Raw genomic sequence first — 72,089 nt, 5'->3', positions numbered from 1 at the left:
ATGTGTGAACTTGATCCTGCCATTATGATATTAACTGGTTATTTTGCTCGTTAGTTGATGCAGTTTCTTCCTGGCCTCGACGGTCTTTACATTTTGGCATGTTTTTGCAATGGCTGGTACCGGTTGTTCCTTTCCATGTTTAGGGCTTCCTTCAGGGTCTCTTGTAAGGCAGGCCTGGTGGTGACAAAATCTCTAAGCATCTGCTTCTCTGTAAAGGATTTTATTTCTCCTTCACTTATGAAACTTAGTTTGGCTGGATATGAAATTCTGGGTTGAAAATTCTTTTCTTTAAGAATGTTGAATATTGGCCCCCACTCTCTTCTGGCTTGGAGAGTTTCTGTCGAGAGGTCTGCTGTTAGTCTGATGGGCTTCCCTTTGTGGGTAACCCGACCTTTCTCTCTGGCTGCCCTTAAGATTTTTTCCTTCATTTCAACTTTGGTGAATCTGGCAATTATGTGTCTTGGAGTTGCTCTTCTCGAGGAGTATCTTTGTGGTGTTCTCTGTATTTCCTGAATTTGAATGTTGGCCTGCCCTACTAGGTTGGGGAAGTTCTCCTGGATGATATCCTGAAGAGTGTTTTCCAACTTGGTTCCATTTTCCCCCTCACTTTCAGGCACCCCAATCAGACGTAGATTTGGTCTTTTTACATAATCCCATACTTCTTGCAGGCTTTGTTCATTTCTTTTTCTTCTTTTTTCTTTTGGTTTCTCTTCTTGCTTCATTTCATTCATTTGATCCTCCATCGCTGATACTCTTTCTTCCAGTTGATCGAGTCGGTTACCGAAGCTTGTGGATTTGTCACGTATTTCTTGTGTCATGGTTTTCATCTCTGTCATTTCATTTATGACCTTCTCTGCATTAATTATTCTAGCTATCAATTCTTTCACTCTTTTTTCAAGATTTTTAGTTTCTTTGCGCTGGGTACGTAATTCCTCCTTTAGCTCTGAGAAGTTTGATGGACTGAAGCCTTCTTCTCTCATCTCGTCAAAGTCATTCTCTGACCAGCTTTGATCCGTTGCTGGCGATGAGCTGCGCTCCTTTGCAGGGGGAGATGCGCTCTTATTTTTTGAATTTCCAGCTTTTCTGCTCTGCTTCTTCCCCATCTTTGAGGTTTTATCTGCTTCTGGTCTTTGATGATGGTGACGTACTGATGGGGTTTGGGTATAGGTGTTCTTCCTGTTTGCTAGTTTTCCTTCTAATAGTCAAGACCCTCAGCTGTAGGTCTGTTGGAGATTGCTTGAGGTCCACTCCAGACCCTGTTTGCCTGGGTATCAGCAGCAGAGGTTGCAGAAGATAGAATATTGCTGAACAGCGAGTGTACCTGTCTGATTCTTACTTTGGAAGCTTCCTCTCAGGTGTGTACTCCACCCTGCGAGGTGTGGGGTGTCTGACTGTCCCTAGTGGGGGATGTCTCCCATTTAGACTACTCAGGGGTCAGGGACCCACTTGAGCAGGCAGTCTGTCCATTCTCAGATCTCAACCTCTGTGTTGGGAGATCCACTGCTCTCTTCAAAGCTGTCAGACAGAGTCGTTCAGGTCTGCACAGGCCTCTGCTGCTTCCCCTATTATTTTTTAGCTGTGCCCTGTCCCCAGACGTGGAGTCTACAGAGACAGGCAGGTTTCCTTGAGCTGCTGTGAGCTCCCCCCAGTTCGAGTTTCCCAGCGGCTTTGTTTACCTACTTAAGCCTCAGCAATGGCAGGCGCCCCTCCCCCAGCCTCGCTGCTGCCTTGTGGTTAGTTCGCAGACCGCTGTGCTAGCAATGAGGGAGGCTCCGTGGCCTGGGACCCTCCCGGCCAGGTATGGGTATAGTCTCCTGGTGTGCCCGTTTGCCTAAAGCGCAGCATTGGGGTGGGAATCACCCGATCTTCCAGGTGTTGTGTGTCTCAGTTCGCCTGGCCAGGAAAAGGGATTCCCTTCCCCCTTGTGCTTCCCAGGTGAGGCAGTGCCTCGCCCTGCCTCAGCTCTCGCTGGTCGGGCTGCAGCAGCTGACCAGCACCGATTGTCCGGCTCTCCCCAGTGAGATAACCCCAGTACCTCAGTTGAAAATGTAGAAATCACTGGTCTTCTGTGTCGCTTGCGCCGGGAGTTGGAGACTGGAGCTGCCCCCATTCGGCCATCTTGCTCCACCCTCCTGAGGTGGTTCTTTATAAAATATTGTGATGACTCATCCATTTAATAAAAGCAAAGGTAGAACTAGAGAAGATAATGACTAAAATCTTATTTTTATAGCAGTATCTCTTTATAGATACTGGCTGCCCTGTTGGCCATTAGTGGCCCAGGCATTGAAGATGCAACATATCCAATTTAAAGAGTTTCTATTTCCCTCCATTCCCTGGAGGATTATCCATCTTGAGTAGCTCTGTGACTTCTCAGTGGGAAAGTACTTATTTACATCATGGACTTCTCATGATTTTAACTTCCAAATTATCTTTCCTATTGGAAATGTAATTTTTTAATAGTCAATTATCCCTAGCTATCCTACATTGAGAAATATGTACCTAGTCCAGTTGTGAGTGGCGACCTATGGAGATGATGGCATTCACTCATGGGAGGCAAGACAGAAGTTTTATATGTTTCAGGGGCAGAAATGTAAGATATGAAGAGATGGATAGAGAGTCTGTAGAGGAGGTTTATTCCAAGTTCTCTCTTACAATCAGGTATGAAGAGCCCAGAGAGAGAGAGAGAGAAGAAGATCACAAGGCATGAGCTGAAATGAGGGATTTGGATGGGGCTTGGCCAGCTGGATCATGGCAGGATTTGGGAAGGAGGCAGAGATAATGCTCTGGAGCCCAAGTAACAACCTTTTTCAGTGGAACACAGAATATGGCTCTTATGAAATGAGAACAGAATGGAACACAGCATATGCTTGTCAGTAGCCTTGGACTTTAACAGCAGTTGAACAACTGACAAAATCCATTTTGGTGGGGGCACAATACTTACTTATAGGGCTTGGCATCCATGATTCTGATGCAAGCACTTGTCACATGCCTTATGGGTACCAAACACTGATGAAATGAGAAGATTTCTACAGATTCAATGGATAACCCAGAATAATTGCATGACTTTGAAGTGGGTGTTAACGCCCTGCATCTATGTAGGTGTGGGCAAGGGGCAGCAAGTTTTGGTGTTAAAATAAATGTTTAACCTACAGGCTGGTGATGTCAGAATATTTGGATTTCAATTATTAAAATTAAAATTGAAACAAAATATCACCATGATGTGCTACCATATCTAAGAGAATGGCTGTGATGAAAAAGGACAGATAATACCAAGTGTTGACAAGGATAAAACGCAACAGACTCACAGAATGTTGGTAGAAGTGTAAATTTGTACAACCACTGTTGCCCAGTGCCCACTAATGCAGAATCTATGCATATTCTCTGACCCAGCACTTCTGCTCCTAGATATAAACTCAATAGAAATACGTACCTATGTTCACCAGAAGATGTATTGAAAAAAGTTCATGGCACTTCTTCTTGCCATAGGCAAAAACTGAAGATAACACAAATGGCCATCAAATGATCAAATGAATAAATAAATTCTGAAATGGTCAGACAGGAAATAGTATAGAACAATGAGAATCAACAATTTGCAGCCACATTCAATAATCTGAATGAAGCCCACAAACTTAATATTGACCAAGAAGAGAACATCAGAGGACATGCGATATAATTCCATTTATATAAAATTCAAAAACAGGCAAAATGAAACAGAGTTGTCAGAAGTGAAGATAATTGGTTATCTTGAGAGAAATAGGCCGTGGTATCCAAAAGTAGAATAAGGGGTTTTGGAGAGGATGGCTATGCTCTGGTTTTTGATCTGGGTGCTGGTTACATGGGTATTTTTAGGTTATGAAAATTCATAGAGTTGCATGCTTTTGATTTGTACACTATTCTGTATGTATATTATATTGGAATTAAACATCAAGTGAAAGTAATATGATGTGATAAAAATGTGGTTGTCTTACAAAGAGTTGACACTCTCTGTCTTCATTGCTGAACTAGTAAATTATGATCTCTGAGTTTTAGCTTTCTTGTTTAAAATATGGGGATAATGCTATCTGTTCTGTTTATTCATGTGGTTGATTTAAAAATCAAGTGAGTTAATGGGCATTTAAAAAAAAGAAGCTTTGTAAACGGTATAAATGTATGCACATGGAAGTTATCCTTATTGGAACAAAAGCAAAAGAGGATTGTCATTTTAATGTTTAAATGATTTTGCACTGTTAAGGAATACCTCCCTTTGGCAAATGATAGTAATTGTACGTGTTTTGGATCAAGTTTTAAAAAGCAGGTTTGTCAATTATATAATAGTCTTTAATGCACCCAGATTGTTGCTTTTGTTTCAGAAAACAGAAAATTACATGATAGCTTGTAAATGGCATACTCAATTTCACACACTGAGAATACTTGGAAAGTGAAAGGTCCACACATAATGCAGGAACTCAAATTTAATGGCATCAAATGATACATAATTTGATGCGTTCAACCACATTTCCAGAAATTAATCACTGAGTGTCTGCGTCTTTCCATCCTTCATGACTTGGTACATCAAAAGAAAACTGCCCTTTTTTTGCCATTGCACTGCTAATCAGTAATAGTTAGTTCTTTCCATTTAGCATTTCAATCCTATGTTCAGCATCTGGAAACATTTTTAAAGGTTAAACTGCTACTCCCTTATTCAATTTAGTAAAGTTTCAAAAACCATAATGAACTTTCTTCTTGTGCCTCCCAACATGCTTAGAATCACCTTTAGAGATCAATGGAAACTTTGCATGTTAGAGTAAAAACTGAAAGTAAAGATTAGGAGAGAAAACTGGAATGCATGACCTGCAGTTTCTTCCTCTTCCACTGATGTTTCTTTAGATCAGGGTTTTCCAACAGCATCACAATGGAACTTTGAGGATGGCTATAGTTATGTGCATTGTCTTGTGCCTTGTAGAATGTTTAGCAGCATTCCTGGCCTCTAACCACCTGATGCCAGTAGCACCTCTCCCCCAACTGTGACAAGCAAAACCAAATATTTCCAGCTATTGCCAAATATCCCTGGGGCAGGGCAGGTGTTGGATAGTCTGTAAAATCTCCTCCAATTGAGAACCACTGTTCTAGATGAATATCTGCTAGCACCTTTGTCTTCAGATCTGCTTCCACACATCTACGCCTTCATGCAATTTCTTCCAGACTTTCTGGAAATCATCTGCATCTAAAGTGCCTTGATCAGAGAGTATACATGTAGCCTGATGGTTTGGCAAATGCTGTATTTTTGCCTTGTTCACTGGGCGCAGTGGGTCACTGTCTACTATCTCCACCTTCAGGGCAAACTTCTGTTGAAGGTATTAAAATTTGAGAGGGGCAGAGAGGGCAGTAAAGACAATATAGGAAAGAAGGCAATCCTTGAAGAGAATAAGGCAATATTCAGGTGTGCCTGAGAAAAACCTTCATGATGCTATGCTGTGTGTCTCTGCGTACCTGGTGCATACTGGTGTAAGAGTCTCTTACACATTCAGGTGCAAGAAGGATGACTTCCGATTACCAGCAAATAAGATTCTTTGCCTTTTCTTTTCTTTCTTTTTTTTTTTCCGGCCACAGAACCAAGTTCAGCTCATGAGGAGGGGCTGAATGTAGGTGCCAGGAAACTAGTTTTCTGAGAACAACCCGCAGTCTTCGATGGATGGAAACTGGCAGATAATGATTTCAGTTCTCTTGTCCCTTGATGAATGGGAGTTAGTAAATAATGATTCCAGCTCCCTCCACCCTTCATCAGGATCATCAGGATATCCCTGCCAGTTCCCCCAGGCAGGATTGAGCTCCAGCTGACCACAGTAACGTGGTTGCTTCCTTTTGTTTGTTTCACTTCCCTACTTCACTACAGAGTTTCCTCTGATCATTGCAGAATAAATTACTTTCCCTTGAATCCTGTTTAGGAGATTGGTTCTGAGGAAAACTAAAGCAAGAGCATGTGGTGGGATATGGATTTGTGCTGTTACATTTGCCTTCTGTATGCTCCAAGACCGTGAAGCTCATCTTGAGAGAATCCAAATCCATGGGGCTTCTCCTGGTCCAAGTATTATTTGATCAGAAAGAATACTTTCTCCAGTTACACAGAGAATTTAGTCTTTTCTTCCTTGCTAGGATTTGCATAACAATACATATTTTCAATGGGTAAACAATATAACATAACTAGGTGATGTTTTCTTAGTCTATTTTGTCATTTACTCAGATAGGCACAAAATGTTGCATGGTAATTCAAAGCTCTTTTAATCTTATAAGGTTATATTCTAGGAACAAATAATTTACGATGACTGTATAACGGGGAAAAGATAATTCTATAGGATTCTGAAACACCACAGACACAAAATAAGTCATCCTAGAGGAGGAAATGTACTTGTTTTACTTTTTAAACATAGTTTAGTCATATTTCCAGTTGATAAAATGCAATGCTTTTTACTCTAATGTCCAAGTTTGAGAATCTCTCCATATATAACTCTTTAGCATGTTTGCATCAAAATTCAACCAGAAATGATTTTACATGATGAATTGAGCTGATTGTGAAAGAGTGCAGTGAAAAATGTACATGCAAACTACAAATGTTGAATGGACAATGAGTGGCAGGAAGGGAACATTTATCAATACTGTATGCCTATGAGGACTTATTTATTTAATCTTTTTGAAATTAGGTTGTCTTTAAACATTTTTGGAATTCAAGACAAAGCATAAAGTCTTTTAAACACATTGCATCTGTTTACTGACTGCTTACTTGAGCAAAGATTACATTCATTTTTATTATTTATTCATATACTCAAGTTTAAACAGGCGTTTTAAAAGTATAAAAAAGACTGAACCACAAAAAAAAAGAAATAGTTCCAAACAACAGGATACTAATAAAACTTGAAGGGAAGACATCTAGTTTGAAAAAAAAAAAGATATTCAACACTGCAATAACTAAGATAATGTTTCAGAATGAGAGCAACTGGAATGGACAGAATAAAACATGGTAGGGCTAATTGCATAAAGCACTATGCATAGCAGAGTGAATATGCTAATACTGGTATCCATTCCCTTTGGTAGTGTACTCCCACATTGACTCTGGGCTTGTCCTTGGGAATTGCTTTGGCCAATGAGACAGTGGAAACTTGATGCAATCAGACTTGAATATGTACTTCCTGCTCCACATAGTCTCTCATGCTCCAGCAGGCTAGCCTGGCTTTGTTCTCAGAGCATTGGCAGCCTTTCAAGAGAGACTACATGGAGCAGTACTGAATTGTTTCATTTGAGGCTGTCCTAGACCAACTAGCCTCCAGGTATCCACCAGCTAAATGTCAATGCTTGAGAGAGCCTAGGAAAGATTAATGGAGACTGACCCAGAAACAAAACTTTCCAGCAGACCCACAGACTTAATGGAAGTAATGAAGATGATTTTAAAGTCACTAAGTCTTGAAGTATTCAGCAAATTAAGTATACCTACTAAGTACAGATAATGAATAATCACTGGAGTAGAAAATAAGATGGGAAATATTTGTTAAGCAGGTGGGTTAGCCTTCATACTTATCATTCAGGGTATTGGACGCAAGAGTTAATACACCAAATAAATATAGGGATGATGAAAAGTTTTCCTGATCCACTGTCAGAGGCACTTTCTCTGTTAGGAGGTTTGCTAAACAATTACAAAGTTAAAAAATCTTTGGGACCCACTTGGGTTCCAGAATTGATACAAAAATTATTTTAAAATAAAGATATTTGTGATTCAACAGATACAGAAAGAAGGCTTCCCAGGGCTTCCCTTATCTCAGTAAAAACAAAAGTTCTGGGAATGAGGCTGCTATAAATCCCCTCTCTGAGGGAGTTTTATGGCTATGAAGAAAAAAATGGAGAAGGCCATTTGGACCTGCATAAACAAACAGTATCACAAACTTTTATCTCCCATTGGTTTTCCTAGAAACCCATTTGTTTTTCCCATAGAAGTCTTTTCTCCACACACCATAAGATTATGTATATAAACCCTCATCTTTAGCTATTTATAGAGCCACAGCTTTCGTGCATTCCCACATGCATATGGATAAACTTTGTTTATTTTCCTGCAAATATGTCAGTTTCAATTTAATTCACATGTCCCCAAACACTGAACTTAAGAGGGTAGATGCAGTTTTTCCTCCTCAATAGAACACATACACAAGTCCCATTACTCAACAGTTCAAGTTGAGACTAAATTCTCACCTGGAGGCTGGGCATGATGTGGCTCAGGCTTCTAATCCTAGCACTTTGGGAGGCTAAGGGCGAGGTGGAGGTCTCAATAAGCTGAGATCGTGCCACTGCACTCCAGCCTGGGTGACAGTGAGACCCTGTCCCAAAAAAGAAAAAAAAAAAAGGAAAAAATCCTTACTTGGAATCATTCATGTTACATTTGAACCCATGGCCATATTATTCAAAGCATTGACATTTTATTAGCAATTATTAATTTTATTAAAATATACCAGTGATGTACATATACCATGTATGCTATTTATGCTACAGCACCAGTATATTTCAACATGATTTTTAGATAACGTTGGTTTTAAATAAAGAAAATGTAAGAATAATTGCCACAGATTTCATACTTGCCACAGATTTCATAATATCAAAGTTCTGATCATGCTTTTCTAAATATGTAAATAAGTGAGACTAGCAATTCTTAAACGTTGCTACATATTAGAATCACCTAAATACCTTTGAAAAGACTCTCAATGCCCCAGTAGCACCCCAGAACAAATACGCTGGAATTATGGAACTGTGATACAGATATCAAAAATGTTTCCCTTGAACCTGGGAGGCAGAGGTTGCAGTGAGCCGAGGTTGTGCCATTGCACTCCAGCCTGGAGAACAAGAGCCAAACTCCATCTCAAAAAAAAAAAAAAAATCTTCAAGTTTGTCAGGTAATTCCAATGTGCAGCCAAGTTTGAGAATCAACAGCTTAGTCCTAGATCTGTGTTTTCCAATACAATAGCCATGAGTCACATGTGGCTAGTAAGTATTTGAAATATGGCTGGTCTGAATCAAGATGAGCTGTAAGTAGAAAATACAAACCAGATCTTGAAGATGTAGTATTAAAAAATATAAAATATCTTGTTACCATGCTGTTTTGGTTACTGTAGCCTTGTAGTATAGTTTGAAGTCAGGTAGTGTGATGCCTCCAGGTTTGTTCTTTTTGCTTAGGATTGTCTTGGCAACATGGGGTCTTTTTTGGTTCCATATGAACTTTAAAATAGTTTTTTCCAGTTCTGTGAAGAAAGTCATTGGTAGCTTAATGGGAATGGCATTGAATCTATAAATTACTTTGTGCAGTATGGCCATTTTCATGATATTGATTCTTCCTATCCATGAGCATGGTATGTTCTTCCATTTGTGTCCTCTTTTATTTCACTGAGCAGTGGTTTGTAGTCCTCCTTGAAGAGGTCCTTCACATCCCTAGTAAGTTGTATTCCTAGGTATTTTATTCTCTTTGAAGCAATTGTGAATGGGAGTTCATTCATCATTTGGCTCTGTGTTTGTCTGTTATTGGTGTATAGGAATGCTTGTGATTTTTGCACATTGATTTTGTTTCCTGAGACTTTGCTAAATTTGCTTATCAGCTTAGGGAGATTTTGGGCTGAGATGATGGGGTTTTCTAAATAGACAATCATGTCATCTGCAAACAGGGACAATTTGACTTCTTCTTTTCCTAATTGAATACCCTCTATTTGTTTCTCTTGCCTGATTGCCCTAGCCAGAACTTCCAACACTACGTTGAACAGGAGTGGTGAGAGAGGGCATCCCTGTCTCGTGCCAGATTTCAAAAGGAATGCTTCCAGTTTTTGCCCATTCAGTATGATATTGGCTGTGGGTTTGTCATAAATAGCTCTTATTTTTTTGAGATACATTCCATCAATGCCGAATTTATTGAAAGTTTTTAGCAGAAGGGTTGTTGAATTTCGTCAAAGACCTTTTCTGCATCTATTGAGATAATCATGTGGTTTTTGTTGTTGGTTCTGTTTATATGCTGGATTATGTTTATTGATTTGCATATGTTGAACCAGTCTTGCTGAATAAAATCTTAAAGGAAAAAGGGAGATAGAACCTCTAAACGATAATCAATATTGTTCCTGCTAACCATTTTATTAAATTCGGATTTTTTCATGGTCAAATATTTTTCCACAGATGTTCCTCAACTTACAATGGAGTATCAGCCCAAGAAACCCATCGTAAGTTGAAAGCATAGTAATTGGAAAATGCATTTAATATACCTAACCTACCAAACATCGTAGCTTAGCTTAGCCTATCTTAAATGTGTTCGGAACACTTAGCTTAGGGTTGGGCAAAGTCATCTAACGCAAATACTGTTTTACAATAAAGTGTTTAATATATCATGTAATTTGCAGAATGTAGTACACTGTAGAGTATCAGTTGTTACCCTTGTGATCAAGTAGCTGACTGGGAGCTGTGGCTGACTTCTCAGCATAGTGAGAGGGTATCGAACCAAATATTGCTAGCCTGGGAATAGGCTGTAATTCAAATTGCAGTTTCTACTGAACTCACACCACCATAAAGTCAAAAAGTTGTAAATCTAATCATTAAAAGCTGGGGACCATTTGTTCTAAGAAACCCCTACATTACCATTCTCTTTATTGAGTGGACAACAGTCTACCTGCAATACTGTTGTGGTTGAATGTTTTTGAACAGCATCAATAAAAAGAAAGACCATGAAAGGGAGAATGCTGCATATGAATAACGTATAGCTAATTCTGTTTTCAGTCTAATTTTAAACCATTTAGAGCTAGCACGCACACACACACACACACACATATATATACATATTTATATTTATATATAAAACTCTGGTCCATGATATATTTTAACTTATTGCACATCTCCTAGTATCATCCTATTATTCATCAGGTATGGAGACAAAAGTGGCTCCATCTTGGATGCTAATCTACAGTGTTAAATTCTGATTAATCCCAGTCCCGTGAACACCATCTGATTGCTACTTTATTTACTGTCCCTAGTGTAAGAAACTCTACTCCTGCTTTTAGAGTAAAGCAACTTTGATGTTATCACACAAATTAGAGATTGTGACACACATAGCATTCTTTCTTGTTTTGGAGAGCTGCCTTTCATTGTCTTGCTGGAATATGTATACCTTTTCCCTATAGTAGATAAACCTTGGGTCTGGGGAGTAACAGGTGCAGAGATCTACTTGTCTTGTGGCTACCCAAGGCCATGCTTCTGTCTCTAAGTCCCCGAATAAATCCATCAACACTGACAAACTAAATCTGTCTGTCTTCTCTTTGGCTTCTTGGCTTCCTTAGCTTTTGGGGGTCACTTTGCTTATATGACTCTTTCATGGAACATCAGATGAGAATTATCATCCATGGCTTGAGACCATTTCTTTCAATTTCTAAAACATTTTATTTTGTAGTACAGGGCTTCCTTTAGTTCCAGATACATTTCTTTCCTAAGTCATTGTGGCAAAACTTGTAAAATTAATATATTCACAAATTCTCATAATAAAATACCTCATTATTTAAAATATACTAAAATGTGTATTTTCCCCAAATCATTTGTTTTTGTCATTCCTGGAGTTTGTTTGTACTTATGCATGGTGGAGTATTTCGTTGTCAGCCAAAAGGAAAAAGGAGTCACCTTGTGACAACGCTGGTTGTGGGACAAACATGATCGTCAACTTTGTCTCCCTAGTTAATGGTTTCCAACTCAATCATTCATCACCCTTTCATAAATCTAAGCCCCACCTTTTGTTATTTTCATATTAGTTTTTATGTATTTTGCTCATAAATCTTCATTAAGTCAGAAAAATTACCTGTATTTTTTGTTTTTCACTCTAAAGTTAAATCTGCCTTAAATGAAACAGCCAAGACAAATAATGAGGAAGAAAAGGATAAATTGTTACATTTGAATGGATTGTGCTTCTCCTGCTTCACCCTCTGAATATGAACTCAGAAGCAAAAGAGTCAGTGGAATGAGAATGTTGACTTGATATTTACCAACTTTGCTCAAAACATATTTACAAGATGTTCATGTATTTTATTGGCTTTCACCATAAGAAAATATGCAAAGCTGGGAACCACTGTGGAGACATGATTAGGAAAGTGAACCCTCAGCATTAACTACCTGAGCAAGGTACAATTGGCCCAACCATTTATGTTCCCCTGAAGGCACTTGTCACATTCTGCCTGAAAATATAGTTACAGTTATGCATTTTTCTATGCTATTTGATAAATTCTCTCAGGGCAGGATGCTGCCTAGTACATAAAAACTGGTAATATTTGTAGAATAAATTGAATATTTTAAGCACTTTTCCATGCTCCCCAGAACAATCAGCTCATCCAGAAGCCTATTCAACGAACACATTGATTAAGTGCTCTAGCATGCACCTACTCTGTGACATTGGGAATTATTTCAAAAGTAAGCTCCTTCCAGGTTTCTCCTTCCTAGTAGCAAGCAGAGTGAATTCAACTGGAACTCAAATTGCAGTAAACTGTTTAGATATGACTTCATATCGCTGCTTTGCATGTTTGGTGTTGGAAAGTACAGCTAGAGTCTATCTTTAGTTAATGGTTCTTAAGGAATTTATTTGCAAGTAATTGCAATATTTATCACATTTTTAGTGTGTCAGAGCTAGGGACACCAAATTTTTCTTTTACCTCTCAAATCTGTTTTTTACATATTTATTACCCAGTGAATTGAGAAAAGGCTTTCAAAGTGCTACTATCTATCCTTTCTCTGTCTATTTTTTCCCTTCAGTGTTCATTCACAAGTAATAGTAGCTGTCATTTATTCAGACTCTGCTATAAACTGGGTGCTTCATGCACTTGTGTTTAATTTTTTACAGCCTCACAAATGAAAGATTATAATGCTTGTTTTTCAGATGAGAATTAATTTACATAATCTTCACAACCTTTCAAGGTGTATTAGCCAGAGTTCTCCAGAGAAACAGAGGCAACAGATGGATATGTATCTGTGTATCTATTTTAAATATATGTCAATTAAAAAATTTCACCAAATTGAGTTTCAAAAATCTGATTGGCTTTTATTAGCAATTCATGAACTGGGCAGCATCCAGTTAAGAAAGAAACTCTGATGAGCTAAACAGAGTGGGTGAGTTTTATCAGCAGAAAAAAAGAAGAGGAAAGCAGAAAAAAAGAGCAAATAGATGGTTGGTCATTTAAAGGTTACTTTTCTTCTACAGATGTAAGCAGCATCTTGTTGGTCTAATTGGATTTCGCTGTTATCTCTCTTCTGATTTCTCACAAGGTCAGATCTTGCAAGGAAATAACACAAGTTTTGGTTTGGTTATATGACACTAGTATGAGTGACTCCATTTTGGACCTGCTGTCTGTTTTTTTGTTTCGTTTTGTTTTGTTTTTGCAGTTTAAGAGAGAGAAAAAGAGGAGAAAGGTATTGGCTTGTATGATTGTGACTTATTTTAAGGTATTGGCTTACATGATTGTGGAGGCTTGGCAACCCCAAAATCTGCAAAGTAGGTAGGCAGGCTGCAGGCTCAGGCAAAAGGTGCAAGTCAATGGCTGTTTGCTGCCAGTCTTCCTTCTTGCTTGGGGGAAGTCAGCATTTTTCTACTAAGGTCTTCAGCTGATTGGATGAAAATCATACACATTATTAAAGTAATCTGCTTTACTCAAAGTCTACTGATTTCATTGTAAATCTCATCTAAAAAATACCTTCACTGAAACATCTAGACTAATGTTTGTCCAAATATCTGGATACCATGACCTAGCCAAGTTGACACATAAAACTTACCATTACACAAGGTAAATATTATGATCTCGTGTTACAGATGAACACAGGAAGGCTCACAGATAGTAACTAATTTGGACAATATAGTTTATTATGATGTATTTGGACTTTATCAAAGGGGTTTTTGTTTTCCAAAGCCTAGGTGTCTTTCACTATATATATTGTCTCTCAAATTAATGGGTTTTCAACTGAGCAGAAATATGGTCTCCCAGGGCCAAACTCATGCTAAAAGAAGCATCTACTGGTCCTAACAGTATTGTATAGGTCTAATTTATCCACTGATACACATTTTGCCAAGGATGATGATCTAATCTAATGAAGTAGGCGCCTGTCATGATAAACATCTCTCTACCCAAGAGGCAGTGACATAAGTAACGGCGTCATTCTGTCCTTCACAGTCTCTGGAAACTTTTCGACCCTTTGCATGCCTGATACCAACCCTTGAACTTAGGACCCTACTACTTCTTACCTAGAACATATACTACAGCATTTCATATCTCTAGCCTTCACTTTATATTCCTAAATTTTGCATTTAATCAAGCCACCACCAGACTCCCCTTCTCCTCTTCTTCCGTGCCTCTCAATTATCCACGGAATAAGGGTGAAGTCGTGCTAAGCATTAAAGATTATTTCCAGATGAGCTGAAACTACCTTTCCGGCCGCCGTTTTCATCTTTCACTAAGAACAATACACTCAGATTAAACTTGTCCCCGACAGGGTGTATTGATTCATACGCTGTTTAAGTTTTCATGATTAACCCAACCAGCAGCTACTCTCCTTCCCCAGATCACTGAAGAGTGTAGTCGTTAGTTACTACGAGACCTCTATTTATGCACCCTCCTTATCTGTTAGAGAGAGGGCTGGCATCAGCGCCTGAAAAGGAGCCCCAAAGCCAAATGCATTCGGCCCCCTATTACCGGAGAATGTCCTGTATCCCGCACGTCCGCTCTGCCAATGCAAGTGTTCAATAAATGCTTAATACATTCATTGATGAATGACCCAGAGAGAAAAAATGCAGTTTGTGGGACAGGGACGAAGTCGTCTCTCAGAGATGGGGGAGTGCTGGCTCTTCTCCACCCTCCCCGCCTCCTCCAGGCCAGGGTTCCCGCTCACCCCTCACTCCTACTTTAGGAAAGGGCAGACATTGCGCATGCCCCGTATCCAGGGCCGCCTCCGGGAGTACCGCCCATGTTGCCCCTCTCCCTCCCGGCGCTCGGGCACGCGCGCTCGCTCCCGCAGAGCGTGCCCTGCGTGCGGGTGCCCGCCAAGCCCGCCGGGCGCTGGATCTCCGAGTGCCCCGGCCGGGGCCTGAGGAGCGGGCACAGGGCAAGGCGGCGGACGGCTGCGTCGCCCGAGGCGAGGAGGAGCGCGGGCGGTGAGTGAAGGTGCCGCGGGCGAGCGGGCCGGCGCCTCCGCGCGTGCGCAGCGCGGGACCGCCCGGGCAGGGGCGCGCGCCCGGCGGCCGGCCGGAGGGGCCAAGCGAAGCGAGGAGAGGCTGCGCCGGGGGCCGCAGGTCGGCCTCGGAGCCAGGGGTCCAGTGGATCGCATATGCTCCCCCTGGGCTCGAGAGGCGCTCGCCGCGCGGGTTGGCTTCCCAAGGGGGTCCCAGTGGGGCGCGTCGGGCCCGTGCGGTGGTCCTGGTGCCCGGGGCGGAGGAGCAGGGCCGCCTCAGTCGAGGGACCCCAGGAGGGGCGCACGAGCCCTCCTGGCAGTGCGGACGCCCGCGGGGTGCGCGACCCCGGAGGTGGCGGAGGTCCAAGCAGGGGGCGCGGTCGGGAAGCCTTGGCGCCTAGCAGGTGGCGGGGGCCGCGCCCCTCTCCCGGGGAGGCGCGCGGTGGGAAGCGGAGCAAACTTCCCCTAAGTAACTTTCCTGAGGCGCTGCCGGCGGGGCGCGGTGAGCAGGGTCCGGGGGGGGGACTCCGGGGACCGACGCTCCGGGTTTGCGCGGCCTCAAGCGCCGCGGCAACCCAGCGAGTGGCGGCGGGCGATGGCGGGGGCGGCTTCCTCCTGAGGCTGGAACTCGTCCTCCGAGTTCTGAGTGGCATTCGTGGCCCGTTTGCTCTTAAAATTGACGTGTAAGTTTGGTGTTCGGGAAGAAGGATGTTTGCTCTCTTGGGAAGAGAAGGCTTCTACCTCCTGGCGTTTTCAAAGAAAGTATTGTTCCGGCCTGCTGGTGATCCCTATTTATCAAGCAACCCATTGTCCTGTGTGTGCCTGCTGAAAGCGAGCTAATTCTATTATTAGGCCTCAAAAGACCAAGGGAGATCACGGTGCTTTTTCTTTTTTAAACATTCCCCTCCACCTCGCCAAGTCCTGTAATACGGTTTCCCCAAACGTGGCTGCACAGAGGAGTCGCTGGAGAGTTTTAAAACTCTTCATGCCTAATCGCACACCAGACCAATTAACAGTGTTTTTTAAAGATCCCCAGGTGATCGCGCAGCCAAGTTTGGAAATACTGGTTTAATGTAAGAAAGTCAAGAGTTTAGTTTCACATAGTAAGTAGCATGCAGTTTGTAATTGGTGAGATGAAACTCAAATTCATTTTCCTAGACAGGAACTCACAAAGGGGGGTTTATTTCCCACCAGGGAGGGCGGGAAGTGTCTCTAATGGTTCAAACTTTATGAACTATAATGTTACTCTAGCACTCAAAACAATTGTTCTAAGTGCTGTTTTGAATTTCTGTTGGGGTTATTAAGCCCGCTTTCACTGACCCCATGCCCAGCCAAGGGCTTTCCCCTTCTTTTAACCCTACCTCAGTCCTCCACTCAACCCTCCGCCAGATCCCCTGTTTTAACTTTAACCTCGGGGAGGATCTTCTCCCCCGTAGAAGAACCCTGGCTTTACAGGGTTACTGCGGGTTCCCATAGCAACGAGTCCTCCAGGGGAAGTGGGCGGGTCCTCTTACCCTTGGGTTTCTGAATAGGACTCTTCCTTTTCAGAAGATTTTTGAATCATCCTTTTTCATTTCTTGGCCTCAGCGTAGGTAAGGGTGAGCTTATACAGTTCCAAGATTTTCTTTCTAAGATACTTACAGATTATTTATTAATGCCATTGTATGGGATGATAACTACTAGCAGCTATGTTCTTTCTTGATTTTTCATTCTTTTCCAATCCTTGCATTGATAACTTGTTTAACAGACTTCCAAAATGAAGTGGAAGCAATGTTTTCTTTTCTTTTTTTCTTTTTTTTTTTTTTAGCACGTTTTCTTGGAGGTGCACATGCCTAAGAATTGTATGCACTATTTCTCTAAAGTTCTAAGTTACACCTTATATTTAAAAATTTAAAAAGTGAAATATAACTCCACATTTGTGCGGAAAACTTTTGATAATCTGTGGCAAAAATGCTATTATTAGCTTTTAAATTGTTTTGTTCCTAGAAAGTACTCTGCCCGATAATCTGTGGCAAAAATGTTATTATTAGCTTTTAAATCGTTTTGTTCCTAGAAAGTACTCTGCCAACATTCTTTACAAAATATTAAAACAGCTTGTAATATTATACTTTAACAAAGGAAAGGCACAATTAGGCTACACATTCTCCTCCTTACCTGCTGAAACACATGCATCCAAAGATCAATTTGAAAAAATGTTCTTTTTTTTTTTAACGCTCAAAGTAGGTCTTCTATAGACATCTAATTCCATTTTGCCTTGCAAGGAACTATTAAAACTCTTCTGAATAAAATAGTACAGAAATGGGTCATTTACATATTTGTTTTTAATTGTTTTTTAAAAAAATCTTTTAAACTTTGCTCTGTAAGTTACCAGAATTTAGTCAATTCCAAAATGCCTTTAGGATTCCAATGATTTTTGAGTTTGTGTTGGGCGTTGAAATGGTTTTCTCTTACTAAAATCTATTTTAGTAAGATTTTAGTGCTGTTTAAATTTCTGTTAACTGGGCTATCAAGCAAATTCTGTAAGGTGAATTTTTCCCGTTTACTATGAGAAAGGAATAAAGGTGGAAACCCCTCTCATGTGATGGACCTTGTAGTTCCAGCGGTGATGCTGGGCTGCTAAAATAGTCATCTCTCACCTAATCTTCCCTTCTTTCATCACACATTTAAAAATTACCTTTAGGCCTTTTCAATTTAGTATCCCTTTCAACATAGTTGTCCAGTCTCAAATTCCTTGAAGGTGTGCATTAATGTACATTTATCGACGTGTCCGTTGTTTATTCAAATTAAGCAAATACAGTTGAGAATTTCTGTTGTTGCTTTGTTTCCTTTAAAAAATTAAATAAAAAAGTATTTCCTGTTGGGAGACATTTTGGGAATCACTGAAAAAAATAAAGTAAAAATCACTGTCACATCATCCAGAAAGAAACAACTGGTAATTAGATGATGTGCTTCCATTTTACCCTTTTTGTTTATCTGCACAGACATACTTTTAAACAAAATTGGCTTTTAATTTTATCTGTAGTTTTAAATATTCCTCTCATATTTAGTAGGAAGTAAATATTAGAGATGTTTCCTTTTTGCATAAACCCTTTGAAAACAAGGTTTTTAATGGTGAATACATGCAAGTTTATTAAACTAGTTTTCTGTTGTTTTACATATTATTTTTATTTGTAGTGGCTGAGAATACAGTATTAAAACCCTCTAGTTGCAAGTCCTACCATGGCCACTTCCTAAGTAACCTTAATTACCTCTTTAATCGCATTTCCTTGGAATAAGGGTCATGGTGCCTGCACCATAGAGTTTTGGTGAGATGGAATGAACTAAGTAGAGGAAGGCCAGCAGGGTCGACCAAAGGATGTAGGCTCAGTAAGTAAGAGTGGATACGCAGGTGGAGCTGAGAAAAATGCCCTTGTCTGAAAGTTTAAGTATTTCAGACTTACTTAGGTTACATTTATAGCAGTAGAAATCCTGGGGCAGAGGTGAACTCTATTATGACTCTTGTGGCTTGTTGTCAAATTGCTTATGCTGTAACATTCCCTTAGAGAGTGTATGGTCTACCTGTAGTGTGTCAGCACTCCAGTGTTCATCATCTTTCCTGATTTTTCTATAAAAATATGATCTTTTAATTTATTTTTTTGGTAACTATTGAAAATGATAATTCTGTAAGGTGAATTTTTTTTTTTTCTTTTGTTTTTCTTTTGGGAGCTCTCTCTTCTGGTACTTTGCCTACTTTACTTTTAAGTGGTGATTTTAAAAAAATGACATACCTGTTTTAGATGAAAAAGATTGCACCTTTATTGTATTTTTAGTGTTTTTTTTTTTCTTCACGGGCCATTATTTAATTCAGTTTTTGGCATTTTTCAAACAATAAAATACTTTTATTTCTGTATAAACAGGTCTCTACCTTGTCCCTTTATGATTTTTTTCCTTGTATTTGTTCATGCTTGGAAAGCCCAGAAAGACCCTGCAAATGGCCCCAGTGAAAAATTCAGGAGAAGCAGTAAGCAGTCAAAAGTGGCTGCCTCGGAGTGGGGCGGGGTGGGGGCGGTGGGAAGACTAAGGCGATGAGGAAGACCACTCATTCAATAGGGCTTTTAGACTTTAAAACTGTATGCAAGTATTAAATTTAATAATCTTTATCTGAAAGGTGAGATAAATGGAAATATAGTAGATCTTTTTACATTTAATTCTATAATTGTATGTGGATATGAAGCACTCCTATACCGCCTCCGCCTCCTCCTTTTCCCTAGTTAGCGAGTTATACCAGCACTGTTTGTTAATTAGTTCCTCCTTTCTTCTTTGCTTTGTGGTCTTTATTGTTTTTTAAGATCTTGACTAACTGGGGTCTGCTTCGGTTTTAGGTCTGCTCATCTGTGTGTTGATCTCTAGTCTTAGTGCCACATCTTTTTAATGATAGATTTAGAATACTTAGAAATATCTGGCAGAGCAAGTCACACTGTCCTTTTAACATTACAATTATATGTACCTGTCCTTTCAGATAAGGATTATTGTATTTAATACATGCACGGCTTTAAAAGTCTAAGAGGCTTATTGTAAAATAAATGGTCTTTCATCTGCCTCTTCTTCCCCATCCCTTACTCTCCCTCCCCAGTGGCAGCTACTTTGGACTGTTCACTGTTTCTCCTGAGTTTTTCACTGGGGCCGTTTGTAGGGTCTTCTTGGGCTGATCGGAGAGTGGTCTTCCAGTAAAGTTTTGCACTGAGGAAAGAGTGTAGGTTCCACTGTTCACCGAGGAGTCTGGCTGGGGTTTCAACATTCTCTGTGTAGTCACTTTGGAGAAGGTTCACCATGCAGACTTACCTATTTACCTACTCTTCCAAGAACAAATCTCTAGTCTTGCTGGGTTCTAGGGTTGTCTGCCAATGGTCTACAGTGAGGAGGTGGGGAAGGCATCTTGGAATTTTAGAGCTTCTCATATAGCTTTTACTAATCTTATTTTAACCTGTCGGCCTTTTACCCTCAGTCTTTTGAGTAGACTGGAGTGAGTTCTTCCAGGCTTTTCTCACTGTTAGTATAGCATTCCCTCTCTCAGGTTGGCTGAGACAGTTGCCACTTGTCTGTATGCTTTCTACTTTCATGATTTGTAGTTTCCATTTCAGTTCTTTAAGTCCTTGGGTCTCTACGTCTTCTAGAAAGATCCCTTACTGTCACTTAAGTGGAGTTTAGGGGAAGGGTGTAATTGGATATGTGGGTTAAATTTGCCATCTTAATCTGGAAGGCTTGGAAGATGAATCCTTGGAACTAAAAAAATACCAGATCATGATGCATTTTGTTTCGTTGGCAAGGACTGCCATCTGTAATCAGTGTTTCTTTTAAGGGTCATGAAAGATTATTCAGACCTTTTATCTCTCAGCAGAGTTGTTTTCTTCATCTGAGTCCTAATGTTTCCTGTTAGAGTTCTTCTTAGGTATCTGTTTTTGTTACTTTGTGATGGGCTTTTCAGATTGGCTGTTGGTAGACTAAGATGGTGGTTGATTTTGGTGTATTTATTTTATAGCTGGCACTTATGCTAAAAGCTTTGCAGTTTATTTTTGTATGTTCCCAAGTTATATAATCAGTAGCAGATAATGACACTTTTATCTATTTTTAATAGTTAAAACTTTTATTTTGGTTCGGTGGCAGTTTGCACTAGATTTAGCTTTCTGTAACGTTATAACAAGTTTCTGGAACATTATGGAATAGTAATGGTGATAATGTACAAACTTTTTGTTGTTCTTTATTTTAGTAGGAGAAAGAATAGTAGAATATTGGCTTTTTGGTTTATCGTAGTTCTTCATCAGGACAAAGAAAATCTGTCCTTTCATTTCCAAGTTGCCTAGAGGTAATTTTATGTTTTTAAGACATGGGAATCGAATATTAGCAAGTGATCATTAGCATCTGCAGTTTACCAACTGGTATTTCCAAAAAGTCTACTGATTTGAGTCCCAAATATTAAATTGGATCAAAATTTTCCTTATGGATGGTTCCTTAGAAAAGCAAGTTGAATGCCTGGGAAGAATGAAGTGTAACATATTCAATGCATGAGCATATTGTCTTGGTTGTGGTGGTATAGGAGATAGTCACTAGGGATTTTTCACAAGCAAATATTCCAAGTTATATCTGACACTCAAGTCACATCTTTACCTGTTGGCAGTATTTGATGTAATTTGTTATTCCTTCTGTTTTAATATTCTCTCTTCATTTGTTTCTTGAGGACACCACACTCTGTTGCCTTTCCTTCTATACCACTGTCCTTCTGGTTTCTTTTCAGTTGTTTTTAAATTTGTGCTGGTTTTCTCTTTTCACCAGCCTATGAATTTAGAATGTGCCAAGGCCCAGTTCTTGCCAGCCTGTTGGCACAAATAGTCACAGGGCTTTAATAAAATACTGTGCAGCTACTTAAAACTCCTAAATGTATATTTCCACCTCAGACATCTCCAACTACTTTTTTGACTTCTTAACATGAATATGTGAAAGGTACTTCAACCTAAATATGGCCAGAACAAAATTTCTGATCTTTCTCTGCAAACCTACTCCACCTGTGACCTGCCCCATTTTATTAGGTTGGTGCAAAAGTAATTGTGGTTTTTTGCCATTAATGGCAAATTACTTTTGCACCAACCTAATGGGTGTTAGCTCCATTTTTTTCAGGTTTTTTAAGCAAAAACAAAACAAAACGTGCAATCCTCCTGACTCTTCTCTTTCTCTCCAACTCTATTTCCAGGTTGTCAGCAAATCCTGCTGTTCTGTCTTCAAAATGTCTCCAGAATCAGTTTAACTACTTTTCCCATCTGTACTACCAGCATCTTTGTCCAAGTCTCCAGCATTTCTTGCCTGGATTATTGCTGTGGCCTCCTAACAGATCACTGGTCTCCTTTTCCTTCCCTGGCTTCTTTTTAATTTTCTGTCAGCTTAACATCAGAGTGATCTTTTAAAAACACAAGTCACATTATACTTAAAACCCTCCAGTGGCTTCCATGTCACTCAGAATAAAGGCCAGTTTTCTTATAATGATTCATAAAACCTTACATGATCTGGGCCGGGCATGGTGGTTCACGCCTGTAATCCCAGCACTTTGGTAGGTCGGAGTGGGCAGATCACTTGAGGTCAGGAGTTCAAGACTAGCCCAGCCAACATCGTGAAATCCCATGTCTACTAAAAATACAAAAATTAGCCGGACATGATGGCATACACCTGTAATTCCAGCTACTCGGGAGGCTGAGGCAGGAGAATCTCTCGAACCTGGGAGGTGGAGGTTGCAGTGAGCCGAGGTCGTGCCATTGCACTCCAGTCTGGGGGACAGAGTAAGACTCTGTCTCAAAACAAATAAGAAAATAAAAATTAAAAATAAAGCGCTACGTGATCTGATTCTCACTAACTGACCTCTTCTCCCACTTGTCTCCCACTCAGCGCTTTCCATTCCAGCCGTCCTTACTTCCTTGCTAATCCTTGAACAGGGCAGGCACATTTTCATTTTAGGTCTTTGCACTGGATTTCTTCCTCTGCCTATAATATTTTATCCTACCCCCCAGCTCCCAGATATATTCATGGTCAACTCCCTCATCTCTTTCAGGTCTTCACTAAAATAGCATTTTGTCTGTGCGATTACTCTAGTTATAATTGCAATCTGCATCCTGTATGTCTCTTGCAGTGCTTTGCATTTTATTTTCCTATCGCATCTGTTACCTTCTAAGTTACTGTTTATTTATTTATTTTGTGAATTGCCTCTCTTTCCTACCTCTGCTAGACTATAAACTCCTTGAGGGTGAATATGTTTATTAATGTGTCCCAAGTGCCTAGCACATAGAAGATGCTCAGTAAATATTTTTTGAATAAATGAATGTAGTATACCTTCTCCATTTTTTTCAGTGAATTTCCCATAAAGCAACATAAGCATAGTGTTTTAGCATTTGTAGATCTAACATTGACTTATCCCACCAGCAAGGGAGAAGTTCAAGAACATTTATAATTCATAATGGAGATAATAATACAGAGAGTGGTTATGATAATTAAATAGGGTGCTCTCTGTGAAGTACTAAACTGTACTAATGGATGGGTCCAAGTCGCCTAACTGACAAAAAAGCCTAGCCAAGTGCCCTGATTCACATCTGAATTATGTGAATTGTATTCTAGAATCTTCTCTCTTTATATTTCAGGTTTTAATCAAGAGTAGGCATGGTATCACCTGGGAAGTTTTCAAAACATACCTGGTTCCCTGGTAAATATCAGTGATATACTGTTACTATATTTTGTTTTTTAACCAGTCTGCAATATTTTGTCCCTTAATGTGGGCAATAACCATTTGCTCTCCCCTTTTTAATGTCTTCTTGCTGTTTGGGACATCTTTCATGGCCTCTTCTAGCCTTTTTACCTATGAGGTTCTTGCTGAAATCACTTCTAAGGTGATTTTGAAATCCTCAGAGCCACCTGGATGCATATAATTTAACCTTTTACTAAATCCACAAAATCGAAGGATCTTAGTCCTTTACCTTCAGTTTTCCAGACAAGAGAATGTTGTAGTCATCCCTACAGCAATCCTTAGTCATTTTATTATTTTTAAAATACCTGATTTTTATATATTTCACATGAATTATATTAAATAATTATTATGCCCCCTGTAGTCCTCACACAAATCTGAGAAGTGGATGAGCACTGTATTTGATCTCTTGGACACTTCTCGTTATTTTCCATGACTCCTTGTGTCTCAGACCCTTGAAGTATTTGCATTCTTTTTTCTTTTCTTTTTTTTCTAATTATATTTTATTTTAACTTCCAGGATACATGTGCAGGACATAAAGTTTTGTTACATAGGTAAATGTGTGCCGTGGTAGTTTGCTGCACCTATCAAGCAGTCATTTTCAAGTTTTGCTTACTGTGTTTCTAGGCTCCTTTTGTGTCCTTCAAATCCAGGAATATTTCAAAAACAGATTCCCGTTCCTTCTTCCTTCTCTTTCTTAATAGAGCAATAAATACTTGTAGATTTTTACTGTTGGAGTTTACTATGCAAGCAAGTGGTGTGATTTGCAAGAAAAGAAGATGATTATTTTAGAGATTGTTTATGCAACTGAAGAATACACAATAAACAAAAACCATGATGTATGTTGTTTTTAGAAATGGATAAGCCCAATAGCTGTTACCTATACACAAAAATGTGAAAATCTTCTTCAATTCTACTGTCAAAATAATTCAAGATATACCTAGCTCCTTGTGTATATTTGATCTCTCTTTAATTTTTCTATGATGCTAGATAAGTAAGAACATTCCCCATATTTAATTAGGTGTAAACATTTTAGCGATGATTACTATACACATTAGAAATAAAATTTCACGAGTTCCATTGCTTTGAATGCATCTATCCTACCTGATGAATTTGCCTTGCCTTTGTAACTCTGATTAGATCTACTTTTTGTTGTCGTGAAGACTCATTCTTTTGAAAATAGTACTGTCACAAATTCATTTTATACTGAACCCTAAGTATTTGGTACTGCTGGCCAAAGCTGAATGGAAAGCATTGACCTATGTATCTTTCTGATGATAAATCACATTGCCCTCAGTTTAGGCCGTTAATGGACAGCCCAGTTGGAAAACACATCTTGTTTAAAGTTCTGCACCAGCTTTGGAGACTCTTGTAAGTATTTATTGCCTTTGTGAGAGTTTTTGTCTTTTAATGCCACCTAATTTCTTCTACTTACCTAGTTTTTTTGAAAGTGGCGGTCTTGCCTACCCATCACCAGCGAACATACCTACTCTATAGTAAGGGACTGATTTTGGCCCTCTGCTATTATTTTGTACTTTAGGTCTCTGTGGATAGAGAAGGACTTCTAATGTAGACTGTCACCTATTTTCATACCTTTGTTCATGGAGAATGTAGCAAAAAGTCAAATGTAATAAAGTCCATCTACTTTTTATTTATTTTTATTTTTTTTTTTGAGACGGAGTGTCACTCTGTCGCTCACACTGGAGTGCAGTGGCGCCAACTCGGCTCACTGGAAGGTCCACCTCCCAGGTTCACACCATTCTCCTGCCTCAGCCTCCCGAGTAGCTGGGACTACAGGTGCCTGCCACCATGCCCAGCTAATTTTGTTTTTGTATTTTTAGTAAAGACGGGGTTTCACCATGTTAGCCAAGATGGTCTCAATCTCCTGACCTCGTGATCCGCCTGCCACAGCCTCCCAAAGTGCTGGGATTCTCCTGGGATTACAGGCTTGAGCCACTGCACCCGGCCAAAGTCCATCTACATTTAATGTGTTGTTGGAGAATGATCTGTATTCCTAGAAAACCCGGAAATTGGTAAAATTCTTAATTGAGGTTATATCAGGTGACTTTTCCCAAAATAAATCTTATTTTCAATGGAAAAAAATGGTGAGAAGCTACCCAGAAGTCCCTCCTTCTGCTCAGGATGCAGGTTCAGGCTACAGGGAGCTGTTGGTAGCATTCTCTTGCGCAGCCCCTCCCCCCTCCACCACTTAGACACCAGTGTTGGTGGAGGTGCATTCCAGAGTGCTCTGGCTCTTCCTGTGGTTTTTTTGTTCACCGTCTTTTGTGGCCTTGGGAGACAGGATGAATAAGTGCTTGAAGCTGGAGCTCATCTATTGGAGGGTGGGCTGTTACTGAAAGTGGTCGGCAGTGGAGGGAGCCTGCACATGTGCAGTCGCTTGTGCAGTCACTTGATCCCTGTGCAGCCGCAGTCAGTCTCTCATGGCGAACTTCCTCACCCCTCCCCAAGATGATTTCAGCACCTATTTAATAACTGCTGTATAATTTCTTTATTTAAATTAATAGATTGTGTAGTTAATTTAATACCATTCAACAGGTATTTCTGTGAGATCAGTGGGATCAGCTCACGCGTACTTGAATTTTTTTTTTTTTTTTTTGAGACGGAGTCCTGCTCTGTCCCCCAGCTGGAGTGCAGTGGTACGATCTCGGCTCACTGCAAGCTCCGCCTCCCGAGTTTACTTACGCCATTCTCCTGCCTCAGCCTCCTAAGTAGCTGGGACTACAGGCTCCCGCCACTACGCCCCGCTAATTTTTTGTGTTTTTAGTAGAGATGGGGTTTCACCGTGTTAGCCAGGATGGTCTCGATACCCTAACCTCGTGATCCGCCCGCCTCGGCCTCCCAAAGTGCTGAGTTTACAAGCGTGAGCCACCGCGCCTGGCCGCGTACTTGAAATTTATTACTTTGTTAGCTACTTTCTCTTATCAGTGATCTCCCCAAAATGTCAAAATCAGTTCTGAACTCTTAGCTAGCGAATATCTCCTAGCAAATACTCAAAATCATCACCAGGTAGTGACGGATTTGACTAGGTCGGTGTGGGTTAGGGATGTCAATATATAATGGTGTTTGGGTTGGCTTATAGGAAAATGAGATGCTCAAGATAAGGACAACCTATATTTATTTTGATTTTACGGTGTTTCTGTAGTATTATATAGTTATTGAGTGTTAAGTAGTTGTGAGGATCAGAATCCTACTAAAATGTACAACCTCTTAAAATTTTTTTAAGAATTAAGATGGGAAAGTGTTTGGATACTAGCTGTAGTAAAAGACTAGTCCCTTGAACAACTTGAGCATAAAGGGGCACTGTTGCCGCCCCCCGCCACCTCCCACCCTGCACAGTTGAAAATCCATGTTTAACTTTTGACTCACAAATGCTAATAGCTTTTGACTCACAAATGCTAATTGCTAATAGCTTACTGTTGCCAGAAGCTTTATTGAGAACATAAACAATCAACACATATTTTGTGTGTCATATATATTATATACTACATTCTTACAATAAACTAGGGAAAATAATATGTTATGAAAATCATAAGGAAGTGAAAATACATTTATAGAACTGTACTGTATTCATCAATATTGTGAGTTTACATCATCTGTTTACAAGATGAGTCATGTGTCTGAAATAGTGAGTGACCACAGCTACAGACCTCAATCTACTGTACATATCAAGCAATTCAACTGTTTTTTTGTAATGTATTTTCTATGCTTCTTGGAAGCACTTCCAGCATCACTAGTGGCACTTTGTATGGGTCTCGTGGTGTTATTCGTGGTTTACTGTATTGCACTAAACATGATGAGAAATATGCAAGAACCACCAGAGATCACATTTTACTGCCATAAGCAATATATTGGGGAGCGAAAGTGCTCATGCTGAGATGATTAGTGTCATATGGCGTTTTAGGCAGATACTGGCAACCCTTGAGTTCACCACAGGAATAACAGGAGATGGCTGTGAAATTATTACAGTAGAATAGTATGTATTACAGTTAATTTTATGCCTTTGTGATTTAATACTGCATTTTTACATTTGTTTACATTTCTCTGGACTGGGAATGGCACTATATACCGTCAGTATGTGTTTGTGTGCATAAATTTTGATAACTCTGATAGATGTGTATATGCTTTATGGTAGTAAATGATAAAACAGACTAATAGCTACATGTTTTATCCATTAACAAAATACAAAACTTAAAAAAAAAAATTTGATGTATCTAGGCTGTGCAGTTCATCGGATTTTTTTGAATTGTTACAGAAATCTCCCAACTAATTTTCCAATATAGTTATTGAAAAAAATCTAGATATAAGTGGACCAGAACAGTTTAAACCCATAGCATTCAAGGGTTCCCTGTATTTTTTAATGAAATGTTATTGCTGGTAGATTAAGTATTTCTTTTGGACTTTTACAAAGTCCTAACCTAAACTTTATTTCCAACAAACCATTTTCTTCTACTTAGTATATAGGAATATTTTGATATTGTATAGTATCAAATGCCATACTCTGTAGATATAATATTAAAATGGCACTGTAGGAAGAGGCAGTTTCTGCCTGATACGTCTCTCTTTAAATGAAAGAAAAAAGTTAACAAATTATCTTAAACATTGACAACCATGCTTGCTTTAGGAGAACACCAAAGATTGCTACCCCCGATTCTCCTAAGGAAATACGATGTAGGAGAAAGCAAATTTTCAGAGAAAGGTGTTTGTTTTCTTGCTGGTTTATGTGAAGTTTGTAGGGGTACTTGTCTACCTCAAAGCTCATTTACAGTTTTTTTCTTAATGTCTTCAAAGAGGATGTCAATTAATACGATCTTGCACCCTGTATATGGTGAGTTTTCTGAGGTTGGGGTATTGACGAGATGCCAAACAGTGCCATTGAACAGATCGAACATTAGCTCTTTGACTGCTTTTAATTTTTTTTTTTTTTTTCGAGATGGAATTTCGCTCTTATTGCCGAGGCTGGAGTCCAATGGCACGATCTCAGCTTACTGCAGCCTCCACTTCCTGGGTTCAAGCAATTCTCCTGCTTCAGCGTCCTGAGTAGCTGGGATTACAGGCGCCCGCCACCATGCCCAGCTAATTTTTTGTATTTTTAGTAGAGACAGCGTTTCATCATATTGGCCAGGCTGGTCTTGAACTCCTGACCTCAGGTGATCTGCCTGCCTTGGCCTCCCAAAATGCTGGGATTACAGGCGTGAGCCACCGCTCTTAATTTTTGTGGCAGAGATTGGTTCTTGTATCCTTCATTCTGTCTACAATGTGCAAAAATATATTTTGGAGTGAATGGTTGAGAATTGTGCTCTGAGAATTAGTTACTGTTCTCTAGGAGAATGAAAGGGAAAAAGCAAGTATGTGTAAAAACTTGGCCCTGATCTTGTATATAGTTCATTAAGAAATTTTTTTTGTTAATAGTTCTATGAGTCTGTTCTAACACTGCTGTAAAGCAGCTACCTGAGACTGTTTAATTTATAAAGAAAAGAGATTTAATTGGCTCACAGTTCTGCAGGTTCTACAGGAAGCATGGCTGGAGAGGCCTCAGGAAACTTACAATCATGGCAGAAGGTAAAGGGGAAGCAAGCACATCTTCACGTGGTGGCCAGAGAGAACAAGCAAAGGGGCAAGTGCTATACACTTTCAAACAACCAGATTTCATGAGAACTCCCTATCAAGCGGGAAACCCACCTCTATGATCCAGTCACCTCCCTCCAGGTCCCTCCCCCAACACTAGGGATTACAATTCAACATGAAATGTGGGTGGGAACACAAACCCAAACCATATCAAAAGCCTCTAGAGGCTTACTATTATGCTTATGATAAAACCAGACTTCTTATGAAGCTGGGCATCAGTGGTTCTCATACTTTTTGGTCTTGGGATCCTTTTATACTCTTAATTATTTTTGGAAGCCCAGGAAATTTGTTTATAGGGGTCATATCTATTAATATTTTGTCGAAATTAAAAAAAAAGTGTTTATTTAAAAATAAATGTTTTCATTGAAGCATATGAAGAAAATCTGGGCTCATACAGATGTATAACTGGAAAAGAATATTTTAATAGCATTTTCAGATGATTGTGGATATTTGATACCTCACCAAAGCTTCATAAATAGTAGTTTCTTAAATTGCTGTGTAGAATCTAAAACCGTATCAGTGAACGTTTTGTACACTTGTTATGGTTTAAATCCATTGGTCAGTCTTGTACTTTGGATCTTTTATGAATGCATGATTTTGTATTGTAATTGCATTCTTATTAGAAAAGGTTGGTTCACTGAGTTATGCAAATCTTTCAAGTGTTGACACATTTCATTATACAGTATCAAAAATCATGTTCATTTAATATCACTACTCTTATCAGAACAGTCTTTTGAGTATCGGGAAGCTGTCAGGCTCGGGGTGGTGTAATCAAGGTTTCCAAATTCTAATTTTTGCTTGAAGCCTTGAATTTTATTATCAGTGATAAATACTGTCAGTTTTCCTTGCAGTGACAGGCTCACTTCATTCATTTTTGAGAAAATGTCTGCCAAATACCTTAGTCTGAATAAGCATACTTTGCTTCTTCTGTCAAGTAACAATGGCGTTTTAAGAAAAAAGCTGCTGGTTTGACTTGTAACACAAATAGTTGTACACATGTTTTTTCTCAAGGAAAACATTCTATTTCAATTTCACCAGAAATGCTTTGTGCATACTTCCCAATTTCATGATGTAGAATATTTAAAAAGTGTGTACTCAATAGCTGAAGTTTAATAAAATCATTAATTTTTACTGTTGCATCTCCCAGAGATTCCCCATGAAACAATACATTGATTATTGCAAAGGGGAATGCACAGTAGCTATTTTGCATTTACCCAGGCCATGTTACCACTATGCCTAAATCCCCCATCATTCAGGTATGGGTGAGGAGGACTGGGGAAAAGTAAGGTGTCTTCACCGCTCCTTTGGCACTGTTCATTTTTGCTCAAGAGTCACTGGGGTGACCTTCAGATGGCTTAGAAACCAACAGCATCAATAGTAAGAAAAGTTACAGAGTCAGACTATAGGGCAATTTCTATGTTTTGTAGTTCCTGGAGAAACTCTTACCTTTTCTGTTAGGAGCAAATGATCCCTATGGCAGTCTTTGTTCTGCATCACCACTGGCAGATGTTGCTGGGAGGTTGCAGAGGGATTTGGTCACTTGTTCTGCTTAAATATTTTCTTAACCAGTGCAAGTCAGAACTGCTTAAAAGGCTTCATACTTTTAAGTCATATACACACCAGACGACAGGCACACATGGAATGAATTTTCCTCACCCTGCCTTCTAAGAAATACACTTTCATAGCCAGTGAATTCGTTATTGAAAAATTCAAGCAGATTTATTTATTTATTTATTTTGGCCAACATGAGTTTAAAACAGTGTGTTTACATTTTCAACACTCTTAATGGTTTTTAAAATCATTGCTGGTGGTAAAGGTTCCATAAACACACTGGCCCAGCAAGAGACTTTCCAGCTTTGGCCAAAAATAAGTTATTCCATTACTGATATCGTAATTTCCATTTATTATTACTCCTTTTTTTTTTTTTTTTGAGACGGAGTCTCGTTCTGTAGCACAGGTTGGAGTGCAATGGTGTGGTCTGTGCTCACTGCAACCTCTGCCTCCCAGGCTCAAGCTATTCTCCTGTCTCAGCCTCCCAAGTAGCTGGGATTACAGGCATGTGCCACCATGCCTGGCTAATTTTTGTATTTGTAGTAGAGACGGGGTTTCACCACGTTGTCCAGGCTGGTCTCCAATGCCTGACCTCAGGTAATCCACCCAGCTCGGCCTCCCAAAGTGCAAGGATTACAGGCGTGAGCCACCGCACCTGGCCTGTTACTTCAATGTTGTAAGGGAATATATAGATGGAAGTTGAGAATTCTTTATTTTTTTGTAAAAAAGTCAAACACCTGATTACTTGTCTGATTCTTCTTGGTAAAGTGAGACACAGAGACTTACACATGTAAGCAGTATACTTTTCTGCTTGTGCTTTTGCTCTGCAGTAATCTGAAATGAGACATCACCCATCTTAGAACTGTGGTTTATTTGCAGGGGAGACATGCATTTTCCTACTGCCTTGTACACACAAGCCCATTTTATTACTTTGTTTGAAGATTGGGTATGTCTAATGTAGTGGAAATTCATCGATTCAATGTTAAGTACAGATGAAACACATTTCAGGACCACATTAGAAAGTCTTTTTAATTATCCTTTTTTTTTTTTTGATTATTCATATGACTTTTCCTCTTTTCACGTGAATTGCTGAGAATTTATCATCCTTTCCAGTTCATTAAATCATTAAAATGCTTTACTAGCACTATAAATAAATATGCCAGGCCATGAATTGAGGCTGGTTGATAAAGGCAGCTTTGTCCTGGTAATAGTTCTTGTTCCTGGTTAACCCACACTTCCCTGTGAATATCTATATTACGTTAAATTTTAGACTTTTAATGCTTCAAAGCCTTACTCTAATCATGTAGGGACTTGCTTTAAGTTGAGCTTTGGTGTTTACTGTTGGATTAGCTGTGAGATTAATGTAGTATTATAATACTGCATTTGTGCTTAGACATGTTCAGGAGAGCCCCAGGACACATTTAATAGGTATTCAGGTTCTTTGCCACTCTACCTAGTCTAAGCTTGCATTTCAGTCAACTAGAAACACCGTACACCTTAGTTTCTAGTTTCAGACCATTTTGATCTAGGACCAGTTGCACTCCACAAGTGCGATCTAGAGGTCTCATTGGACTTGGAACCATTGGGCTTTAACCTCCTTTTGTATAAACATTGAAAGCCAGGTGTGTGAGCATGGCACTGTTGCAAATATGGAGATGCAGTCCTCAGAGAAAGCACACTGTAATCAGGCAACATAAGGCGAGATAGAATGTGAGAAAGTACTGCAGTTGGGCATGATGAGTCTGGAAGCATCAGGAAACTTTCCTTGCTGAGGTATCCTTTGGACTGCATCTTGAAGAATGGGTGGGTAGACTTTTGATAAGTAGGGTTGTACAGAAGAAAGCGCAGTGAGGATGGCAGGAAGCAGTGGACCCATTTGTAGTGTGGGAATAGTCTGGTTTCCAGGGTGGGTGAATGAAGAGGATGAGTCAAAAGATCCAATTGTGAATTGAGCCAGGTCGTGGAGCTCTAAAATGCATTGCAAACCATGCTTCCTCTCACTGGGAAAGGTGAGGTGGAATTTCTTCCCTTCCTCTGGGGCAGATGCTTGTTTGCACTCCTGTGGCATGTGAGAAGAGACCTTCCTCAATTTATATGCTAGCCCCTTAGGGAAGAGCATTACAGAGTACAGTTAAGATTTGACCACATGCCTCTTTTTGTCTCATTTATGATGCTATATTTTAAATTTTACAAGAGGGTGTTACTTCAATCAAATACTGACATCACCCAGGTCTCTCAGTAGACCTGGAACTATGTAGACCTCTACTACAGAACTCTTAGTAGAAATCATGGCATTTCCGCAGATGACAAGTAAAATCCTTCTGCAGGGAGACCTGACTCAGATGTAAATTGTGATCACCATTTTCAGAGATTGTCCTTCCTTGGTCTGGTTCCAGTCATCATCACCATGAATCTAGTATGAGTTCATATCTCTGTTAACTGTGGTAGAGTGATTGCTTCTCTATGTATTATTTGTTTAAAAAGTTAAGGTACTGACAGTTGAGTTGCCACTCTTTGAAGATGTATTTGACTTTAATGTTTTTAATCTGTTTATTATGGTTAAAGTTCATATGTATTATAAATGCTGTCCTCCCTACTGTTATGTGGTGCAGAGATTGAAGAAACTCAAATTTAAGAACACATTTTCATGAATAGTCGCCACTTTAAGTGAGACTTGTTTTAGCATTATTTCATCAGCAATTAGTTTATTTTACTCTAAATCTCTGGGCAGTTCAAGTACTGACCTACTTATATAGTAGCTCTTAATTAAAAAAATAATTATTTGTATTTTAGAGAATATTATTAGAGAATTGAATTATTTTGACATACTCTATTTTCTTAGTTCTAATACATGTGATCAAGCTAGGTATAGAACCGCAATTTTTATTCTGATTATAATAGCATGAGAGGTTGAAGCAACAAAGAAGTGCTTTATCAGTGTCAGATTATTATTTCCTGCAGCAAATGGTGGTAGTCTGTGAATGTTACTTGGTGGTGGTATATTTAAAATTATACTAACATTTAAAGTACACTGTGCCTTTCTATTGTGTACTTCACAACAGTTGATGGAGATTGTATACTTTTAAGCTAATTTAAAGTAGCATAAAACGGCCGGGCGTGGTGACTCACGCCTGTAATTCCAGCACTTTGGGAGGCCTAGGCAGGTAGATCACACGAGGTCAGGAGTTTTGAAACCAGCCAGACCAACATGGTGAAACCCCATCTCTACTAAAAATAGAAACTTAGCCAGGCATGGTGGCACATGCCTGTAATCTCAGCTATTTGGGAAGTTGAGACAGGAGAATTGCTTGAACCCGGGAGGCAGAGGTTCCAGTGAGCCGAGATTGTGCCATTGTACTCCAGCCTGGGCAACAAGAGTGAAACCCCCTCTCAAAAAAAAAAAAAAAAAAAATAGCATAAAACATATCTTTTAATTTGGTTCTAGAAGAGCTTTTACTTTGAGCTTTTGCCAGAAACTGGTTTCTATAATAACGCTCTGTAACGACCTTCTGATTCTACTTGAATTTTTTGTTAGGGAATATTATTGTTACTTATTTTATAAATGTATGTGCCTTTTTTTCATTTTTATTTGGTGGTATCTACTTGAGAGAAGGTATGTTAGAAATTGAGTGTGAAGCTGCGTTGTAACTTCATGGATGTTTATGTTTTCCCACAGCAAGATTTCTCAGATTTCACTCAGCATAGCAGACCTCTTAGTGTTAGATCTTGTATTGTTTGCCCAAAATAACTATATTTCATTCTGGTCATATATATTGTAAAACAAAGGAAGGCATTTCATTAAATAGAATTAATTGACACCTTGTGGATATGTGTATAGTGATTGTCAAAATGTGAAATTGTAACTGGTCTTTTCTATGTGGTTTTGCCAAAAAAAAAAAAAAAGTTTTTTCTGGCCTTGCCTTTCCCAATCTGTCCTGTTCATTTTACAGTGAGCACAATTTAAAATCTAAGATAATTGATATCATTCAGGTGTTTTGGTGTTGATGGTTAGGAGGCAGTAAATTGTAAGGACAGGAGAGCATAAGCACTGAGTGACTAAAGGTATAGAACTTACATTTAGAACCTCACTAATAATCAGGACTCATGTAGAGTATCTGGTTGTCTGGATTCTTTCTTCCTATCCCATGCGTTCCTTGGAAAAGGTGTTTTTCCCAAATAGAACAAGATACTCTGGTAACCAAGTGAGAGAAGCTTTGGACTTTGATGATCTGATTGAGGAGATGTTCTTGGTGACTATCTTTCGAGTATCAGAAAAAAAAAAAAAAAAAAAGCTATTACTAGCCAAAGTATAACATATCTTTGGAAACACTTTTCTTTTTCTTTGACCAAAACATATTATTTTCTTCTTCTGTTTTTTAAAGCCAACAAATGACCTGGAGAAAGCCACAGCAATGGTTGGGTGAAGTTGTTCCATTCCAACATTCCCAGTAGGATTGAAGTCTTCTATTGGAACAGCCCCATTCACGCCTTTTTGAAAGGGACCTGCTGAGCCTTGATTTTACTTCTGTTTGGATAGACTATTTTCAAGTACCTAGTAGAGAATCATATATATATAGGGATCATTTTATTATGATAATGTTTCTCTCTCTTAAGCTAACATGTTAACATGGATTCTATTTGTTTGAAAGTAAGCAATATCTTCTAAGGAGTCATTTAGCTCCAGATTTAACCTATGTATAAAGTAGTTTTAAGTTAATAAATTTTGAATTGATTGATAAAATATCTTTAGCAAATATTACCCAGAGAGTTACAGGCTTATACTGATCAGTTTTATGTACATTTTATGTACAGTTTTATGTACAATTGCGTGGCATGAGAAAATATTAGAAATACATTATATTAATGCTGGAACTCTTACCCGTCCTGGCAATGCAAATTCTCATTTTGAGATTTCCATCTAGATATTCTACCATATAAATGGTTGTCATAGTAGCAGTCTCAATTGAGAATTGTGATTATATACTTTATCAAATAACTACTTGATGAAAGCTCAATTATTCTAATGTAGTTCAGCCAGAATTCTGAGCCATCATCTTGCCTGGTTAAGGAAATAATTAAGCAACCTAAAAAATAGATTTCTTTCTTTCTGTTGAATTGTACAGATTTTACCGTATTTCACTGACTGGAGGGTGCCATCAGGTGTAAGACATGCCATTACTTTATGTACCACTAAGAAAGGAAAAAAAAGCCTAATAGTTATACTCATGAGATGGCATCAATTAAAAAACACAAGCCAGTTTTAGAGATGTTAAAGTGGCAAGGGTGGGGGAGGCACAAGGAATGTACAATCCATAAAATACGGCACATATATACATATAGAGTTTTAGTTGGCTATTGGTCATAATCATATTAAAATGTAAAGAAAATTAAGCAAATCGCTATTTCTGCAAGATATTGTACAGATTTTTTAAATCCTAGAAACCTATAATTGGAAAAGATAGGCGATCGTGTAGTCAATGCTTACACCTGAGGAAAGGCACCATGAGATCATCTAGAGCAGAGCTGTCTAACCTTTTGGCTTCCCTGGGCCACGTTGCAAGAATTGTCTTGAGCCACACATAAAATATACTAACACTGATGATAGCCCATAAACTAAAAAAATCGCAGAAAAAAAAATTCTCATAATGTTTTAAGAAAGGTTGTGAATTTGTTTGGGGCTCATTCAAAGCCATTCTAGGCCTCTTGTGGGGCTGCGGGTTGGACAAGCTTGATCCAGAGGATGTAAAATTTAGCAATTGATTGCCTTTTTTATTGAAGTACCTTCAACTGTTTACAAAAGAAATTATAATATTCCTTTAAATAGCCATCTTCAGAGTATCTCCTGGTAAACTTTATATACCCCTTTTCAAGATCACTTAATGTAGGGAAGAGAATAATTTGGGATTTAGATGAGTTGTTTAGTATTCCAAACAAGGTGCACACTGAGACACAGTGTGTATGTAAGAGCTATAATCGTCAAATGTCATGGTAAGTGCCATATGGAATTTTAAAAAAAATCATCGTTCCCTGCCTTCTAAGAATTACCACATTCTACCTTTTGGCATTCCCCCCACCCCCCGCCCACCCCAGATCTAAAGTACAATTCAAGGTTAACTGGAGCTCTATGTGGTGCAAAGGTGACTTAATGAAACTTACCATGAACCTTATCCTTGTGGACAGCACTGAGGTATGCCTTGACCAAATACTTGGCCTTAGTTATCACCCTTAGTGCTGGAATTCAAACTGGGTCATTGTTGAGAGAGGCCAAATTGAGTTGCTAGTGAGATATGGCTGGGTGGCTAGATGGACTACTTGCAGGAGGCTGTCTCAGGAGGTGGGTACAGCAGTGCATCAGCCAACAGGTGGCCTCATGGAGGTTTGAAGTCCACAGTGGGGCACCCAGCCTGAAGTGTGGGTTCAAGTGCAGGTTTGGAAATAATACTGTGGGATTTGGACATTGGGTGTGGACCCGATCACAGTGCACAGCACAGATCTTGATTATTATTGAACCTTCCCTGCAAAATCAGATTCACAGCAAAATGGGACCTGGTTGGCCCACAGGTGGGGCTAGAGGAAGCCTGCAGATAGGATGAAATGTCAGTAGCTGTACCGTCTGAATGAGTACAAGGATGAGGAGCTAGATTAATCTTTGAGTTTTTGTGTTTTAGATGATTGCATCACAAACGTTTCCTCCTTTGGGGACAATTGCTGCTAATGGTGAGAGCTTACCTTTGTAAAGTGTTTTTGACTAAAGTGCTTTCACAAAACATATAATCTTGCCTTCACAATAAACCTGAGGGAGAAGCTGGGTCTTATTACCCCATTTGGCAGTTGAGGAAAATGAAGCTCATAGATACTAACCTTAAGGTCACTTGTTATTGGCTCTGGCTTTTTTCACTATGCTATGCTGCCAGCACTTGACTCCATATTTGTTTCCAAATTTAGAAAGCATATATAGTCTGTTTTCCAGCAGCTGCTGCTGACTTTGGGGACTGCCAACATTTTGTTGCTTATCTTTTTACCTCCCAAATCAAAAGCATAATTTTTGCTCAGTACTGAAGGGACAAACAAGCAAAAACAAAACACTATTCCCTCATAACTTACCAGGTTAAACTACTCTCCTCTGTGAGGTTATGTTACTCACTTTTGGAAGTGGTAGGTATTTCTTCAGTCTACCTTACCTTGTTTAAACCTCTGTTATTCTCACTGCTGTTACTTTTTAGGTCTTGTAGTAAACCATGTACAAGTCCAGACAAGGAGTCCAGAGTTAGAGCAAGTTAAACAAGAGTTGCCAGCATTATTAGTTGTTGACATAGAAGTTGGTGTTAACCGTGAATAGCTGGTTTCTAACTTTATTTTACCTGGAGAGCCTCTTCTGTTTTCGAGCAGTGTCCTCACTGCGGTTCCTTCCTTCCATCTCATTCCACAAGTATCCTTTCCGCATTCTTACCTGTAGTGTGCCCCTACAGGGGTGCAGACTGCATATGTTCATGGTGTTCATCTTTGTAAACTAAAAAAAAGCTTTTTATTTTAAAGTAGTTTCGAAATATAACAATCGAGCATTCTGTAAGTATGTGAGGTAATTACTATGGGTGAATATTAGAGTGAACGAAGCAAACAACATGACAAGCCAGGAGATCTGCCTTGTAGTCCAGGTGTTGCCCCACTTCTTTACTGTGGAATTTTCACAAACCCCTTAAACTTCTGACACCCAGTTGCCATACCTGTGAGAAAAGAGTTGCATTACATGATTTCTGGAATACCTTTCAGTTTCAAACCTCATTCAAGTGTGCAAACTGAATATGTAAGATTGTATTAAATAAAGGTAGGATTGCTGACAAACCTTCCAGTGGTGAAAAGGATGATCTAAGTGAGCTTAAATTCTGTCGATAATTTTGTTGTGATTGAGAATTGAATGGAAATAAGTTAATAGTGATTCAGCTTTCTGGCAATTATAAAGTCAACTGAAACCCACTATTATTAGCTAACCTTTTAAGTTTGGTTTCTAATGTTGCTCACCACTATATGCCCAACACCTAGTACATGGCTTGGTCAGTATGTTTTATTTTGGGAATACTTTCATACAAATTTGATGGGCTTTTTGACCTATATTTACCTCATTAGGGCAGATAGCTCTAAAATTCAGGAGGTCTAGAAACAAGTGATAAAATGCCAACTGGAAAGAAATTTTAGGAGTAAAATGTGGCAGTAGGCATCAGGCTGCTATCCTTTTTTACCCATCAAACCAGTGGGTGATGTTTCTGGGTTACAGACTCAACCGATGGAGTTTTAATCAAGGAGGAAAAGAAGCCATAATTTGTGTTTAATGTAGTAGACAATAGAAATGAAAGAATAAAGTGATACCAATATTTTGTATATTCAAATAAGTCTTAAAGTTTTATAACATTTTAACCCTAACATTTTATTGTATTCTGGGTTGCAATTACTCAGGGCAGATGAAAGCCGTCACTTCTCTTTCTAGAAAAATTAATGCACACGTACTGCCAATTTCACATGAAGTCTGAAGAGTTTCATGAACTTGTCATCATCTGGTGGTCCCTAGTCCAAATTCTTGATAGAAAAGAACCTAGTGTGTTAAACCTTAAATACCCTTACAAATAACCTAGACCAGTGTTTATTAAACTGTGGTCATGAGATCAGTTGAATGGATTATGACCAACATTAAAAAGAAGGAAGAAGAAAATAGGAAATACCCGATTGTATATCATAACACGCTAAGAGTAGGTTTTGTTTTTTGAACCATCTCTTTCCATTTGTATGCCTGTATGTGTGTTTATGTTTAGTACTAAGTCAGAATATAAAATGCATTTCTGACTGTGGATTGAGTGTAAAGTTTGAAAAACATTCATTCTGGGTGAATCTCTTCCATCTTATAGCTGAGGAAAACTGAGGCCCTTAAAGGATAAATGATTTGTTCAAATACTCCCCTTTCTGTATTTTAAGTGACCCAGCCAGGACTGAACTAGATTGATTGCTGATTTTTACCATGCTACATTGCTAATTTGTTGAAATAGAATTGTGAAGTAGACCATTTAAAAATACTAAGTGATTTGTCTGCTTCATAGTTGACATTTTTTAATTCCTTATTTTTCCGGCTGAAATCATCACTGTCATTATCTTTTAAAATAATTGGGGCCTGTGCTTCCTTTCCGGAAAATATCTTGGTCCCTCTCAGTTGGCTGTCTGCACACCTCAATCCTGGAATTTGACATTTGGGGCCTAATCAGAAGACTTTCAGAACAAGATGTGAGGGGTTGTTAAGTGTTTAATGTCCAAACCAAATTAAATTATTTTGAATTATTTTCAATTCACTTAATAGTTAAATGCAACATATGGCACCAGATGTTGGTACTGGATCATTGGGAAGACATCTAGTAGTCGGCAGTTATCTATGTGAGGTTTCTTTCAACCTTGAATACCATATGAAATGCAGATTCTGATCCAGAGTCTGGCTGAGATTTCTAGGTTACTAACAGGCCCCATGTAGATGCTGCTGATTCTTCAACTGCATTTTCAGTAGCAAGAACCTGTATTACCTGCCTTATTACTGTGGTAAGAAAAAGTAGCTGTCAGATAATTTTTCTCTCTTGATTTTAAACAGCCATGCTCATCAGTCCTTACATACATTGGAGTAATAATGCCCCTCTTTGTAGCACTGTTTTAGATGATTCACATTTAGCACTACATCATTTAACTAGTATTGCCAGAATTTTCTACAAAACTTACTTTTCTAAATAACTGAAATTTTTAATTTTAGAAAACTTGTTCTATAATATTACATAATTCTCTGTCTCATAAAGTTACATCATGCACTTTACTTTTTTTTCTTTAACTTAGTGGTGTAAGAGCCATGTTTTTTGGAGACTTCTTGGTGATGGATATTGAGCTATATGCAAAATGAGTAAAGATCACAAACCCTTCTAAGTTCTTGTATCTGTGTTTTGTGTTTTTTCTCTTTTGTCTGCATCCAGCTACCAATTAGTAGTATGTCTGCCTCAAAGCAGCTGGTTTCCCTTTCCATTCTAATTGATTACTTCTGACCTGAAAAGCCAGATACTAGATTTGTTAGAAATATTTATGAGATTAATCCCAGTCAGAAAGGCCTACCTGGCATGGGGGCTTTCCTGTGAGGAAGTGGTCAGGAAGTTCAGTAGCACTTGAGCAGGAGAGAAATCCTTTAGTATTAACCCTATTCTGAATAATTAGGTCAATAGGAGCTTACTTGTTCGTGACTTTCTCTATGTGCTTTTTAAGCTGGTTTCTAGATCCCTCTCTAACATTGTGTGTTAAAGTGCGTATGAAGATGATTTGGAGGTGTCTGTATGTATGTGTGTGTTCTGGTATTGAGAATATGATAAACATAATAAATAAGCAGTGCTTCAGGATCCATCTAAAATGGAGACAGGTACCTGCCAAAGGCCGTGGTTCTCTTACAGAGGCTTTGCAAATGGTGTTAAGAATAATAACAACAATAAAGAGGATATTTCTTGGTTCAATTTAGTGTTCTAGGGATTTAAAGACTGATTTCTGGTAACTGACTTTAGCAGATTATTAATTATAACAATAACAATCATAACTCGTTTGCTGAGCCCTCACTGTGTCAGGCAGTCATTATTCAGACAAATGTTACAACAAGGAGGGCTGTGGTCATGAAGGGTGCATTTGCATGGGGGGTAGCAAATGGCTGCTTTGAACAAATGAGAGTGATCCAAATAGATAGGAGTGAGATTAAATATTTCCATTAGTCCCTCTTTACAATAAATAAGCATGTGTAGAACCTATAGCAGGTGTTTTTTTTTGGTTTTTTTACTCACCAATGGTAGAAATTGTTGGAGGGTTCACACCCATAAAAATCAAATAGTAGCTTATATTCTTCTAATTCAAAGCAGAGAGAACCTGTTTGCATTTTAATTAGGTGGAATCTGAACATTTATCATTTTGAATAGCCTTGTTATTGGTTCTGTGTTAGAAGTTGTGAATTATATTCTTTAAAATTAAGACAAGACTAAATGTAGCCTTAACAGTTAAGTTGAATTGAGATCCTGAACAGGGCCCCATCTGAAATATTTTTAGTGAATTACAACCTTTAAACATTAATCATCAGATTTGTTTTTATTTGAATCTTATTTTTACTTCTAGAATATATCTTATGCTTCAGTGTACTTAGGTGTACTGGTATAATCTTAATCTAATTAACAGTATTTTGTGACCTGAGACTACTGTCAAAGTCCATTATAGAAGCTAGAAAACATTGGGAGGTAAACTGAACCCATGGCCTCAGTTCTCTTATTTAGCACTAGACTATGACTTACACTCAAAAGAGGCTAAGAAAAAGAAGAATAACATCCTTAGCCTTTAAAGTGTAATAAATGTGTTTTGCTATTAATAACGCTTTTCAATTTATAGACTGGAAGATTTTGTTTTAAGTATTTGAAAACTAAATGCTGCCGGGAAAAAGATTTTAGTAGAAATATAGAGTAGATGTCTGTCCCTACCCTTTGTTAATTGATCCTGCTTAACTGGGAACATAATGTATGTCTACTGAAGAGAAATCTGTGGGCATAAACTCCTCCCTTCCTGTTGTCAAATATATTGCATATGTTATATATCTTATTTAAAAATACAGTAGAGGAGAAAATGCAACTGCTGTTCCTTTAATATCAGAACTATGCATGTTACAATAGGTGTCACTGTTTTGCTTGGTCCAATCATGATTGGTGACTTCAGCTATTGGCTCCGAGCACTGGCTGTCTGACTCCATCTGCAGGGCTGTAATACCTACTCTCCTCCGATCCATTCACCACACAACTTCAGCCGGCTGAACAGACTCATGCAGCTCCAGCCCATCTTGCTAACCTAATTCAGAAAACAAGTGCTACAGCTCTGTGCCTGTCATCTTTGCAGTGTAGCATTTTCAGGTGATCTAGGAAACAGTTATTTTTATGAGCAAATAAGAGAAACAGGAATCATGATGGGGATATATTTAACAGACCCAGTACTGGATAAAACTTAAAGCCAGTTTCTATTCAACATAGTGAAAAGGTCACCTTGCCTGGCTGAGAAAAGCAGCAAAATATCAGCTTTGTTGGTTTCAATTAACCTCTTAGCTCGGGCTAATCTCTTTTCCTTGATGTTCAAACCAATTTGGGATATCTAACTCTAAAGAGAGACACACTGTACTCATGGTAGATGACAAGGAAAAGAACATGAAATGTCTCACCTTCTTCTTGATGCTTCCAGAGACGGTAAAGAACAGGTCCAAGAAAAGCTCGAAGAAAGCAAATACCAGCAGCAGCAGTAGCAACAGCAGCAAGTTGCCGCCAGTTTGTTATGAAATAATTACCTTGAAGACTAAAAAGAAGAAGATGGCTGCTGATATATTCCCCCGTAAAAAGCCAGCTAACTCCAGCAGCACCAGCGTCCAGCAGTACCACCAGCAGAATCTCAGTAACAACAACCTTATCCCGGCCCCAAACTGGCAGGGTCTTTATCCCACCATTAGAGAGAGGTAAGTGTCGGGCTAGTCTATTTACTTTAAAAGTTTTCCTGTGTTGAAGTTTCTGCTTTTGCAAAACCTGTAATGTATTTTAACACAAATCTGTGTTTCCTCTTTTCCCAGAAGCTTTTTATTGGTAATGGAAAATTGCCTTGTATCTTTTCCAAAACAGTACAGCTGTTTTCCTCTTAAATAAAAATGTTTTTGCAAGCTGCAACATTTAAGTGACAGGGTTGTCTGTGGGCCATAGAAAATAAGAACCTTTTATTTGTCCTTAGCTTTATTAAAAGTTTGTATAACTTTTATTTTAAACTTTAGTTACTTCTCGTGTGTTTGCAATGATTATGAACAGTTTAGTTAGAACCTTTATTTGTTGTTTTGCCTTGAAGTTACTGAACTGTTGCTTAGCTTGCAAGTCTTTTGTGGGTTTTGTATATTGGGGAAGGGGGTATTAAAAATGCAGGCTGCTGTGAATTAATGAGTTGCCTCTGTTTATAGAAATGCGGTGATGTTCAATAATGATTTGATGGCAGATGTACATTTTGTGGTTGGGCCACCAGGTGGGACTCAACGGTTGCCAGGACACAAAGTAAGCAACAGCTGCATGACCGGTTTAGTCCTGACGTTTACAAAGAGGGACCCTCTCCATAAGCCTGTAACTTGGTGTGGGCAGCTTGCCGATGTCAGGCAGTGCATGTTTTACTTGATTAAGGAGAGAGCACACCCTCTCCAGAGGGCTTTGCCACGCTTAATTTTTTTCTTTGTTTCCTTCTATACTGCTTTATATCTCACACATCCCTTCTTAACCCTCCAGTCATGGGAAGTTGTTGTGACAAGTCAGGAAAGTTGTATGTTTACCCTTCTCCTAGAAATCAGTTATGTAAGCTTTTATTGTATGTATTTTGTAATGAGGGGACCTGTGCGTTAATCTCTTAAAGCTTTGAAATAATTAGCAGCATGGTCTTATGCTTCCATGGCAAGCTACCCTGTGTACCTTGGCTTTTTCAAAGCAGTGGATTTAGGTACGCTATGTTTACTAAACCTGATTGCCTAGGGTTGTTTTTCTGCATTGATTTGCTGGAAATGCCTTCAATTTAGTGTATGAAATAAGATTTCCCTTTCTACACAGTATGTTTTAGCTGTTGGGAGCTCTGTGTTCCATGCGATGTTTTACGGAGAACTTGCAGAGGACAAAGATGAAATCCGTATACCAGATGTCGAACCTGCTGCTTTTCTTGCTATGCTGAAGTAAGCATCATTCGTGTTTTTGGAAAGAGTTTGTGTATGCTGTATTTGTACCCTGCTGGTTTCACAGTTAAATTTTAAGTTCTGCATAACAGAAAAGAAGACTGATGAAGAAAGAGGGTGCTGCTTACCTTATAAATGTTTTTGGAAAAAAACACTTTATCTTTCCGTGGAAAGCATATGGAATTACGCAGCATTTATAATCACACCTTGACATAGAATTTGGGAGCAAGTGGCATGTGTAGTGTTGATTTTTAACAACTTATAATTAAAGACAAATAACTTTCTGGTATTAGCATTATCTAATAGCAGATGTTCTCTCTGAAAGCATTGTGTGTGAAAAAGTCTTTGAAGAAGTAAATGTCCTTGCTTCACAATTTCAGAAATTAAGTACCTTATTTAAGTACCACCAGTTGGGAGATTTCTGAGTATTCTAAGAGTTATTGTCTCCTAAGAGCAAATGAAAACCTTACTATCTGTTGAAATACACATACATATACATATTCATATAAAATCAGACACTCTCAAGGGTAAAAAGTATTTGCATTTGATATTAGAGGGGAAACCTTAGAAAGATATGGATAGTCTCGTACAGTTTCATGTGGATTTATACAGAAAGACTTTCATTTGTAATATAGAAATATGAAACTGTAAGATACATTATATATTTATTAAAAAGATAGTTTTCTGTCTGGTGGATCTTCTGCAGGCTCCAGTTTATGTTAACGACGTTATAGAATCAGCTTCTTTATCATATATGGTACTAGACAATGTGGTAGTCCACCAAGTGATCAAAATCTAATTATTATTCTAAATAGTATTTATATGATTTTTCCTAATCTTTACTCTAGCACAGCAAAGTATATCACTTTAAAGTTATCGTTATCTGTTGCTCTAGGGATTTCAGTTCATTGGAATAAGTAAAATGTTTGTTGAAAAAAGTATTCAGTGGGTCAACAAGTTGGACAATACTCCTACATATAGTTAAAATGTTGCCGTACATTACTGTCTCCTGAAAAATAAGTACTATAATTAGTTCTAGAACCTGAAAGTATTTAATTCCTTATTCATATTACAGTATTGAAATCTAATTGTCAATGACAAGAACTTTCACAGTGGGAGATAGGGAAATTAAAGGCAAGTGAGCATGTGAAGTACCAAAATGTAAACTAATCTGCTACTTTTAACCTTTATAATCTTTTGGAGATGTAGGTACAGAAACCAATTTTACTTGCAAGGATCTCCACTGCATGAAGTCAGCTTTGTATTTCTTACAGCGTTTTCTGTTGCTGAGGAGATTGCTAGCACTAGTTCAGCATTTTGTCTTCACTGCAGTCAAGTAGGATGTTGTATCATTCCTGATGTATACATAATTAGGAAACATAAGCAAGAATGGCAGAGAATTACATCTCACCTAAGTCATTCGATTAATCATTTGACAAATATCTTTTCCCACAGATGCATTGCCTACAGTATATGTTGATACAGCTTTATAAAATTATACATGCAGTCCACAAAATGTAAGATCAGAAATGAGTCAGGTGCCATTTGCTCTAATGCTGTAGTTGTGAAAGTGGTGGCCTGCTTCATCGAGTATGAGTAGCCGGTATTCCTGGGGTTGTCAGAAAAAGAGAACAGCTGCTCCCCCTTGACAGTTCCAGGGTAAGAGCTCGAAAGTGCTGACCGTGCTCTAGGATCCTCCCCAGGGTCCTGGCTCGCAGTCAGAGCATCACTGATTCGCAGGTGTCTTACCAAGTGGCCTTGCCATCAGTAGGTGACTTAGCCTATCAGAGAAGAGAAAGGTTCCTGTGAGCAAAAAGGCAGGTTTCATTTGTGATCGTGGACATTTTTCTCATTGCCATCCTTGTGTTTTTTTACTTTCTTATAGAAGCTATTGCTAATTTCTTAAGTTTTATGTGTTTCACTAAGGTGAAATACAGTAACTAAAGGAAAACTCAAGATAAAGTAGCTGTAGACCTCAGTTAGAAGAGAAGCAGATGATGACTACCTTTACATGCCTCTTTGGGAGACTGCCACTGTCTCCCAAAAAGTATATCCCGTGAAGTGTTTTATCTCCTGAAATAAGGACAGTTCACAGAAGCACAGGATTAATACATATTTAAGCTTTCCTACTTTGTCTTTAAATATATCTGGAAATAATGTAATCTTTAATTCTGAAGGTAGAAGGAATGTGTGGAGAAGGAAGAGTTTTGAGTTTAAAAAACAAAAACAAATAAAAAGTCTATTGCTTTCTATGTAAAGTTAACTGGAAGACAGTATTGCAGTCCATACTTGATAATCTATTGAACTTGGAACTATTTGGAAAATATTTAATCTCAGGTTTTACTTTGTGTTTAGGAAAACTCCAAAAGCATGAAGATGCAATAATTGCTCTTAAAATATAACGAGACTATTCTTGATCAAATATAATATACTATATATAATAGAATTTTGCTATTTGTTTGTAATGTTGACTATTCAATATGCAGTTCTTTTTCAGTTTCAATAGCTTCTGTTTTGTTGAGATGACACTGAGTGCAGCTTAGAAAATAGAGGCTAGAATGGTAGCACAAAGTTAATGTCTTTAATTACTTTACAAACTTTACTACTGGGTTGAAATATTAATAATTGGCTGGGCGTGGTGGCTCACGCCTGTAATCCCAGCACTTTGGGAGGCTGAGGCGGGTGGATCACGAGGTCAGGAGATCGAGACCATCCTGGCTAACACGGTGAAACTCCGTCTCTACTAAAAATACAAAAAATTAGCTGGGCGTGGTGGCGGGTGCCTGTAGTCCCAGCTACTCGGGAGGCTGAGGCAGGAGAATGGCGTGAACCTGGGAGGTGGAGCTTGCAGTGAGCCGAGATCGTGCCACTGCACTCCAGTCTGGGAGACACAGCGAGACTCCATCTCAAAAAAAAAAAAAAAAAGAAATATTAATAATTTATTAATATGTTTCAGATGTTCCTTTACTCTCCAAATATATTTGTAATAACTGTCACATAAGGTGATGTTCTCAGAACAAACTTGAAAGTGGTTGTATCTTTTCAAATGAGTGGTTGTACTCATTTTGTGAAAATTCCACTTACATGTTATGTGCTTTTTACAGATATATCTATTGTGATGAAATTGACTTGGCTGCTGACACAGTGCTGGCCACACTTTATGCTGCCAAAAAGTACATTGTCCCTCACCTTGCCAGAGCCTGTGTTAATTTCCTGGAGACCAGCCTGAGTGCCAAGAATGCCTGTGTGCTCCTTTCTCAGAGCTGCCTGTTCGAGGAGCCAGACCTGACCCAGCGTTGCTGGGAGGTGATTGATGCCCAGGCTGAGTTAGCTCTGAAGTCTGAGGGATTCTGCGATATCGACTTCCAGACACTAGAAAGTATTCTCCGTAGGGAAACTCTGAATGCCAAAGAAATTGTGGTTTTTGAGGCAGCTCTCAACTGGGCTGAAGTAGAATGCCAACGACAAGATCTAGCGTTGAGCATTGAAAATAAACGCAAGGTCCTAGGAAAGGCACTTTACTTGATCCGCATACCCACAATGGCCCTCGATGATTTTGCAAATGGTGCTGCACAGTCCGGAGTATTAACTCTCAATGAGACCAACGACATCTTCCTCTGGTATACTGCAGCCAAAAAGCCTGAGCTGCAGTTTGTGAGTAAAGCCCGCAAGGGCCTTGTCCCCCAGCGCTGTCACCGATTCCAGTCATGTGCCTATCGAAGCAACCAGTGGCGTTATCGGGGTCGCTGTGACAGCATCCAGTTTGCAGTTGATAAAAGAGTATTCATTGCTGGCTTTGGGCTGTATGGCTCCAGCTGTGGTTCTGCAGAATACAGTGCCAAGATTGAACTTAAGCGGCAGGGCGTTGTCCTGGGGCAGAACTTGAGCAAGTACTTCTCAGATGGGTCCAGCAATACCTTTCCAGTATGGTTTGAATACCCAGTGCAGATTGAGCCAGACACCTTCTACACAGCCAGTGTGATACTGGATGGCAATGAACTCAGCTACTTTGGACAAGAAGGCATGACAGAAGTTCAGTGTGGCAAAGTGACTGTCCAGTTTCAGTGCTCCTCAGACAGCACCAATGGCACTGGGGTACAGGGAGGGCAGATCCCCGAACTTATATTCTATGCTTGAAAACTCACTTCCTGAAGCAGCGTGAGCTCCAAAGTGCACATCTGGTTCCAACTTGCTTGATGCTTAGCTCATCTGCAAATACGTGATCAGTGCCGGTAATTTGTAATGAATGAAGCAGTAGGCAGATTCTAATTTCTTTTAACCTTTTAATTATGTACAGGCAAAAATGCAGCATTCCGCTTTTAACTATATGCTTAAAAGAGCTAACGTTCTTATTAAGGCTTTGTGGTTTTTAGAGTTGCGTCTATGAACCTGGGGAGATTATGTGCTTTCCCAAATGTTCTACCATCCTCTCAGTTTTGTCCCTCTGAAGATAATTTTGGATCACCTTGAATTTCCTTTTGGATGCTATTTGATGAACAGAAATAAAGTGATAACAAGAGTTATTTTTAAAAAGAACTCCTCTTACCCCCCAAAACAGATAAACCTCAGTGTACAATTTTGAAAGAAGTTTTGCCTTGTAATGAGTAATAATTTAGAAAGTAGACAGTGGTCATGTTTGGCTCTTGTTTTATTCCTTTTACATTTGTTGCTTCTGGGATTTAAAAAAATTCTAAATTCATAAGATTGTTGGGTATTAAACACTTCAGAGTATCAATGTAAAATTGGAAAATAAGGAATTGGGGGCATTTGTTTAGGCCATGACTTCTACAAGCAGATTTATTTTCTTTTAGTTTAGAAGACAAAATATTTCAATACGGATACTTCTTTTAGAAGTAAATTTTTACATTTTATTGTCAGTAGAGAAAAGTTAAAGTCCTACTTATTTAAACTAAGACAGTTTAAAGAGGAAGCCTAAAAAAGACTCAGACTACAAATAATTTAATTGGTGGCACATAAGAATATGCAATTTGAAAAAGCCAAACTCTTCTCTCTACTTAGCTTTTGATCCCCACTGTTTGCTTATTTGTATAAGTCATACTGTGTAGAATTTCTATTTTCTTTCTCCCCATTAAAAGAGGACCAAACAATTCTTTATACAAATGGAGTAGCAACTAGTTTTGTAGCACTACATTTAATGTAATGAGATACCTTTGTTCATTTTTTAAAATTTGAATATTACTTTACCTGATCCACTTTGATTATATACTATATTATTTGTTCATTTTAATTTTGTCCTGTTCCTAGACTGCTAGAATCTGGCCCCTGGCCATCTTAAAGTGCCAACATATGCCTGCAGGATTTATAAAAAATGGTCTGGAGTGACACATTTGATTATATATAATATTCACTGCATCAGCATCACATCTAGCTCTCTTGTCCACAGATAATGTAAACAAAGGAGGGAAAAGCTTATTAAAAAATTCTCCTTCGCTGCTGGCTTGTGCTGGTTTAGTGCCTGTGTCCCTGGCAGTGTCCAGTGTGTTAACTTCCAGTTGAAGTATCCATGTGTTTCTGGGCAGCTTTCCTGCTCAGTGTGATCCTGAGATGGCTTCCCCCCCGCCACCCAGAGTGTGGTCCTTGGCCGCCTCCTGCTCCTGCTCTGCAAGCCTGAAACTGGCTTGTCTGGAGCCAGGAGTTAGTCCTGGGGTGTGTGTGTGCCTGCGCACCCATGCGCATGCAAGTGTGTTTGCCAGCTCAGGAACTGTCTCCTCTCTACCTGGCTAGTAAGAGGTAAGACAGTAATGGTCCTCCTGCTGGCCCCAGCAAGGCCCATAAGTGACTGCCCTTACTTATTCACTATGCTTCTGGGCCACTTCTTCCCCTGTAGATGTGGGCTTGTTGCCTTCAGCTGACTTCCCTGAGAGAGGAGAACACTGGATTATTGGAAATGTTTTAATCACTCTTGCCATTACCTACATCTATTAGCATTGATGATGAAAAGCTGTTACTGATGATTATAGATTAGTATTTCCAGGACAACTTTCTAAAATTATAATTATTTCTTATTAGGGAGCTGACAGGTAGTTTGGCAAAGCATTGATGTACAAAGGTACATTTTCAATTAGAAAGCATACTTCTACAAAAGATTTGGTTTTTAAATTATGGTCAAACATTTCAGTAACTCATAGCTACCATGCAAGTTGGTAGACCTTATAAGAAGGCACTTGTTTTTAAGCCAGAGAAGAAACTTCAATTGCATCCTATCAGATTGTTGAGGTGGGTGTGATAGTCTTCGAGTGCAGAGCGTTTATTCACTAATACTCACTGTCAGTGCCCATGTTAGCTTGCTGCCTCCATGTGACTAGCGAGCTGCTGGTGAAAGTCGTGTGAAATCCTGTACACTGTGTATAATGTAATTTTATGTTAATTGTTATTACTTTAAAAAAAAATCTACCATCTGATTGGCTGGTACCAAGAGCTATGGGTAAAATTTGAAAATTGTATTTAGAGTAAGAAGTTTTACATTTTAAACCCTATTCTCCTTTATGCATTTTCAATGAAATGGAATGAAGGCTAATGTGCTTGCTTTATTTTCTTTCGTAATCTTGGATTTTGTAGCTTTTAAAACTAGAAACCATTGTTCTAACAAAGCAGGCAACTCTACTCTATAAACACAACTTTATTAAGCAGAATACACTGTAGATGCTTTTCCCCAATGTATCTGGCTGACAGTCTTTGTCGTTATTCATCCTGGGGATAAAGGGGAACTAGGCTAGCAGTTCTAATGTGACATTCTTTAAGCATATCTTAAAATAGTATTTAAGTAAATGGTCTAATTTCTACATAATTATTGCACTGAACTGTCTTTTTTGTTTATTAAGGTGTTTAAATAAGCTCAGCTAATTCAAGACACTGTAGCCACTTGTGCATCAGTGTGCTTGAATTTCGTAGCTTACAGCATTATTTATGAAGGAAAAAATACATAAATATGAAGTACCTCATGTTGAATGTTATTGTACTGTATTTTTAATGTAACAGTGCAGATCTTGTTAGACACATGAATGTGTATAATCATGTTAAATGCAAATAAAATAAAACTAGTTCATAGATTTGTTTTCCTTAGTGTTTTTGTCACACCCTTGAAATAGTCAAAAATTCATTCTGGCACTTTTGATGCCACTACATTTTGCAGAGATGGTTTCACAGAGGCATTTGTTAGCTGAGTGTTCAGATATCTTTGATCCCTAAAGAAGTAAAAATTTGAGGCAAAAGGATAGCAGAACAATGAATATGTTAATGACTTGCATTGTTCAAAGCCTGATTGTTAATGAGGAGTGAATGGATGCATTTATATTTCTGTTATGGAATTCGTAGTTGGCCGGTATTCTGAAGCTATAGTTGCTCAAGTGTCTGGATCTTCCTGTACTAAGCAGTGTGTTGATACTGAATGACATCTGGCTTCTGATATGACCAATGCTGCTTTTTCCTTTGTTACGGTAGCTTAAGTCTAGAAATTTAAAAAAAAATGGCATGTAAGAATTTTGAATATAGTTTTTACATGCTCAACTAGTTTTCCATTATATTTCTTTATATCAAGTATTTATATACACACACATCAACATACTCATACATAATTGCACACATACCCTTTTTTTTTCCTGCAGTTTCTGATGCTTTTCTACTGCAGTTTTGTGTGAAACCCTGTATATTTGCTTAACCACTTCATCTACTCAGGGTTCAGTCTCCATAGCCTACCTGCCCAGAGGAGTTTTGGAATTACTCCAAAGAACAAAGACACTGGAACTCCCCACTCTCATCAGTTTAATCACAGTTATAACCTGAGTTACAAAGATCTTTAATCCCGGAAAGCCTTAGCCATTATCTCTTCTTTGTTGCCACTTAATCCATATATGTTTATTTTCATTATGTCAAGACAATTGGGAACAATCTTCCTTCATTGTTGGGACTCGGGATCTACATGTCAAGGAAAGTACACTGTCTTCCCAGTTGACTCTAAAACTTGTCTGTGAAAGCCAAGGGCTTACACTTGGAAGAAAACAGGAAGGAGGAAAGCATTCCTAAGGAACTAAATGGTATAAAATGTGGAGGCCAAAACAAGCAAGTTGCCCTGAAAACCTGTAGTTAAGTGTTTATATTAGAGCAGGGTTTTGAGTGCCTTTGAGGTGCTTCAGTGAAGATGAACACACTTTGTGGATTCCTCATTAGTACATTTTCAACATTTTTACGGAACTATTTACATTTATTGACCAACTATTCCCTTTGGTCTACGCTTCACTTACCCTCTTCTTTTCAGAATATGTGTTCTAAAAAACTAATACCAGGGAAAATTTCCAAAAATAGCTTCTTCATTTCTTTCCATAACCAACATAAACACTGGTGAAAAGTTTCTCAACTAAGAAATTGCCAGGTAGGTGAGATGGAAATACCTGTGAAGAAGAAGTGAAGACTGGGGCTGACCCTGCCACACTTCAAGCAGTGTAAGGCACTGGCAGCTACGGATTGGTCTCCGGGGAATGCACACTTTGCGAACTTGGGCATCTCCCCCTGATGCCTCTTAAACTTTTTTTGAGACGTGAAGGGCAGTAGGGAAGGTGTAATTCCTATGTTTGCCGATCCGAACTATCCTCATGATCATTGTTTACATGCCCATCTACTTCAGTGTCCAGTGGACAGCAGTTTTACTAGCAGATGCTGCTGTTTTATGCTCTGCCATCCAAAAAGTCCCTAACCTCAAGACGTGTAGTGAAACAAAACAACCCACGCTTTGTCAAACCTGTACTTTAAATACATCTGCGCGTAGGACATAATAAAAGTTACCTATTAGACTACTAGCCCTTAAACAATACTCTTAAGAGCTCCCTTTGAGCTGTTGGTAGTAACCAGAGTGGGCATGAGTTCAAAGTTACTATAAGGATGATGTCCTTTTTCACTTCATGTGACAACAGTACGGAAAGTTACTTCAAATTAAGACATATTTTTGTTTTTATGACTGGTGGGCAGTTTTATATTTAGTAAACTCTCTTTGATTTCAATGGTTTTAGAGTAAAATTACATCTGAAAGAAATTAAAGATAAGTCATACTAGTGGTCTCTATGTTAGCTTCGACGTGGAGTACTGCGAGCAGCCTGGAGTATGAAGATTCTTTTGTGAGAAACTAGGAAAGTCTATAAAATATTTTGATATGGGCTGGGCGCGGTGGCTCACGCCTGTAATCCCAGCACTTTGGGAGGCCGAGGCGGGCGGATCACGAGGTCAGGAGATCAAGACCATCCTGGTCAGTGAAACCCCGTCTCTACTAAAAACACAAAAAAATTAGACGGGCGTAGTGGCGGGCGCCTGTAGTCCCAGCTACTCGGGAGGCTGAGGCAGGAGAATGGCGTGAACCCGGGAGGCGGAGTTTGCAGTGAGCAGAGACTGCGCCACTGCACTCCAGCCTGGGCGACAGAGTGAGACTCCGTCTCAAAAAAAAAAAAAAAAAAAAAAAAAAAATTTGATATGTAGCAGCCTTTACTGTGGCTATACAATATGAAGTTTCTTTCCTAAACTATGTTCAAAAAGTCAAAAGAAAGATAGCGACTATTTAGGGAAGCACAAATCTTTCAAAGCTTGAAGCAGAGGGTACATTCTGCTATACTGTAGAGTATGTAAAAATGTGCTTTTGAAAGACATTCTAGTTGTCTTAGGAGATTTTCATTTTTGTCCTTGTCTTAAACAATACTAAACTTTAAATTATTTAAATTATTTTAGCACCCTTTATAATTGTGTTGATACAGTGCACTGAACGTTAATTCAAAATTAAAGGCTGTCATAGATCTTCAGTCTTCAAGAAAAACTCCAAGAACATTTGGAGGCATTAATGGAATAAAGAATTTTTTTTATTTTGTTGCATAATTTAGCTCCCTAGAAGAGATAGAAGGTTTAATGAATCATTCAAGGGATCAACCCACCGTTCATTCATTCACCAATCATTTATTGATCCTTTGCTTCATCCCAGGCAGTCACAGAGGTGCCGGAGAGTCAGCGACCAGTAAGAGGTGATGCGGCATGCCTTGGGGTAGAACAGGAAGTTTCCCAGAGGAAATGATGCTTGAGCCGGGTTATAAAGGATGCATTAGAATGATCTTCGTGAAGACTGGTGATGCGAATTGTCATGAGGGGGAAGGAGGGGGATGAAGGGAATTCTGGAAGAGGAAATATCAGTGAGGACAGAATGGCAGACAGCTTAATACAGTTCAGTAAAGGGAACCTGTGGAAGAATGAGGCCACCTACTGTGTGCCAGGTTTGGAGTAGGATGATCAACTGGGCAGAGGCGTGAAGTAAGCACTTTGTGGATTCAGCTAAATTATCTGACTTTTATCCACAAAATCAGTGACAGAGATTCGAGTATACAGAAAACAAGTTTGGTGTTTTAGAAACAGCTTTGGGAAGGGTATACTGTATCAGGCTGGAGGAAAGGAGCAGTTCGGGCTGAGAGATCCATGCCAATGCCAGTGAAGGCCAGAGGGTCTGGGGATGGAGAGAAAGATGGAGGTCCTAGAAGTGTGGAGGGGAGATCCCCAGGGTGCAGTGGGGTTTTCAATATCCAGTCAGAAAAGGGCTTGCTGAAGGGGGACACAACCTCTTGCCTTACATTTATCCTATGGAGAGGGAAAGCAAACAGTTTTTTCTCTACCATCCTCTGTAGGTAGTGGTATGTAGATATCCACCCTTGACTGTGTCTTTACAATCTTTTTAGGAAGAAGGTAAAACAAGAGTCCACAGGGTAGAGGTTAATAGCTCAGACCCTAGAGCCAGACCACGGCCTGGTTTTGACCACGGCTCTTAACAGCAGGTGACCTCGGAGAAGTTACTTCACCTCTCTGAGCCTCAGTTCCCTCAAGAATGACGGCAGTAACAATACGCTTTCTCAAAATGGTCATCATGACTATGAAATACATTATTTCTAAAGCACTTACAATAGTACCTGGCAAACAGGAAGTGCCACATAAGTGTTCATTAAGTGAAACAAAATGTTAAAAGCCACAGGTTAAACCCATACACTTGCCTCATTTGCATTTATGCGAACCTGTTTACTTATAGTTTATACATTTAACAATTTGGATCAATGCAGACAATTAAAGAGTGATTTTGTTGCTTTTTGAAATTGCTATGGTCAATAGGGAGAATATACAGCCACAGAGAGCTGGGTTATTGAGGAATCTCATACTCTAACCAAACTTCTTATAAATATTTCAATTTTGTCATGTTAATGAGATAGGAATGATTTATTCTGATTAGATGGATTCTAGCACATCAGACAGCTTCTCTGCTAGAGAATTGTGTAGGATTTCTCAGAAAATTACTTTGTAAAAGCTGAATGTGTGTGTGCATAACAAATTTTTGAGACATTTTCCAAGAAGAGTCTATTTTGCAGGAAAAAAGTATTAATATTAATATCACCTTTACTAGTTATGCTAGAGTCAAAATAAGGTCTTTTTGTGGCCTACAGTCTTATGCAATTTTAGATACAGCCCCTTCTCCAAATATTTTGAGATTGAAATCAGTTTTAGCATTGACATTATTATGTGTTGAGGGCAGGTTTGACCTTTATTTTAAGTAATGTGAATGTTACAGGGAATATTTGAATGGCTAATTGTTTTTATTCAAGTAAACACAGGTGTGCCCGAAGCACTCACAACTTTATTCGGGTGTACCCATGGTTGTTGACACTTCATCTCTGTCTTCCCTACGAATGTCCCCATCTGCAGTCTCAGTTCATGAGCCAGCACTTGGACCTCCTTTCCCTGGGGCTCTATGATCCCAGAAGCTAATTCTCTGTCCCCTTTTCAGGACCAGATTCTCCTCTATTTTGCAAAGTAAACCTGTAAAAGCATCCTCCAACCTTTCCCCAGAGATTCTCATTTAGGAAGTCTTGGGCGCAGCCAGTCCCGTTTGTTTATATGAAGCTGCAGACAGGTAGTCAGGTTTCTCGTAATGCGCGTGAAAGTTTGAGAACCCCGATGTAGACAAATCCTGGAACCTTCCTTTGTCACCACATGGACTTCCAGCTTCAGCACTGTGATTCTTGCTGGGGACCCTGGCACCACATACTTTGGGAAATCAGTGTGGTGCTTATACCCTGAACCCATGACCCTGGAGCCAACTCCAACAAAACCACCATCTGCGTCTGGGAAAAACAGACTGGATCATGCTGGAGGCCAGAGAAGCAGTTAGGGCAGTGAGAGCCATGCCAATGAAGATCACAGGGGTCAGGGGATGGGTAGAAGGATGAAGATCCAAGAATTGTGAAGATGAGATACCCAGGGTGCAGTGGGGCTATCAAAGGCCCAGTCTCTGACTCTTAATTTTTTGATCCTGATACCTGCTAGTTGACCTGATTCCTGCCTGTTCATCTCCCTATACCCTCATCCTTCTGTCTGCTTCTCAGAGGCGCAGAGATCCCGTCTGATCAGCAGTGTGCTGATTCCAACTCATGCATTTGACATGCCACTTACTTAATGGTCTGATCACCATGAACAGGTCTTATTGCCTGCCCGTGCTTGGGACTATCTCGGTAACCATTGCACTTCCTCCAGATAGGTGCTGGCTTGCAGTGCATCCTCTCCCAGCCTCCAAAGCCAAGCTGACTTATCTGCCCACTAGGCTCCACAGGGCCCCTGTCCAGCCTGTTCTTTAGCCCCAATCTCTGTCTTTTTCCTTCTTGCCTCTGACCTACCACCCAGAATGTCAAAATTAAAATACGTTTGTGTCAGCTTTCTGTTGCCCACGTAATACAAAACAAACACAACACCTCAATCGCATATTGCAATGCAGTTGTGCTTCCACAGGTTGTCTAGGCAGCTTTGCAGGTCTTGACTGGGCTTACTCACACTTGTGATGGTTGATTGCCTTCTGCTAGGGCAGGTTTAGTCTGATTGTCTCTCATCCTCCAGCGAGCTAGCCCAAGCACATCTTCATGGCTGTGGTGGAGACACAAAAATATCACATGCAACAGGAAGAAACACATATGTCCTCTTGAGACTTTGGCTCAAAACTTGTAAATTGTCACTTCCGCTGCATTCTATTGGCCAAAGCTAGCCACAAGGCCTCCCAGGTGCATGGTGTAGAGAATTAGACTTCTTTACTGAAAAGGGACTGCAAGTCACACAGACAGGGCTGTGGGTACAAAGAGGTATGGCATATTTGGCCATATATACAGTCAAGCAGCCACAACTTTAACCTAGGCTTGGAGAGGACTAAAGATATTCACTCTGCTCCTTTTCAACCTGGACCCTAGACTTAACGCCACTTGAAGTTATCCACAGAGAATCTACTTGCAGAAAAAGCATTAGTGAACTGAAGATTTTACTGAAGGTTTTATAGAGGAAAGGAGGAGAACTCTCCCTCATACTCAGCATAAACTGTCAAAATATCCATGTGGGCAGTTCTCCCATGTAACTAGTTGATTCTGCTGATAAGAGTTGCTTCTCAGGCCCCAACCCTCCAGCCACAGCTGTACCTTTTCACTGGACTGTGTCTCACCCCCAAGCTCTGACTCCTGAAGCTGGAACTTGCATTTGAAGTTAGTAAACTCCTCATTAGATACAATTTTTATCTTGTCACTTATGACCTTACTTCCATTCTCATATACTGCGCTGTTTGCATCACTGCACAATTTAACCCAGGAAACCTGGCCCTAGTAAAGCAAAAAAAGGTTGTGGAGGTGAAGAGGAAGGATCTTTTCTCCTCTGTGTTTTATTACTGTTCACAGCAACACCCCAAAGGAAACCTTAGATGGTCCATGCTTCTTCCAGGTACAGGAATATGGGGCAAGACTGTGTGCTTTGAGAAAACAGTCCAGCCAACCCTTGGAGTCAGAGGGAACTGCAGAAGGAGGATTGGCTGGAAGAGGGAGGAAGGATGGGGCTCAGATTAGTGAGAAGCCTCACACAGCTTTTTACTTAGAGCTTCTCTCCCATTTCTTCTCTTCAGGGTTCCTTGGCATGGGCCCAACTCTCAGTGTTCAACCTGGGAAAGTTCAGCACATGGGGAAAGTCTAGATATGGCTAGTTCATGAGCCACTGATCTGGGCACATCACCCTTAACTCCTAAGCAGTGTTTGACAAGGAGTTCCTTAATCTTCTCTGCATTTTCTGACCATATCACCAAGGGCTGCTCAACAGAATAGGTTTCTTATGTGACTTTCCTACACTAGTGTGTCTTGTTTCCCTTTGATAGTTTCCACGTGCATTTGCACGTCAGCTCCTTGCTCTGTGGTCTTGGGGGAGGTACAACAATGCCGTTGATCTTGTTTGTGTTTCTTTCCTTTCTGAAGCACCTTTCTCTGCCAGTGGCCCTGGAGGGAAGCCCTGGCTGCTTTCTCACTGTCCTTCTTCCACAGGACCAAAAGTTTTAACTTCTAGTGTCTCAGATCCTGCATTCCTTACTGTCCTAGACAGTTCAGCCTGTGATAACAAAACAACTAGGTGGTTGATAAACAACAGAAATTGATTTCTTACAGTTCTGGGGCTTGGAATTTCAAGATCAAAGTGCCAGCAGATTCAGTGTCTGGTGAGCGTCCACTCTCTAGTTCACAGGTAGCATCTTCCTGATGTATCCTCACAGGATGAAAGGGGCAAAGAGTCTCTCAGGCTTTTTTCTAAGGGTACTAATCTGTTCATGAGGGCTTCACCCTCCTGACCTAACTACCTCCTGCTACCTGAAGACCCCACCTCATAATACCATCACATTGGAGGTTAGCATTTCAACATATGAGTTTTGAAAGCACAGAGACATTCAGGCTATAGCACTTACTGAGGAATCATATTTACTTATTAAACAGCCAAAAAGTCAACTACAGAGTTGCTAAATTACTCCATTCCTTCCCCAAATTTGAGATATTATTGGCCACATAGGTTTACCGGAAATCGAGAGAGGGCAGCTCAAGAAATTTAACTTGTTTGGGCTTTGAACACTTATTTTATCTATCTTAAATGAAGATATATTTAACACTTATCTTAAAGATATATTAAAACAGAGCAATTGTGATATAGTATAAATATTTTCAAGTTCACCAATGAGTGGTTTTACCTCCTATAAAAATGCCATGACTGTAGGTACAGCTTGCATTGGTGGTAGCATTCAGTGTGAATGGGAGTCACATGCCATGGTGGCTTCTCAGAGACTGGCTCCATCACTCACCCCAATCAGAAAACTAGGGCTGCAGTTGAGGACACTTCTCTTCCCAGCTGCGGAATGTTAAAGCTTCTCACCCGCTTTTTGTTACCCTCTCCTGCTACATTCAGGAGGAACCCATCTTCCCATAAAGACAAACACCCCAAGAAAGCATAACCAAGCAGAGGTAGTTACATCTATTTCTAATACGGTCCAATGTATACACATAACATATATGCAAGAAAGCTCTACTTGATATTTTTCGGATGTTTGTGGTGGGTTTTCTTGTCATTCTTTAATGCCTCCTTTACGGAGACAGAGTCCAGGTAGTAAGTGGACTGAACTTTTTCCTGTAGTTGCAAAGAAACACCCACCATGTCAGTTAAGCAGTTATTAGATCAGTAAAACCATATCTTCCATATATGCAAGTCACATTGGCCTCTGACTCAAGAAAAGTCCAGAAAGGAGCATGGATGTGGCCTAACTATAAACAGGATAGCACAGGTGTCTTACGTTTATTTTGTGTTGCTATAACAGAGTATGCTCATGATTCTGGAAAGTCCAAGAGCATGGCACTGGCATCTGCTCAGTTTCTGAAGAGAACCATATGCTGCATCAAGACATGGCAGAGAAGCAGAAAGACTAGCAGGTGTGTGCAAAGAGGGACCACACATGAGGAAGAAACTTGCTTTACAACAACCTGCTCTTGCAGTAATTAATCCATTCCCGAGAGAGCAGGAACTCACTCATTCTCACAAGATGGCATTAATCTATTGGTGAAGAATCTGTCCCTGTGACCACAGAATTACCCATTAAGCCTCACCTTCTAATGCTGCTGCACTGGCGATTAAACTTCAGCATGAGTGTTGGTGGGAGCAAACCATATCCAAGCAATAGCCGCAGGCAAAATGAATCATGAAAGGACTGGGGGTGCAAAAGGGAGTGAGCCCAGAGAGAGAGGAGAGAGAGCGAGAGCCGGAGCATTTCCTCTGAGATGCAAAGCTGTTGGAAGAGGGATGAAGGAAAGGAGTCAGTTTCTTTTGGGTGAAGTGGGGGGATGTCACACAGTGACAAGCTGCCAGGGGTAGGGAAGTGTCTCTGTTAGACCTTGGTGGCCTACTGCCCAAACTCTATAAGGAGCCTTTGTGGATTTGCCAAGCCTTGGCTGGAGTCCCGTGAATGATCTTTGTAGATCTTTTCCTTGGGGGTTTTTCAGCTGCTGGGCCTCCAACTAGGACCTGGAGTGCAGGCCAGATCCACCAGCCATTCAGGATAAAGAGAAGAGGTGAAAAACCAGGCCCCTCCTGACTCCTTCCACGGAGCACTGCCCTCAGGTCTTGCAGCAGCTGAAAAGATGTGTGGACTTTGTTGCTCACCAGAAAGTGCCTGGTCTTGCTCACAGCAGCTTGAGAAATACCCGGAGTCCAGAAGATGGTGTCAGTTTCTTTCCTGTTCACTTTGCTGTTCTCTCAGGCTGGGTAAAGCCAGCCTCACATGGGGAGCTAGAGATCCTCTTGGATACCCTTATCCCTCCTTTCTACCCTTCCTGCCTCAGGGGCCTCACCCGTGCTGCTCACTGACCTCCCGTTATAGCCTTTGGACTTGGGCAGCCTGTCCCACTTCCTGCCCCATCTTCATCCCCACATTCATCAGCAAAGATTGAAGGTGAAAGAATATTTATCTTGCAGAATGGCATTCACATCTCAAGCTAAAAGACCACTTCACAACAGGTGGGAGGGTAAGGAGGGACCAGGCTGGTGGATGAGTCAGTGGGGGCCATGTTGTCACAGTGATGGAGATGGGTGGGAAGAAACAGCTTAATGTCACCAGACACATGACAAGTGGCTTCTTACAGCCTCAATAAATAAAACGAGCCAGGTGTTGGGCTTTGCCATGTGACTGTCATTTGCACAGGAGCCATGCGGTTTACCCAAACCCCTGCTAAGTCACCCTGGTTAGAAAAACAAATTATCGTGTGCGGTCAGAATGCAGTCTTTCATAGGTCATTATCAGAACGGGTCTCTTGTCAATGGCATGTCTGATTGGGAGCAGCTCTCTGAGTCATTTAGCTTTTCTTGTCAGGGGAAGCTTTTTAACTGCTTCCTGCCGTCCTGTCATTTTGTGCTAACCCCAAATGGCTTTGTTAAATTGATGTCACCTTTCCAATTTCTTCCCAGAAGCATTTTCCTTTCTGGTTAACAATGGAAGCATTTATGCAATAATCAGGGGAGAAGAGTAGCCAAACATGAATGCCGTGAAAACCCATACGTGGAATGAATGCACTTATTTATCTGTAGATGTTCACTGGGGAGCAGGTCCCCATCATTCTGGTTGGCACAAAGAGGAAAGATGAAATTCATTGAGATAGCTAAAGAAAAAAAAAAAAAAAAAAGAAATAAAAGTAACCCCAAACCAAGAAAAAACCCCATTGCCTTCAGTCAAAAAGAGGATATTCTACTTCAGACTATTGTGGAATGATCACCAAACAAAAAATTGAAGGAAACGTTGGTGATTGTTGAAATGGGTGAGGGGTACATTGTTTCATTTTACAATCTATGTTTCTTTATCTTTGGAAATTTTCATAAGAAAAAATATTTTAAATTGTGGTAGGGATTGAATCAAAGAATTCATATATGGCATGCAATTCCTGAGCAGAGACAATGTTTCCCCTAAGTCTAATTTGCATTGCTAACAGGACCCACTCCAATAACTTATAGCTGAAAATATGTTGAAAGTGGACCTGGCTTGTTACAGACACTTCTGTGAACAAAGGGGTCTCTCTGATCAACCAAGCTCCAGCATCGTATAACATAGACTAATGTTTTTACAAACACTGGACTCCTGAATTTTAAAACTTAAATGATACATCCCATTAAATGCAGAGATGGAGATTTATGCATAGCTGCTTACTTGAGGACTCCTACTTCATAAAATCCCTAATTAAATAGAAAAGCATTCTCCATCTTTGTTAATCATATCTGGGAGAGGTCTGGAAGTTTAGATCATGATTTCATTAGAGCATTCTCACAGTTCCCTTGGTGGCAACATAATCTAATTTTTGCAAATTTTAATTGCCGGTGCAGCATGGGTTTCCATGGATTGGAACTGAGGCTCAGATATCCTGGCTTGTGGAGGTAGTAACACTGTTCTACCTCAGACCCTTCACCTAACTATGCCCAACTCTAACAGGTGGAGAACCAAGAACAATTGAACAAATGTCTACCTACATATTGTATGTCAAAATATTAAAAGTTATAAATTAAGCTAACAAACTGCTAAATAAAAATATATTCTAGCATCCTAATCAAGCTGAAAAACTGCTAAATAAAATATGTTCTAGTATTCTACCTTGACAAATATGACTTTGTAGCAACCTGGGAAGCCAGGTTCAAGTTTTGAATTCTCAGCCGCTCTAAATTCTGCACCAAGTAATATGGTGATTGATGAGACGTGGTTCCTGAGTCCTGGGCCCCTGCTCATAGCTTATTCCTTTTCTCTTACCACCCCTGACTTTATCTCAAAGCACAAGGGGTCTCCCTACTCATGTATGGTCTCCCCAGGTCACACATTCAACTCAGTCCCTCCCAATCCAACAGCAAAGAACTGACTTTAGAAACTAGGGGTGCACACAATGCTGCATGGCCTGTGTTTTTGAGGAAGGGAGCTCAAGATCACAAGGACAGAGAATGCCAGGTTCTGTATAACTGCATAATGGAGAGATTGAAGCATAAGTTCTAGGTAGGCACGTCCCCTTGACTAATATGCGAGGGGCTTGGATGATCCATGGAAAAGAACTTTATTGCGTCCTCTTTTATCACACTCCCTAAATGTTGGAATGTCCCTGAGGGCTTGGTATTGAGCCCTGTAATCTTTCCTCTAGTACTTTCTCCCTAAGTGATCTCATCTAGTTCCATGGTTTTATATCCCTCATTCATTCATTCATTCATTCATTCATTCAACAAATATACATCTTTCTAGGTACTAGGGTGTGACAGTTAATCTTATGTGTCAACTTGACTGGGCTAAGGGATATCCAGATAGCTGGTAAAGCATTGTTTCTGGGTGTGTCCATGAGGGTGTTTCCAGAAGAGATTAGCATTTGAATCAGTAGATTGAGTGAAGATCTGATCTCACCAATAAGGATGGGCATCATCCAATCTACTGAGGGCCTGAATAGAACACAAAGGCAGAGGAAGGATGAATTCTCCTTCCTTCCTTCTCGATCTGGTACGTTTGACTTCTCTTGCCCTGAGACATTGGAGTTCCTGGTTGTCAGGCCTTTGGACTCTGGGCCTTATACCAGTGGCTCTCCTGGTTCTTAGGCATTCAGATTCAGACAGAATTATGCCACCAGTGTTCTAGCATTCCAGCTTGCAAACAGCTGGCACGGAACTTCTCAACCTCCACAATCATGTGAGCCAGTGCCCATAAGAAATCTCTTTTTAAATTATTTTTATTCTTTAAGAGATGAAGTCTCACTCTGTCTCCCAAGCTGGAGTGCAGTGACACCATCATAGCTCACTGTAGCCTCAAAGTCCTGGACTCAAGTCATCCTCCCCACTCAGTCTCCTAAGTAGCTGGCATATACCACGACACCCAGCTATTTAAAAAATTTTTTTTTGTAGAGGCACTGTCTTGCTATGGTGCCCAAGCTGATCTTGAACTCCTGAGCTCATAGGGATCCTCCTGCCTCAGCTTCCCAAAGTGCTGAAATTACTAGCAGGTGTGAGCTACTCTACTGCACTATACATCTCCATTTATATATTTCTCTATATATCCTCTTGGTTCTATTTCTCTAGAGAACTGTGACTAATACATGGGATACAGAAGTCCCTGTGTCACAGAGCTTAATTTCTAGTGAGGGAGATGATGAGTAAGATGCAGTAGCTTTACGCATGATCCTAAATTCCTTGCTACTCCATCCTGTACAAGATAGAGTCAATGTCTACTCCCTGAACTCGGGTGGCTCGCAGTTCCCAGTGGAAGTGATGCTGTGTGACTTTTAAGGCTAGGTCATCAAAGGCCATGACCTTGGTCACTGGGAACGCTTGCTCTTGGAGGGCTACATAGTTCGATAAGAGATGGGCTACCCTAGTACTTCACGTTGGCATCCTGGTCAGCGTTTCCAGCTGAGTCAGGCCTTCAGCCAGGGAAGGGGCATGGGAGAGGGGAAGCCATCTTGGAAGTGGATCCTCCAGGTTCAGCTGTTCCAGCCTCAGCCATTCAAGTTACTCCCAGCTGAAGCCTTAGACATCAGGGAATATGGAGGGTCTGTACTCACTCTACCCTGTCCAATATGAATCCCTCAAATCTGTGAGCAGAATAAAATGATTACTGTTCATGCCACTCAGTTTTGGGGCAGGATATGTAATAACTTCTAAATGTATGTCTTCCACCAGGACCTGAGTTCTAGGCATGTATGTTTAGCTGCCTTCTTACAACTCCGTTTGGATCTCTAAGTGGACAATTTAAAATGTCCATTTCCAAAATGAAAATCTTAATTAATACAACTCCTCCCAAACAAAAACCAAAGCAAATAAAGACAACTTGTTCATCTTCCCAATCTTAGTAAAAAATACAACTCCCAGCCTAACTGCTTAAGATAGAATCATCCTGGATTCTTTTTCCATCACTTCCCATATCTTGTCCATTGGCAAATCCTGATGTTTTGATGTTGAAAACATATCTTTAATCTGTCCATTTCTCCACAGCTCCACTGCCCTCATGTGAGCCCTCACTGCAGTTGTCTCTTCCCTGAAACAGCCTCCTAACACATTTCCTGGTACTCAAACCTAGCCCACTATAGCAGCCAGGAAGATCTTTCAAAAGCAGAAATCAGGATTTCCAGGTCAGTGTGGTGCGGTGAGTGAAAGCTTCATCACTTTCCACTCCCCTTCCTGGTTCTCTAAACAAATAGTAACACAGGTTATATATTAAAATGAAAAATTGAAAAGACAAACTTGGGATTAAATATAGAATAAACATGTTCAGGAAAAAGGAATGGAATCACACACACACACAGACACACGCGCGCGCGTGCACACACACACACAGTGAGGAAGCTGGAAGCTCCAGCCTTGCTATCTTCAGATCTCAATGCAAGCAGCAGGTCCTGGAAAGGTCCATGCTCCATGAGATATTTCTTTGGAGAAGCCCCCTGCTTGAAGCCATAGGCTGAGAGTGGATTCTCAAACTCATAAAAGGAGAAAGGAAAAGCCACTCATCCAACTACAGCTGCCTCTTATTATAGCTCCTGGCAATTGCAGATATGGGGAGATGTGAACAGCACAGACATAGCCTTGAGACAAAGAGCTGAGCCAAGCCATCCCCAGCTCTGCACCACTATCTGAGATGTAATTCTGGATTATTCTGCAGAAACACAGACAGCAGGAGATATGCACAAAAGGAAGGAGGTGTGTGTTGGAGGAGAATCTCCCTTTTAAAATAAGTCTTTAAACAAAAAGTCCCATAAACATGAAATAATTGAACACTAGAAAGAACAATAAAATAAAAAATCAGCATGTAAATGTGCTATTAGAAGAGCTATGTATCAGTTAGTTATTGCTATGTAACAAGTCACCCCTAAACTAAGTTGTCTTTAGTTACTTTTATGAAAGATGATAATGAAGATGTTCAGTATTATTAATATCTGTTTATCAAATAGATATATTTACTTGCACCAGAAAGAGAATAAGAATTTATGAACACAAAATTTAGACATATAAAGACACATCTGATAGACCTGAAAGGTGGGGCAGTGGAAGGTAGATTGCAGAAAATGTCATGGGGCCAAGAGGGGGAAAATCATGATAAATAAGGAAGGTTATCGGTCATAATCAGTAGCTGGGCTGGAAGAGGACAGCAGACGTGTTAGATTTATTCTCAGAGCTCCAACTGGTGGAGTTCCCCTGTACCATAGTAAAGAGAGAGAGGTAGACTAAAATAAGGAAATACGTTTCACTCAGGAACCAAGCAGCTTTCTCTACACACGAGAATGTATACAGGCACACATGCATACCTGCATGTGAAGACAAAGAGAGATCCTTTCAGCCTGAGAGGTGGGCACCAGAGCTCAAGGAGGGGCCTGTGGTTCTGAAAGCATGAGCCAGTGTAAGCCTCTTCAACACAAGGATACCTAGGGCATCTGGGGATGGGAGTTCAGATGGCAGTGGCAGCAACATCAGTGACATCAGAGAGAATAAGTAACAAGGATAGGTTTGCGCAAAGATAGTTGTATAAACCAATGAGGGAAGAGAGGCAACTGTAATAGAGCAGAAGTTAGAAAGAACTGAATGTGAGACAAGATAAGACCAACCCCTGCCAACTCTGGTGCCTGCTAGAGAGATACAGGACAGGTGTGAGCTGAATCCTGCTATTTGGCTGTGGTAGCCAATGAGTCCATGGACTTTAGAACAAACTGTTGAAGTAGCGTCCTCTGGGAGCTGCATGCTGGTAAGGCCTAAGAGATATTCAGATAATGCAAGAGTGTTATCTAGAAGGAAACATACAGCTTTTGGAGTACATCCTTAAAAGTCTAAATTTACAAAATCATCAAGCAGCCCCTACGATGGCCTCCAGTAATCTCCATGTTCTGGTATTCAAACCACTGTGTGATTTCCTGCACACTGAATGAGCTGGCCTATGAAACCAATAAAATATTGCACAAATGGTGGTGTGTGACTTAGTGACTAGGTCATAAAAGACATTATAGCTTCTGAGTTGCTCTGTTGGATAACTTGCTCTATGGGAAGCCAGTGGTCATGTTGTGAAGCCACTCAACGCACAAGCCATCCTACAGAGAGATCCAAGGGATATGGAATGGAGGCCTCTGCTAAGAGCCAGCAAGAACCTGAGGTCTCCTAATGTCAGTCCTGAGAGCAAGCCCTCCTGGAAGTAGATGCTCAGACCCAGGGATCCTTCTGCTGACTGCAGCTTCAGCTAACATCTTGACTTCGACTTCTTGAGAGACCCCAAAGCAGAACCACCCTGCTAAGATACACCCAGATTTCTGAATGTTTGTTGTTTTCTAAGCCCTTATATTTTAGGGCAATTTATTATGCAGCAAGAAATAACTATTACAGATTTTGGTACCAGAAATGAGGTCAGACAAAAGGCCCTTTAAAGATTTGCCTTCTCGCAGATTCTTTAAAGATTTGCCTTCTCTTTAAGGATTTGCCTTCTCACAGGTTCTATAGATGCAGTATTCTTGGGAGTTTAAACACCGCTAGGGTGGGGTGATTTCCTTCTGCTTCATGTGGCTACAACAAGCTAGCCTGAGCTTGCAAACATCATGGTGACAGGAACCCAGGAAAGGAGAAAACAAGCACTTTTCAAGCCTCTGCTTTTGTCAAATTTGCTTCTGCCTCATTGGCCAAAGGGAATCACATGGTCAAGCACAGTCTCCTGGTAGCGTGATACTTAAGTGCATGGATATAGGAAGATGTGGTCAACTGGGGCCAGGAATACTATGAATATACTACAACAGTCTACTCAGATCTCCTTAAATAAATGTCAAGTTATAGGAAAATGTTCAAGATACCAAAACTTTTATTCACATTTTCCTGTTTTTCACAGCTGTTTAATATAATCCAGTTTTCCCTAGTTTTTATGGATGAGTCCTTAAGTTTGCACATAATATTTGATGTTAAATCTTGTCCAATCTATCTGGTCAATTTTCATGTGAAAATTCCTTGGAGTTGCCTTCTTTTATCAGTTACCAGAGGCTTCCCCTAAACTTTGATATGCTGTCTAGTAATAAAACCTGACTACTTACAAATACTATTTTTAAAATGCTATTAAATTGTTTTAGGACTGCAGATCACTTCTCCCAGCACACACATTCTGTAGTGCTTTTTCTTTCAAGATCAGAAGGGAGATTCAAAAAAGGAAATGCAATACATGAGATGTTTGCTACCAGAAGCATCTCTTCCCCATTGGAAGGTAATGCTGTTTCCTTTCTCTTAATGGTAGCTATTTGCCCTTTGAAGTCCAACTTCCAATACTGTTTTGTACTGGATGATTTTTATTTTATTTTATTTTTTGATGGAGTCTCGTTCTGTTGCCAGGCTGAAGTGCAGTGGTGCAATCTCGGCTCACAGCAACCTCGGACTCCCTGGTTCAAGCAATTCTCCTGCCTCAGTCTCCTGAGTAACTGGGATTACAGACACACGCCACCACGCCCCGCTAATTTTTGTATTTTTAGTAGCGATGGGGTTTCGCTATGTTGGCCAGGATGGTCTCAATCTCCTGACCTCGTGATCCCCCCGACTTGACCTGCCGAAGTACTGGGATTACAGGTATGAGCCACCGCGCCCAGCCTGGATGTTTCTTTTACGCTGTTTATACCTGTTAGGTTAGCATGCTTCCTAATGCACACACTTTCTTTTTATTTTTCTTTTTTTTTTAGGATGTTCTCAATCCTGTCCCAGTTGCTTTAAAGAAAATTGGAATATAAATGTTAAAAAATATATTGAAACAACACTCGATGGTGTTTCCAAGCAGAGTTACCAAGTGGTTTCATTACATTGATATGTATTGCAAGAGGAATCCCTTATTACAGAAAGCATCCAGGAAAAAAATATATATGTGTGTGTTAGTTATGGGCCTTAAATGCCTACGCTGGATCCTCATGGGAAAACATGCCCTACAGGAGACTCTCTTTTTTGAAGGCTTTCTCAGCTTAGAAGGCGTGGGATTTGGTCTTAATATTTTTTATATGGAGTATGAGAAACCGTTAGTACTTAAAACATTTACGCTGGTGGATTTGACCTTGTAGTTTCAAGAATTTTCAAGCAAACTGAAATTTCAGGGTAGTTGGTAGTTTGTACTTTTGTTGAGATAGGACATTTAATCTGAGTGTGCTGTGAAGCTGGCTTTTGGGTCGGAATCACTTAATCCAGTGTGGCTACTCCGTCATTCTCATATTATCCCATTATCCTTCACCTAGGAACTCTTATGAAGTGATAGTAGTAGATAGGCCATTTGTCCACAGTGATTGTACTATCCCCAGTTTTCTCCCATCCTCTTCTTAATAATTCTTGATATTCATTCAGGTTCCTCCTTCCACTTCCACTTCCCCATTACAGCTCAAGTGGGCATTGATTGGATTAGGTCCAAGCATTTGGTTTAGAAGTGAGCCAGTGACTTAAAATAATGCAATCAAGGCAGCCTTAAAAGACCTATGCATCGGTTAGATATTGCTATGCAACAAAGCACTCCAAAACTCAGTTGCTTTAAACAATAAGCATTTGTTACAACTCATGACTCTGTAAGGCAGCTGTGTGGTTCTTCTGATCTCAGTTGGGCTTACTTAGATATCTGTGGTCAGCTGCAGATCAGGAAGTAGCTCTGCTCTCCCAGGCTGGGCTCTCATGTGTTTTGAGGTTGACTGTCTACAGGTTGGCCTGGGTTAGACCCAGTTGAGGTGGTTTATCTCTGCTCCATGTAGTCTCTCATTCCACATCAGGGTAGCTAAGGCTTGTGCTTATGATGAAGGAAAAACTCTAAGACAGAGTGAAAGTGTGCAATTCTCTTGAGGCCTAAGCTCAGAACTAGTATGTTGTCATTTCCATCATATTCTATTGGCCAAAGCAAGTTGTGAGGGCATCCCAGATTCAAGAAGTGGAAAAATAGACTCTGTTTCATGGTGAGAGGTGAACTACAAGTTCACATGGCAAAGGACATGGTTTCAGTGAGGGGCGGAGTGTTGGAGCCATTTTTGCAATTAGTCTATCAGAGTCAGAGTGAAATGCATAGATCAAGACTAACTCTGTCTCACTTCTGGATATGAACAAGGAAGTGGATGGAATTCCTCAGAACTGCTGACTGCCTTCTTGATACCAAGAGGGAAGTTAGCCTGAAAACAAGGCAAATGTACAGGGAAGGACAGAACAAAATAATCACAGAAGAAAAATGCCACAACCCTCATGACAGCTGGATCAAGCCCTGGACGTTACAGATGCTTAATCTAGTAAATTCTGGTATTATTTGTGCCTGTGTGTTTGGAGTTTTCTCCTTGGAACATAGAGACATCTAAATAATATTGCAACTCAAAAGACTACAAATTGGATATGGTGTATATTGCTCAGGTGATGGGTGCACAAAAATCTCACAGGTCACCGTTAAAGAACTTACTCATGTAACCAAACAGCATCTGTTCCCCAAAAACCTATGGAAATAAAAAAAAGAAAAAAAGAAAAACACATACCATAAAATTTTAAAACATAAAAAACAGAAATAAATAATATTGCAATTCAACAAAACAATAGCTTTGCTTCTCCCTTAAAATGGCTCCTCCCCCAAGAAATTTGGCTGCTGGAATGTCAATGAAAGTGAAGAGAATGAACGATATGTAGGAGGCAGTTCTTTTTAAGAAAGTCAAAGTTTCACATAAATTACAGAGTGAAATACTTTATTCAACAGAAGTTTCATATCTGTGACTTTAGTCCTATACTTACGGAATATTCAAGAGTCTGAAAGCGTCACTTACAATTTTCAGTTATAATTTACTGTCTGTTATGGGAAAAATTACATGTTTCAGTAGACAGTTCCTCAAACTTTTCTTTTTTTAACGTATGTCTTCTAAAATGCTATCTCAGTTTGTTTTCTCTCTATTCCCACCAGTTAAGGTTTTCGCTGACCTCTGTGTTCTAAGATTTTATTACAAATACTACTGGTTTTTGTTGAATATGCTTTCTTAAACTGTACAGTTCACAGTTCTTCAAGGCTCCAAGAAAACTCTCTAGGGGGCATGGAGCTTACACCCTCCCCATCCAGTTTGAGAATTACAGCTTCAGTAGTGTTTGAAAATGCGTAGATTCACAAAGGACTTTGGGATACATGTTTTCTAAGCATTGAGGTTCAACACTGTTCACGATTCATTTATATATATATATATATACACACACATATATATATAAATGTGTATACACACACACATACACACACACACACACACATTTGTTTGTTTGTTTGTTTTAGAGACAGAGTTTTGCTCTCGTTCCCCAGGCTGGAGTGCAGTGGCGCGATCTCAGCTCACTGCAACCGCCGCCACCGGGTTCAAGCAATTCTTCTGCTTCAGCCTCCCAAGCAACTGAGATTACAGGTGCCTACTACCACGCCCAGGTAATTTTTTTGCATTTTTAGTAGAGATGGGTTTCACCAAGTTGGACAGGCTGCTCTCAAACTCCTACCTTCAGGTGATCCGCCTGCCTTAGCCTCCTAAAGTGCTGGAATTACAGGCATGAGCCACGGCACTGGTCCATGATTCATTTATGTAAATAATAAATGGATTTCTAAAACTTTAGAGTACAATTGGAACATCAACAGCAGCAATAAAACTAAATGGTACAACTTTGAAGGTAAAGAGTGACAGTTTCTTTTCGCTGTGATAGGAACTAAACCAGGATGGAAACACTGAAAGAGGATGAGAGATCATACACAATTTCAGGTCCGTCCTAATTCTCAGGAAGGCAAATTGACCGTCCCAAATTTTGTATCAGGTTTGCCATTAAGTCTAGTCTGGAGAAAGTTGTCAATGTTTCAAAGACAAAGGGCTG

The 72,089-nt window shown here is 39.8% G+C and overlaps 1 protein-coding gene across 2 annotated transcripts; it reads left to right on the top strand.

Moving 5' to 3' along the window:
* Positions 1-14,934: 14,934 nt before the first annotated feature.
* BTBD3 (BTB domain containing 3) lies at positions 14,935-51,466 on the top strand. 2 transcript variants are annotated; one of them, XM_023217847.1, is made up of 5 exons: positions 14,935-15,160; positions 42,893-43,160; positions 43,647-43,737; positions 44,278-44,396; positions 47,501-51,466. In XM_023217847.1, the coding sequence occupies exons 1-5, from the start codon at positions 14,974-14,976 to the stop codon at positions 48,531-48,533; spliced, it is 1,698 nt and encodes a 565-aa protein (XP_023073615.1). In that variant the 5' UTR covers positions 14,935-14,973; the 3' UTR covers positions 48,534-51,466. The 2 variants fall into 2 exon arrangements, with proteins under 2 accessions (XP_023073615.1, XP_023073616.1); XM_023217848.1 differs by lacking the exons at positions 14,935-15,160; positions 42,893-43,160; positions 43,647-43,737 and adding an exon at positions 43,838-44,170.
* The last annotated feature ends 20,623 nt before the right edge of the window (positions 51,467-72,089 follow it).

Source organism: Piliocolobus tephrosceles, chromosome 20, assembly GCF_002776525.5.
Source record: "Piliocolobus tephrosceles isolate RC106 chromosome 20, ASM277652v3, whole genome shotgun sequence".
Lineage (NCBI taxonomy): Eukaryota > Metazoa > Chordata > Mammalia > Primates > Cercopithecidae > Piliocolobus > Piliocolobus tephrosceles.
Note: the sequence above shows the minus strand (reverse complement) of the source record. Positions and strands in the feature narration are given on the sequence as shown.

What these genes read in the sequence shown, in the direction of transcription:
- BTBD3 (XM_023217847.1), top strand. Translation starts at nt 14,974, where the DNA reads ATGTTGCCCCTCTCCCTCCCGGCGCTCGGGCACGCGCGCTCGCTCCCG. An exon ending in TATCCCACCATTAGAGAGAG is followed by an intron (nt 43,161 to 43,646) that starts GTAAGTGTCGGG and finishes CTCTGTTTATAG; the next exon opens with AAATGCGGTGATGTTCAATA. An exon ending in AACGGTTGCCAGGACACAAA is followed by an intron (nt 43,738 to 44,277) that starts GTAAGCAACAGC and finishes CTTTCTACACAG; the next exon opens with TATGTTTTAGCTGTTGGGAG.